Raw genomic sequence first — 72089 nt, forward strand, 5'->3', positions numbered from 1 at the left:
GGCAAAGGCCCTGGGCCTCTTCCCAAATATTGAGCGGGAAGGGCGCCAACAATTGGCCATTTTGAAGGGGAACATCTGGTACACTTATCCTGACTAAAGTTGGTCCTCGCCTGCCAAAGGCTCTGGTGGTGACGCTGGCTTGGGCTCCACAATGACTTCCTCCCTGCCGTTGGACTGGTCTTGGTCTTGTTGCACCGAAACGGGTGCCTTTACTTGATGCTCTCGCCTGCGCTTGCTCCCTTTGCACCAAAGAGGAAAGGAGGACACTGCGCGGGCTGGCGCCCGCCTGGCACCCTTGGTCGTCATGGCTTGTGTCACGGGCACCTTGTGAGGTACCCCGCCTTGATCTCTCCGCCTCCTCGCGAGCCAGCCTGATGAGGCCGTACCTGAGGAAGCTCCGTGTCGTCCGCCCCGCGAGGCTTGGCCCCTTGCGAGGGTCTTGGGTCTGTGTTGATGAAGACGGGTCGTGCTGGGCCCCCTTTGAGCCATGCCGCAGGCCGCAGGCAGGCAAGCCTGGGGACCCCCGTTCCCAGAACACCGACAATAGCCCCCGGGCCCAAGGCGCGCCCGGACTTGGCCGTGCAGGGAGGCAAAAGGGCAAGGGCGAAGCGCCGCGGGCCCTAACAGCCTGCGGCCTTGGGCGCCGCGTGGCGGTTGACTGGACGTGGGCGCCTCAGCAACCGCGCGAGTTGATAAGGGAGCAGCATCTGCCTAGGCTTTGCTTTTTTTTGCTTTCTCCGGTTGCTGCTCAGATCCCCTTTCTTGCGCCTCTCCTTCCTTCCTCCAAAATTTCCAGATCTACTCCGACCGCGTGACCTAGGAAGCCATGGCGCCTCGTCAGTCCTCGGCCGGAGCTTGGTACTCGTCTGCCCTGGACTCGCCGAACGTTTTGGAGGCGAGCCTCGCCCGGTTGCACCGGATGGCGGTGGCGCAGGGCATCGATGGGGGGAAGGTGTTCAAGGCCGGCTCCGCCACCCCTGAGGGCCAAGGGAGCACCTTCTATCCGTTCTTTGTAAGAGCCATTGCTGCTGGCCTGGTGCCTCCCTTCTCCGAGTTCTTATTCTCTGTCCTCCGCCATTATAAGCTACAGGCTCTGCATCTCCACCCCAACTCCGTCCTTCTCCTGGCAATCTTCGCCTATTACTGTGAGGCTCATGTAGGGGTGCAGCCCTCAGTCGCCTTGCTGTGCCACTACTTCTACCTCCGGACCTCTCACGGTCCTGCTTCCGCGTGCGCGAGCTTCATCGCGTACGGTGGCGCCATTGCCATTTTGAACCCCAGGAAAAGGATTGATCTTCAGGAGCAAGTGGGTCTTGGCAGATGCTGGGCGCATCCACCCTCGGCTGATCTTGCCCATGGAGCAACCCACGAGCTCCAACGATTGGGGTCGAGCGGAGCGCGTGGACCCCCGCATGAAGCTGGTGTTGGAGAAGATGGACGCGGATCTGAGGCCGGCCAACATGGCAGCGGCGAAGCTGACCGGCGCGTCGCTGCTGAGGGAATTCCTGGAGCACCAGCTGGCTTCGCTTCGGCAGTACTCACTTCCTATGTGGAGGCCCCATCCGATCCCCGCGGCCATGGCCGACGAAGATCTGGCTGCGGTCCTCCAATCTCTGGTCGGGGGCGATGTGGCGAGGTTGGAGGGCGCTCCTACGCCCTTGTTCCTCCGCGACGACTGGGAGCAGGTAGTGGAGTCCATGCCCGTCTTCAACGGGGACAGGCCCGTGCCCATGGAAACTCCCAGGGAATCGGTGGACGTGTCCTCCGACGACTCCAGCGAAGAGGAGGAAGGAGGGGAGCGGGAAAAAGATCCTGACTCCGAGGCGACTGATGGAGAGTCGAGGGCTCCCCTCCCCCGGCGCAGGTCCCGCGCTCTCCGCCTCTCTCTGAGTGATGACGACGAGGATGATGACGAGCAGGGCGACGGGAGCTTGCCCCCGAACTCGAAGAAGGAAAGGACCGGGCTGATCTCCCGCGGGTCTGCCCCGGCCCCGAGGCGGACCGCAGACGCGCCTTCCGCTCCCGAGCTTCCCAAGGTTGACCCTTCCAGCCGGCTTTCAGGCTTCAAATTTGGCCGGAGGCTGCCTGAGCTCACTGGCGACGACCCGTAAGCGCTTGATTCTTGTCTTTATTTCTTGTTCTGCTGCTGAGGCTTGACGTACACATCTTTTGGACAGGCTGGCGCCCGCAGCAAACAAGCCGAAGGGAGCTCCTGAGGTTCCATCCGTGGCAGCGCCTCTGCCCGCGAAGGAAGGTGACCGTGACGCACGGGCTTCTCCTGCCCGGTCGTCCTCGCGAGGCCTGGCTGAGCCGGCTGGGGCGAGCTCAGCCCCCATGGCCCAAGTGACTCCCGAGGTGCCTTTGCTTGCTGCCGCCACTACAGCCGTTGGGGCGGAGTAGGCTCCGCCTCAGGATGCTGTGGTCACGCTGCCGCCTTCTCCTCCTACTCCACCGAATGCTATTTCTCCGGCTCCTCCTACCGTTCTGGATCGTGCTGCTGCTGAGCTGGACCGGCTGCGGCAGGATCTTCTTGGCGCCGACCCTCGCTTGGTGGCCGGGCGCTTGGAGCTGGCTTCAGGATGGATTCGCTCCGACGCTTTGATTTGGGCGGCGCTGGTCCAGGCCTCGACTGCTTGCGATGAGGAGAGGCAGGCCGTCCTTGAGGCGAAGGCTGCTTGTGACGCAGCCCTGGGGGAGGTGGTCGACGTCCGTGGTCGCTGCAAGGCGCTGGAGGACGAGCTGCAAGGCCTGCGGGACCAGCTCGCGAAAGAGGCCCGCCTTCACCAGGAGCAGGAAGAAGGCGTGAAGGCTCGCGAGGCGGCTGTCAAGGGGAGGGAGGTCAAGCTCAGGAGGCGTCGTGACCGCCTAGGCACGCTGGAGCAGGAGTTGGGGGCGAGGAAGGTCGAGCTGGACGACAAGGCCCAGGTTATTGCCGAGGACCGCGTGGCCTTTGCGGAGATGGAGGCGATGGCTCGCTCCTCGCTGAGGACGCTTTACAACAGCGGCCTGGAGAGCCCGCTGGTTGGCGCCGAGGACGGCCCCGCCAAGCTGCTTCCCTTCCCGGTTCACGCTCTTGAAGATGTCGCCCTTGGCCTTGGCCCCACGGCCAAGGCCGAGGCGCGTGTCCTGTCTTCTGCAGCGCTGACGTGGGTCCTCACCCACATCTTCCTTCGTGATCCCGGCGTCGACCTCGACAGCCTGCTGGAGCCAGTAAGCGGCGAGCGTGCCACTGCCGCGGCCGAGGCCGTGAAGGGTCGCATGGAGGCTCTGCTGGGGAAGTTCAGGGCTTTCAGCACCAAGCCGAAGCAAGGCGCTGCCGACCCCGCTGCTCCATGAGGCGAACCCACTCCGCGCTGCTCCACCGCCGACAAGTGACTCCGTTGTGGCTCCTGTCCTGCCTTTAATTCCTGCACATGTATCATGCCTCGGGGAGGCGTTTAAACTTGCGTTTGGCATTGAGATAACAGTGTGGACTGTAATATTTGCTTTTGAATTCCTTGAAATTTACGCTTTTCCTTCCTACTTGCTTATGTTCTACACCGGCAGAGCCCGGCCCCGCGCATACCTCAGTCGCCGTTAGCCCCGACCGGAAACCAGGACGGGACCAAGGAGTGAGGGGCTACGTGACAAGTTAGGCTCTTGAGTCGCGATGCTCAGGAGTCCCCCTTGGCGCACGAACAGCAAGTAGGGAGGTGTGATGTGGATGGATCTACCGTTCTACGTCTGCAGAGCCCGGCCGCGCGCATACCTCAACCGCCGTTAGCCTTTCAAAACTAAGGAGTGAGGGGCTACGTGACCAGTTAGGCTCCTGAGTCGCGATGCTCAGGAGTCCCATTTGACGCTTAAACGGCCTTCGTACCTTGGCTCCGCTCGGGGAGAGACGTGCGACGAACCAGGCCCGGGGGGGGGGCCTAGCTGGGTGGCGTGCACCTGGGCGTGACCCAGGCGCAGCCCCTGTGCCCAGCCCCCTCGCGCGGCACTCCCGAGGGGAGGCGTTACGATGAGGCTAGACACTGAGCTCTGGGCTCCCTGAGGTTGATGCGGCCCGGGGGCCACCCTCAGTTGTTTATCACCAGCGCAGAGCATAGAGCTTCCGTATGTGTATGGGCATAGCCGCTCCTCGGCAGTGTCGTCAGCCAGCGCGGAGCATGGTGCTTCAACTGGTACGTGGGAGGGGCTCCCCTCTGGGAGGAGCCCCTGGGGCGTGTACAGCCCCGCCCTGACACGTGGCTGGCACGGTAGGGCCTGGCGAGGTGTATCTGGGCAACCGTGAGCCCGCGCGGGACTCACGGGGCCCTACCTCTAGGCGGGTTGCGCCTGGCACTGGGCCTTATCTTGTGATGTGTCCCTGCAAATTTGGTTAGATGCCGGCACTCTACGTCCTCGGGTCCCGGCCCTCGAGCTGGTCTCAGCCGTCACTGGTATGCCAGGTCATGATGCCGTGGACAAGGCCAGAGGGTGAGGGCTGGAGAGCCAGTAAGAGCCATGAGTCGTGATGCTCAGGTACCCCCCCTTTAACGTGCAAGTGGTCGGCATGGAGAAGAAGAGGTGCCGTGGACAGGCATCAAGTAATCAAGCATGGTGGGTCGAACGCATAGCCGGAAATAAACGCAAAAGGGATACATGCCGCTGGGTCTGGCCCGAGCGACTTGAGGGATGATGCAGCTCGGGGGGCGCCCCCAACAAGGTAAGCTAACAACGTAAAATAAAAGGGATTCATGCCGCAGGGACGGACCCACGCGGCCTGGGAATAATGCAGCCCTGGGGGCGCTCCCAGCTGGAAATGAAACTTGAAAGATGTCACCTGATGATGTTGAGGACGAAGGAGTGTTGGCGTAGCAGACTCAGTGGGCTGCGGAAGCCGATCCTCACGAGCCCCCAGGCCCAGGGGCCTCGGGAGGCTCCGGAGGCGCTGGTGGCTCCTCACGAACCATCTCCATCTCCGCCAGGGCTGCGGAACGCCTGGCCTCTTGAGCCTCCATGATGCCCCTCATGAGGCGCTGGTACGTGGCAGCCGCGTTCGGCAAGCCGTAAGGCATGTGAACGTAGCTGTGGGGTGGACCTTCACAGCGCCCCACTCGTGAGGGCTAGAGGCGCTCCAGAGAGGCGACTCGATTGAGCCCTGGTATGTCGATGCAGACGCGCAGCCCACCATCCTCGCCTGGATGGGGAGCCACAGCTGGTAGGCGGCGGCCGCCTCTCATGACTCTTGACTCCTGTAGCTCCTGAATGGCCTTGCTGACGAACTCCTGAGGGTCTGGCCCTCCTTGCCTTACTCCTTCTTGAGGGAAACGTGCTTCGAAACACGCCTCCAAGTGGTGCCCAAGTGCCTCCCTCGTGACCTTAGCCAGGTCGGTGGCCCTCCAGGGGAGAGCCCCCGAGCCCTGCCTGAGGAGGGCGCCGGGCGCACTTTCCTATGCGATGGAAGGAGGTTCCCCCTGGGCAGGCGCGGGCCCTGAGGGGCCTGCCTCCTGAGGGGCCGGGCTGGACGATGTCTTCTTCTTCTTAGGGGCGGTCTCGGGAAGCCTCCTGCTTCCGCGATCCGGGTCTTCCAGCGATGCGGCCTGAAAGGCTCGTTCCAGGGAACACACCGCGTCCTTCTCTTCACAGGGCACCGTGATGACTCCGCCACTTCCTGGCATCTTGAGGATGTTGTAGCCGTGGTGAGTTACGGCCATGAACTTGGCCAGCGCTGGGTACCCAAGGATGGCGTTGTACGGCAGGCGAATGGGAGCGACGTCGAAGTCGATGAGCTCGGTGCGGTAGTTGTCGCGTGCCCCGAAGGTGACAGGGAGGCGGACCTGCCCAATCGGGACCGTGGAGCCGTCGGTGACTCCGGAGAAAGGCTTGGTTGGCTGAAGCTGGTTGTAGGGCACTTGGAGATTGTTGAATGTTTCCACGGACAGGACGTTGAGCCCTGCCCTGCCATCGATGAGGGTCCTGGTGACCACCACGTTGCTGATGATTGGGGAACAAAGCATCGGGAGGACTCCGGCTGTGGCCGCACACTTGAGCTGATCTGCTGAGCTGAACGTGATGGCGCACGCCGACCACCTGAGAGGGCACGTGGCTTCGAGCTTGGGGAGGACTGCATTCACTTCGCGGGCGAACTGCTTCAAGATGCATTGAGAGGCTGGGGCTTGAGCCCCGCCCAGGATGCAGGCGATCGCGCGCGGCTCCTGGAAGCCCCCAGCCCCCTCGTCCTGATGGCGGTCCTCGTTTCTCCTTGGCTGTGGCGGCAGTGGAGGGAGGCCTGCGTTGCCTGGCGGGCGATCCTCGCGAGGTTGATCCCTCCAGTCTCCCTCGTGAGGCAGGTCTTGCCAGTGATCCTCGCGAGGTCGATCGTGCCACCCTTGGCGCGGGCAGCGGTCTTCCCAGCATCCTGCGTTCCTTCCTCCTCCTCCTCGACCGTAGCCCCGGTCACCGCGGTCGGGGCGACGGCCGATCCTTCCTTCTCGCACAGCTCGGAGCTCTTGACATTCGTTGGTGTTGTGGGTGTGGAGGTCGTGGTACACACAGTACCGACTGCCCTTGGAAGATTCGGACTGATCTCTGCCCCGCTTGGTGTCTGGTTCTGCCGCGAGCACGGCAGCCCCCTTGCGCTTCACATCCTTGGCCTTGGGCTTCTTCTCTTCTGGGTCCGCGGCAGGCAGCTCGAGGAGGGAGAGACGCCCTTCTTCAGCCCTGGCGCACTTGGTTGCCAAGTTGAACAACTCCAAGGAAGTGCACAGGTCTTCATGCATCGCCAGCTCCTCCTTCATCTTGACGTCGCGCACGCCGTCGGAGAAGGCTGAGATGATGGCCTCCTCGGTCACCTTGGGAATCTTGAGGCGTGCGTTGTTGAAGCGCTGGATGTACTCCTGCAGGGTCTCTCCGGGTTGTTGCTTGATGCGGCGCATGTCGCTCACGGCGGGTGGCCGGTCGCGAGTACCTTGGAAGTTGGCGATGAAGCGGGTGCGCATCTCGTCCCAGGAGGAGATCGTGCCTGGAGCCAGGTTCAGGAGCCAGGTGTGGGCCCCGTCCTTGAGCGCCATGGGAAACCAGTTCGCCATGACCTTCTCGTCTCCGTTGGCAGCTTCGATGCCCAGCTCATAGAGCTGGAGGAACTCCGCAGGGTCGGCCGTGCCGTCGTAATGAGGAGGCAGGTCTGGTTTGAACTTGCCGGGCCACGCGACGCTGCGTAGCTCGGTGGTGAAGGCACGGCAGCCTGCTGTGGCCATGGGAGGCCTTGGGTGACGGAGGGCTTGGTCTTGCATGTCCCCACGCGCTGCGGCTGGGAGCAGCGCGGGGTCTTGACGTGCGGGAGGAGGAACATGGTCGCGACGTGCCGGAGCAGGGAGCGTCCGGGCAGCTTCTTGCGGGCGAGGGACTTCTTGGCAGCTCTGCTCTTGCCGCGCTGGCACCTGACGGAGCGGGTTCCGCCCAGGGGCCGCGCGCCTTGGAGCCATGGCGCCTTCTTGAGGAGGAGGCGGCTGGGGCGCCCCCGGAGCTTCGTCGCCCACGCGGGGCGGGGTGCGGTGCAGCGGAACGGACGGCGCAGGAGAGCCCCCTGCGGCACGGACGAGCTCGGCGACGCGGTCGAGACATTCTTCGTAGACGTCGTCGACGGGATGGTAGCGCAGGAGCTCGTTTGCCGCGATGAGCTCAGCTCGAGCCTCCATGGGTGCGCGGAGCGCGCGGGACGAAGAACCAGCTGGGGTGAGCGAGGGAGTGGCGGTGCGGCCGTCTTGCCGTACGGACGGATGCTGAGACGACGCTTGCTGCTCGTCCCCCGCCGGGCCGGTGGCGGCGTTGACGGCAGGTGACGGGGAACGGCGAGGACGCCCGCCGACAGGAGCTGTCTGGGCGACGCGGGAAGTGAGAGCGGCCCGGCGCTCGGCGCGGGCCCGACGAGCGTCAGACATGGACACGATGATCGGAGGAGAACAGGGTGGTGGAAGACGAATTCCGGCGCACCCCTACCTGGCGCGCCAAATGTCAGATTTCGGGTTCCGGCAGACCCTTAAGGTTCGAACATTGGGGTGCGCGCGGAGATTTCGCCTTCTACCTACCTGCACCCCTCCGCCTCACTAAGATCTAAGCTATGGAAATAACAGCACAAGAGACACAGGGTTTATACTGGTTCGGGCCACCGTTGTGGTGTAATACCCTACTCCAGTGTGTGGTGTGGTGGATTGCCTCTTGGGCTGATGATGATGAGCAATACAAGGAAGAACATCCTCGCGAGGGTCTGTTCTTGGCTGGGGGATGAACTGCTAGGAGGAGTTCAGTCACCCTTCTCTCTCTCTCTCTCTCTTCTCGATTCTCTCTCTGATTTCCATTTCGATCCTAGCTAGTTTCTCTCTTGGCTTCTAGAGATTCCCTTCTTGATTGCGATCTCCCATCTCCCCTCTACCCTGTGGGTGGCTAGTCCTATTTATAGGCAAAGGCCCTGGGCCTCTTCCCAAATATTGAGCGGGAAGGGCGCCAACAATTGGCCATTTTGAAGGGGAACATCTGGTACACTTATCCTGACTAAAGTTGGTCCTCGCCTGCCAAAGGCTCTGGTGGTGACGCTGGCTTGGGCTACACAATGACTTCCTCCCTGCCGTTGGACTGGTCTTGGTCTCGTTGAACCGAAACGGGTGCCTTTGCTTGATGCTCTCGCCTGCGCTTGCTCCCTTTGCACCGAAGAGGAAAGGAGGACACTGCGCGGGCTGGCGCCCGCCTGGCACCCTTGGTCGTCATGGCTTGCGTCACGGGCACCTTGTGAGGTACCCCGCCTTGATCTCTCCGCCTCCTCGCGAGCCAGCCTGATGAGGCCGTGCCTGAGGAAGCTCCGTGTCGTCCGCCCCGCGAGGCTTGGCCCCTCACGAGGGTCTTGGGTCTGTGTTGATGAAGACGGGCCGCGCTGGGCCCCCTTTGAGACACGCCGCAGGCCGCAGGCAGGCAAGCCTGGGGACCCCCGTTCCCAGAACGCCGACACCCTCATGTCCGTATTTTATTTTTATCGACACCTCTATCTCTAAACATGTGGACATATTTTTCGATTTCGGCTTTTCTCTTGAGGACAAGTGAGGTCTAAGCTTGGGGGAGTTGATACGTCCATTTTGCATCATGTTTTTATATCAATACTTATTGCATTATGGGCTGTTATTACACATTATGTCACAATACTTATGCCTATTCTCTCTTATTTTACAAGGTTTACATAAAGAGGGAGAATGCCGGCAGCTGGGATTCTGGGCTGGAAAAGGAGCCAATATTATAGACCTATTCTGCACAGCTTCAAAAGTCCTGAAACTTCACGGAAGATGTTTTCCAAATATATAAAAAAATACTGAGAGCAAGAACTTCACCAGGGGGCCACACCCTGCCCACGAGGGTGGGGGCGCGCCCTACCCCCTGGGCGCGCCCCCTACCTCGTGGGCCCCTTGGTGGCCCTCCGGTGGCCATCTTCTGCTATATGGAGTCTTTCGATGGGAAAAAATCATAAGCCATCTTCTCGGACGAAACTCCACCGCCACGAGGTAGAACCTTGGTGAAATCAATCTAGGGCTCTGGCGGAGCTGTACTGCCGGGGAAACTTCCCTCCCGGAGGGGGAAATCATCGCCATCGTCATCACCAATGCTCCTCTCATCGGGAGAGGGCAATCTCCATCAACATCTTCATCAGCACCATCTCATCTCAAAACCCTAGTTCATCTCTTGTATCCAATTCTTGTCTCCAAGTCCATGATTGGTGCTAGTAGGTTGCTAGTAGTGTTAATTACTCCTTGTAGTTGATGCTAGTTGGTTTAATTGGTGGAAGATCATATGTTCATATCCTATATGCATATTAATACCCCTCTGATTATGAACATGTTTATGCTTTGTGAGTAGTTACTTTTGTTCCTGAGGACATGGGAGGAGTCTTGCTATTAGTAGTCATGTGAATTTGGTATTCGTTCGATATTTTGATGGGATGTATGTTGTCTCTCCTCTAGTGGTGTTATGTGAACGTCGACTACATGACCCTTCACCATTATTTGGGCCTAGAGGAAGGCATTGGTAAGTAATAAGTAGATGATTGGTTGCTAGAGTGACAAAAGCTTAAACCCTAGTTTATGCGTTGCTTCGTAAGGGGCTGATTTGGATCCATATGTTTCATGCTATGGTTAGGTTTACCTTAATACTTTTGTTGTAGTTGCGGATGATTGCAATAGAGGTCAATCATAAGTGGGATGCTTGTCCAAGTAAGGGCAGCACCCAAGCACCGGTCCACCCACATACCAAATTATCAAAGTACCGAATGCGAATCATATGAACGTGATGAAAACAAGCTTGATGATATTCCCATGTGTCCTTGGGAGCGCTTTACATCATATAAGAGTTTGTCCAGGCTTGTCCTTTGCTACAAAAAGGATTGGGCCACCTTGCTGCATCTTATTTACTTTTGTTACTTGTTGCTCGTTACAAATTATCTTATCACAAAACTATCTGTTACCAATTATTTCAGTACTTGCAGATAATACCTTGCTGGAAACCGCTTATCATTTCCTTCTGCTCCTCGTTGGGTTCGACACTCTTACTTATTGAAAGGACTACGATAGATCCCCTATACTTGTGGATCATCACAAATCCTAATCTCGAAATACGCCAAACCAACAAGTACCTTCGGAGACACCTGTAGAGCACCTTTATAATCACCCAGTTACTTTGTGACGTTTAGTAGCACACAAAGTGTTCCTCCGGTAAACGGGAGTTGCATAATCTCATAGTCATAGGAACATGTATAAGTCATGAAGAAAGAAATAGCAACAAACTAAATGATCAAGTGCCAAGCTAACGGAATGGGTCAAGTCAATCACATCATTCTCCTAATGATGTGATCCCGTTAATCAAATGACAACTCTTTGTCTATGGCTAGGAAACATAACCATCTTTGATCAACAAGCTAGTCAAGTAGAGGCATACTAGTGACACTCTGTTTGTCTATGTATTCACACATGTATCATGTTTCTGGTTAATACAATTCTAGCATGAATAATAAACATTTATCATGATATAAGGAAATAAATAATGACTTTATTATTGCCTCCATCGCATATTTCCTTCAGTCTCCCACTTGCACTAGAGTCAATAATCTAGTTCACATCTTTATGTGATTAGTTCACATCTCCACGTGACTAATAACCAAAGGGTTTACTAGAGTCTATAATCTAGTTCACATCGCTATATGATTAACACCCAAAGAGTGATCATGTTTTGCTTGTGAGAGAAGTTTAGTCTACGGGTCTGCAACATTCAGATCCGTATGTATTTCGCAAATTTCTATGTCTACAATGCTCTGCACGGAGCTACTCTAGCTAATTGCTCCTGCTTTCAATATGTATCCAAATTGAGACTTAGAGTCATCTAGGTCGATGTAAAAAGTTTGCATCGACGTAAATCTTTACGACAAACTCTTTTATCACCTCCATAACCGATAAATATTTCCTTAGTCCTCTAAGGATGATTTTGACCGCTGTCCAGTGATCTACTCCTAGATCACTAGTGTACTCCCTTGCTAGAAAGATGCTAAGGTATACAATAGGACTGGTAAACATCATAACATACTTTATAGAACCTATGACTGAGGCATAGGGAATGACTTATCATTCTCTTTCTATTTTCTGCTGTGGTCGGGTTTTGAGTCTTTACTCAACTTCACACCTTGCAACACATGCAAGAACTCCTTCTTTGATTGTTCCATTTTGAACTACTTCAAAATCTTTTCAAGGTATGTACTCATTGAAATAACTTATCAAGCGTCTTGATCTATCTCTATAGATCTTGATGCTCAATGTGTAAGCAGCTTCATCGAGGTCTTTCTTTGAAAAAACTCCTTTCAAATACTCCTTTATGCTTTCCAGAAAATTCTACATTCTTTTCGATCAAAAATATGTCATTCACATATACTTATCAGAAATGTTGTAGTGCTCCCACTCACTTTCTTGTAAATACAGGCTTCACCGCAAGTCTGTATAAAACCATATACTTTGATCACTGTATCAAAGCATATATTCCAACTCCGAGATGCTTGCACCAGTCCATAGATGGATCGCTGGAGCTTGCTCACTTTGTTAGTACCTTTAGGGTTGACAAAACCTTCTGGTTGCATCATATACAACTCTTCTTTTTAAGAAATCCATGAAGCAATACAGTTTTGACATCCATTTCCCAGATTTCATAAAATGCGGCAACTGCTAACATGATTCAGACAAAATTTTAAGCATCGATACGAGTGAGAAAATCTCATCGTAGTCAACACCTTGAACTTGTCGAAAACACTTTGCGACAATTCGAGCTTTGTAGATAGTAACACTACTATCAGCGTCCGTCTTCCTCTTGAAGATCCATTTATTCTTAATGACTCACCAATCATCGGGCAAGTCAATCAAAGTCCATACTTTGTACTCATACATGGATCCAATCTCAGATTTCATGGCCTCAAGCCATTTCGCGGAATCTGGGCTCATCATCGCTTCCTCATAGTTCGTAGGTTTGTCATGGTCAAGTAACATGAACTCCAGAATAAGATTACCGTACCACTCTGGTGCGGAACATACTCTGGTTGACCTACGAGGTTTGGTAGTAACTTGATCCGAAGCTTTCATGATCATCATCATTAACTTCCTCACCAATTGGTGTAAGCATCACTGGAACTGATTTTAGTGATGAACTACTTTCCAATTCGGGAGAAGGTCCAATTACCTTATCAAGTTCTACTTTCCTCCCACTCACTTCTTTGGAGAGAAACTCCTTCTCTAGAAAGGATCCATTTTTAGCAACGAATATCTTGCCTTCGGATCTGTGATAGAAAGTGTACCCAACAGTAACTTTTGGGTATCCTATGAAGACGCACTTTTCCGATTTGGGTTTGAGCTTATCAGGATGAAACTTTTCACATAAGCATCGCAACCCCAAACTTTAAGAAACGACAACTTTGGTTTGTTGCCAAACCACAGTTCATATAGTGTCGTCTCAACGGATTTTGATGGTGCCCTATTTAACGTAAATGCATCTGTCTCTAATACATAACCCCAAAACGATAGTGGTAAATCAGTAAGAGACATCATAGATTATACCATATCCAATAAAGTACGGTTATGATGTTCGGACACGCCGTTACACTGTGGTGTTCCGGGTGGTGTGAGTTGCGAAACTATTTCACATTGTTTCAAATGAAGACCAAACTCGTAACTCAAATATTCTCCTCCACGATTAGATCGTAGAAACTTTATTTTCTTGTTACGATGATTTTCCACTTCACTCTGAAATTATATGAACTTTTCAAATGTTTCACACTTATGTTTCATCAAGTAGATATACACATATCTGCTCAAATCATCTATGAAGGTCAGAAAACAATGATACCCGCCGTGAGTCTCAACACTCATTGGAGCGCATACATCGGTATGTATTATTTCCAATAAGTCAGTGGCTCGCTCCATTGTTCCGGAGAACGGAGTCTTAGTCAACTTGCCCATGAGGCATGGTTCGCAAGCATCAAAATGATTCATAATCAAGTGATTCCAAAAGCCCATCAGCATGGAGTTTCTTCATGCGCTTTTACACCAATATGACCTAAACGACAGTGCCGCAAATAAGTTGCACCATCATTATTAACTTTGCATCTTTTGGCTTCAATATTATGAATATGTGTATCACTACGATCGAGATCCAACGAACCATTTTAATTTGGTGTATAACCATAGAAGGTTTTATTCATGTAAACAGAACAACAATTATTCTCTAACTTAAATGAATAACCGTATTGCAATAAACATGATCAAATCATATTCATGCTCAACGAAAACACCAAATAACATTTATATAGGTTTAACACTAATCCCGAAAGTATAGGGAGTGTGCGATGATGATCATATCAATCTTGGAACCACTTGCAATACTCATCGTCACTTCACCCTTAACTAGTCTCTGTTCATTCTGCAACTCCCGTTTCGAGTTACTACTCATAGCAACTGAACCAACATCAAATACCGAGGGGTTGCTATAAACACTAGTAAAGTACGCATCAATAACATGTATATCATATATAGCATTGTTCACTTTTCCATCCTTCTTATCCGCCAAATACTTGGGGAAGTTCCGCTTCCAGTGACCAGTCCCTTTGCAATAGAAGCACTTAGTCTCAGGCTTAGGTCCTGACTTGGGCTTCTTCACTTTGAGCAGAACTTGCTTGCCGTTCTTCTTGAAGTTCCCTTTCTTTCCCTTTGCCCTTTTCTTGAAACTAGTGGTCTTGTTAATCATCAACACTTGATGCTCTTTCTTGATTTCTACCTTCATCGATTTCATCATCATGAAAAGCTCGGGAATCATTTTCGTCATCCCTTGCATACTATAGTTCATCACAAAGTTCTACTAACTTGGTGATGGTGACTAGAGAATTCTGTCAATCACTATTTTATCTGGAAGATTAACTCCCACTTGATTCAAGTGATTGTAGTAACTAGACAATCTGAGCACAAGCTCACTGCTTGAGCTATTCTCCTCCATATTTTAGCTGTAGAACTTGTTGGAGACTTCATATCTCTCAACTCGGGTATTTGCTTGAAATATTAACTTCAACTCCTGGAACATCTCATATTATCCATGGCGTTCAAAATGTCTTTGAAGCCGAGATTCTAAGCCATTAAGCATGGTGCACTAAACTATCAAGTAGTCATCATATTGATCTAGCCAAACGTTCATAACATCTGCATCTACTCCTGCGATAGATCTGTCACCTAGCGGTGCATCAAGGACATAATTCTTCTGTGCAGCAATGAGGATAATCCTCAGATCACGGATCCAATCCGCATCATTGCTACTAACATTTTTCAACTTAGTTGTCTCTAGGAACATATCAAAAATAAAATAGGGGAACTCAACGCGAGCTATTGATCTACAACATAGATATGCTAATACTACCAGGACTAAGTTCATGATAAATTAAAGTTCAATTAATCATATTACTTAAGAACTCCCACTTAGATAGACATCCCTCTAATCATCTAAGTGATCACGTGATCCAAATCAACTAAACCATGTCCGATCATCACATGATATGGAGTAGTTTTCAATGGTGAACATCACTATGTTGATCATATGTTCTATATGATTCACACTCGACCTTTCGGTCTCAGTGTTCCGAGGCCATATCTGCATATGCTAGGCTCATCAAGTTTAATCTGAGTATTCCGCGTGTGCAACTGTTTTGCACCCGTTGTATTTGAACGTAGAGCTTATCGCACCCAATCATCATGTGGTGTCTCAGCACAAAGAACTTTCACAACGGTGCATACTCAGGGAGAACACTTATACCTTGAAATTTAGTGAGAGATCATCTTATAATGCTACCGTCGATCTAAGCAAAAAAAGATGTATAAAAGATAAACATCACATGCAACCAAAATATGTGACATGATATGGCCATCATCATCTTGTGCCTTTGATCTCCATCTCCAAAGCATCGTCATGATCTTCATCGTCACCGGCATGACACCATGATCTCCATCGTCTTGATCTATATCAATGTGTCATCACATGGTCGTCTCGCCAACTATTTCTCTTGCAACTATTGCTATCGCATAGCGATAAAGTAAAGCAATTATTTGGCACTTTCATCTTATGCAATAAAGAGACAACCATAAGGCTTCTGCCAGTTGTCGATAACTTCAACAAAACATGATCATCTCATACAACAACTTATATTTCATCATGTCTTGACCATATCACATCACAACATGCCCTGCAAAAACAAGTTAGACGTCCTCTACTTTGTTGTTGCAAGTTTTACGTGGCTGCTACGGGCTGAGCAAGAACCGTTCTTACCTACGCATCAAAACCACAACGATAGTTCGTCAAGTTAGTGCTGTTTTAACCTTCTCAAGGACCGGGCGTAGCCACACTCGGTTCAAATAAAGTTGGAGAAACTGACACCCGCCAGCCACCTGTGTGCAAAGCACGTCAGTAGAACCAGTCTCACGTAAGCGTATGCGTAATGTCGGTCCGTGCCGCTTCATCCAACAATACGCCGAACCAAAGTATGACATGATGGTAAGCAGTATGACTTATATCGCCCACAACTTACTTGTGTTCTACTCGTGCATATAACATCAACGCATAAAACCAGGCTCGGATGCACTGTTGGGGAACACAGTAATTTCAAAATTTTCCTACGCACACACAGGATCATCGTGATGCATAGCAACGAGAGGGGAGAGTGTTGTCCACGTACCCTCGTAGACCGAAAGCGGAAGCGTTAGCACAACGTGGTTGATATAGTCGTACATCTTCACGATCCGAATGATCCAAGTACCGAACGCACGGCACCTTCGAGTTCAGCACACGTTCAGCTCGATGACGTCCCACGAACTCCGATCCAGCAGAGCTTCGAGGGAGAGTCCCGTCAGCACGACGGCGTGATGACGGTGATGATGATACTACCTACGCAGGGCTTCGCCTAAGCACTGCTATGATATGATCGAAATGGATTATGGTGGAGGGGGGCATCGCACACTGCTGGGAGAGAGCAACAGATCAACTTATGTGTCTAGAGGTGCCCCCTGCCCCGTATATAAAGGAGGGAGGGAGAGGCCGGCCCTAGAGGGGGCGCGCCAAGTGTGGGGAGTCCTACTAGGACTCCCAAGTCCTAGTAGGATTCCCCTTTCCTTTCCGGAGTAGGAGAGAAGGAAAGAGGGGGAGAGGGAAAAGGAAAAGGGGGCTGCACCCCTTGTCCAATTCGGACCAGAGGGGGGGGGCACCTCCTTCCTTTTGGCCTCTCTCCTCTATTCCCGTATGGCCCAATAAGGCCCAATACTTCTCCCGGTGAATTCCCTAACTGCCTTGTACTCTGAAAATACCCGAATCACTCGGAACCTTTCCGATGTCCGAATATAGTCATCCAATATATCGACCAGAGGGGGGCGTGCTACGTCTTGAGCTTGCGTTGGTTTTCCCCGAAGAGGAAGGGATGATGCAGCAGAGTAGCATAAGTATTTCCCTCACTTTTTGAGAACCAAGGTATCAATCCAGTAGGAGCCCACGCTCAAGTCCCTCGTACCTGCACAAAGCGATAGCTACTTGCAACCAACGCGATTAGGGGTTGTCAATCCCTTCACGGTCACTTACGAGAGTGAGATCTGATAGATATAATATTTTTGGTATAAAGATGCAAAGTAAAAAGTAAAGGCAAAGTAAAAAGCAAAGCAAGGTTAAAGTGATGGAGATTGATATGATGAGAATAGACCCGGGGGCCATAGGTTTCACTAGTGGCTTCTCTCAAGAGCATAAGTATTCTACGGTGGGTGAACAAATTACTGTTGAGCAATTGACAGAATTGAGCATAGTTATGAGAATATCTAGGCATGATCATGTATATAGGCATCACGTCCGTGACAAGTAGATCGAAACGATTCTACATCTACTACTAATACTCCACTCATCGACCGCTATCCAGCATGCATCTAGAGTATTAAGTTAAAAACAGAGTAACGCCTTAAGCAAGATGACATGATGTAGAGAGATAAATTCATGCAATATGAAATAAACCCCATCTTGTTATCCTCGATGGCAACGATACAATACGTGCCTTGCTGCCCCTTCTGTCACTGGGTAAGGACACCGCAAGATCGAACCCAAAGCTAAGCACTTCTCCCATGGCAAGAACTACCAATCTAGTTGGCCAAACCAAACGGATAATTCGAAGAGACTTGCAAAGATAACCAATCATACATAAAAGAATTCAGAGAAGATTCAAATATTATTCATAGATAGACTTGATCATAAACCCACAATTCATCGGTCCCAACAAACACACCACAAAAAGAGGATTACATCGAATAGATCTCCACAAGAGAGGGGGAGAACTTTGTATTGAGATTCAAAGAGAGAGAACAAGCCATCTAGCTACTAAATATGGACCCGAAGGTCTGAGGTAAACTACTCACACTTCATCGGAGGGGCTAGGATGATGTAGAAGCCCTCCGTGATGACGGCCCTCTTCCGGCAGAGCTCCGGAACAGGCCCCAAGATGGGATCTCGTGGATACAGAAAGTTGCGGCGATGGAATTAGGTTTTTGGCTCCTGTTCTGATCGTTTGGGGGTACGTGTGTATATATAGGAGGAAGAAGTACGCCGGAGGAGCAATGAGGGGCCCACGAGGCAGGGGGCGCGCCCTAGGGGGGGGGCGCCCCCCACCCTCGTGACCGCCTCTTTTGTTCCTTGGAGCAGGGTCCAAGTCTCCTGGATCACGTTCCCGAAGATTTTATTCCATTTGGACTCCCTTTGATATTCCGTTTATCTGAAACACTGAAATAGGCAAAAAATAGCAATTCTGGGCTATGCCTCCGGTTAATAGGTTAGTCCCAAAAATAATATAAAAGTGGAAAATAAAGCCCAACATAGTCCAAAACAGTAGATAATATAGCATGGAGCAATCAAAAATTATAGATACGTTGGAGACGTATCAGGCATCCCCAAGCTTAATTCCTGCTCGTCCTCGAGTAGGTAAATAATAAAAAGAGAATTTTTGATGCAGAGTGCTACTTGGAATAATTTCAATGCAAATCTTCTCAATTGTGGTATGAATATTCAGATTAGAAAGACTCAAGACAAAAGTTTATATTGACATAAAAATAATAATACTTCAAGCATACTAATAAAGCAATTATGTCTTCTCAAAATAACATGGCCAAAGAAAGTTATCCCTACAAAATCATATAGTCTGGCTATGCTCCATCTTCACCACACAAAGTATTCAAATCATGCACAACCCCGATGACAAGCCAAGCAATTGTTTCATACTCTAACTTTTTCAATCTTCACGCAATACATGAGCGTGAGCCATGGATATAGCACTACAGGTGGAATAGAATGGTGGTTGTGGAGAAGAAAAAAAGGAGGGGAAGATAGTCTCACATCAACTAGGCGTATCAACGGGCTATGGAGGTGCCCATCAATAGATATCAATGTGAGTGAGTAGGGATTGCCATGCAACAGATGCACTAGAGCTATAAATGTATGAAAGCTCAACAAAAGAAACTAGTGGGTGTGCATCCAACTTGCTTGCTCACGAAGGCCTAGGGCAATTTGAGGAAGCCCATTATTGGAATATACAAGCCAAGTTCTATAATGTAAAATTCCCACTAGTATATGAAAGTGACAACATATGAGACTCTCTATATGAAGAACATGGTGCTACTTTGAAGCACAATATATGAGACTTGCTATATCATGGTGCTACTTTGAAGCACAAGTGTGGAAAAAGGATGGTAGCATTGCCCCTTTTTATTTTTTTTATTTTTTTTGGGCCTTCTTTTTTTGGCCTTTCTCTTTTTTTTTTTGGGACAATGCTCTATTGAATGATGATCATCACACTTTTATTTATTTACAACTCAATGAATACAACTCGATTCTAAAACAAAGTATGACTCTATATGGATGCCTCCGGCAGTGTACCGGGATATGCAATGAATCAAGAGTGACAAGTATGAAGAAATTATGAATGGTGGCTTTGCCACGAATACTATGTCAACTACATGATCATGCTAAACAATATGACAATGATGAATGTGTCATGATGAACTAGATGGTGGAAATTTGCATGGCAATATATCTCAGAATGGCTATGGAAATGCCGTAATAGGTAGGTATGGTGGCTGTTTTGAGGAAGGTATATGGTAGGTGTATGATACCGGCGAAAGGTGCGCGGTATTAGAGAGGCTAGAAAAGGTGGAAGGGTGAGAGTGCGTATAATCCATGGACTCAACATTAGTCATAAAGAACTCATATACTTATTGCAAAAATCTAGAACTTATCAAAGCAAAGTATTACGCGCACTCTCCTAGGGGGATAGATTGGTAGGAAAAGACCATCGCTCGTCCCCGACCGCCACTCATAAGGAAGACAATCAATAAATAAATCATGCTCCGACTTCGTTACATAACGGTTCACCATACGTGCATGCTACGAGAATCACAAACCTTAACACAAGTATTCTTTAAATTCCCAACTACTCAACTAGCATGACTTTAATATTATCACCTCCATATCTCAAAACAATTATCATGCTTTAATCTTTTCTTAGTATTCAACACACTCAAAAGAAAGTTTCACAAATCTTGAATACCAAGCATCTTATTATTAAGCAAGCTACCATTCTATTAAGAGACTCTCAAAATAATTTAAGTGAAACATGAGAGATCAATCGTTTCTTTAAAACACATCCACCACCGTGCTCTAAAAGATCTAAGTTAAGCACATAGAGCAAAATTATAACACTCAAAAGATATAAGTGAAGCACATAGAGCAAAACTATCTAGCTCAAAATATATAAGTGAAGCACATAGAGCAAAACTACTTAGCTCAAAAGATATAAGTGAAGCACATAGAGCAAAACTACTTAGCTCAAAAGATATAAGTGAAGCACATAGAGTATTCTATCAAATTTTAATTCATATATGGCTCTCTCAAAAGGTGTGTACAGCAAGGATGATTGTGGCATACTAAGACACAAATAATACAAGACGCTCCAAGCAAAACACATATCATGTTGGTGAATAAAAATATAGCTCCAAGTAAATTACCGACGGAAGTGGACGAAAGAGGGGATGCCTTCCGGGGCATCCCGAAGCTTTGAATTTTTGGTGTCCTTGGATTATCTTGGGGGTGCCATGGTCATCCCCAAGCTTAGACTCTTTCCACTCCTTGTTCCATGATCCATCAAAAGAATTCACCCAAAACTTGAAAACTTCACAACACAAAACTCAAAATAGAAAACTCGTGAGCTCCGTTAGCGAAAGAAAAAAAATACCACTTCAAGGTACTGTAATGAACTCATTCTTTATTTATATTGGTGTTGAACCTACTGTATTCCAACTCCTCTATGGATTATAAACTATTTTACTAGCCATAGATTCATCAAAATAAGCAAACAACACACGAAAAACAGAATCTGTCAAAAACAGAACAGTCTGTAGTAATCTGTAGCTAGCGCAAGATCTGGAACCCCAACAATTCTAAAATAAATTTCTGGACGTGAGTAATTTATCTATTAATCATCTGCAAAAAGAATTAACTAAATATCACTCTTTAAATAAAAATGAAAGCAGTTCTCGTGAGCGCTAAAGTTTCTGTTTTTTACAGCAAGTTCAACAAGACTTTCCCCAAGTCTTCCCAACGGTTCTACTTGGCACAAACACTAATTAAACACAAAAAACACAACCAAAACAGAGGCTAAATAATTTATTTATTACTAAACAGGAACAAAAATCAAGGAATCAAAATAAAATTGGGTTGCCTCCCAACAAGCGATATCGTTTAACGCCCCTAGCTAGGCATAAAAGCGAGGATAGATCTAGGTATTGCCATCTTTGGTAGGCAATCCATAAGTGGTTCTCATGATATTTTCATATGGTAATTTTATTTTATTTCTAGGAAAGTTTTCCATGCCCTTTTTTAATGGAAATTGAAATCTAATATTCCCTTCCTTCATATCAATAATCGCACCAACCGTTCTAAGGAAAGGTTTACCAAGAATAATAGGGCAAGAAGGATTGCAATCTATATCAAGAACAATGAAATCTACGGGCACATAATTCCTATTTGCAACAATAAGAACATCATTAATCCTTCACATAGGTTTCTTAATAGTGGAATCCGCAAGTTGCAAGTTTAGAGAGCAATCATCAAAATTACGAAAATCTAGTAAATCACACAACGTCTTGGGAATAGTAGAGACACTAGCACCCAAATCACACAAAGCATAAAACTCATGATTTTTAATTTTAATTTTAATAGTTGGTTCCCACTCATCATAGAGTTTTCTAGGGATAGAAACTTTCAACTCAAGTTTTTCTTCATAAGATTGCATCAAGGCATCAACAATATGTTCGGTGAAGGCTTTATTTTGACTATAAGCATGTGGAGAATTTAGCACGGATTGCAACAAGGAAATACAATCAATTAAAGAGCAACTTTAATAATTAAATTCCTTGAAATACAATATAGTGGGTTTAGCAACATCTAGATTTTTATTTCTTTCAATACCACTTTCATCAATTTCATCATTAAGATCTAAATACTCTGAATTTTTAGAACGCCTTCTAGGTAAAGGAAGATCATATTCAGTTTCATCAAGATTCATATTGCAAAATAAAGATTTAATAGGAGACACATCAATAACTTTTAGATCTTCATCTTGATTTTCATAGGTATTGGAAAACACGCTTTAATAAAGGCATCTTTGGAAGCACGCATCCTAGCGGTTCTTTCCTTGCGCTCATCAATGGAAATTCTCATGGCTTTGAGAGACTCATTGATATCATGCTTTGGAGGAATAGATCTAAGCTTTAAAGAATCAATCTCAAGAGAAATTCTATCAACGTTTCTGGCCAAATCATCAACTTTAAGCAATTTCTCCTTAAGCAAAGCATTAAAATTCTTTTGTGAATTCATAAACTCTTTAACACTAGTCTCAAATTCAGAGGGCATCTTATTATAATTTCCATAAGAGTTGTTGTAGGAATTCCCATAATTATTAGAAGGATTACTAGGATATGGCCTAGGATTAAAATTCCCTCTATAAGCGTTGTTACCAAAATTATTCCTACCAACAAAATTCACATCCATAGATTCATTGTTATTCTCAATCAAAGTAGAAAAAGGCATATCATTAGGATCGGAAGAAACACTCTTAGTAGCAAATAATTTCATAAGTTCATCCATCTTTCCACTCAACACGTTGATTTCTTCTATCGCATGCACTTTTTTATTAGAAGATCTTTCAGTATGCCATTGAGAATAATTAACCATAATATTATCTAGGAGTTTAGTAGCATCTCGTAAAGTGATTTCCATAAAAGTGCCTCCCGCGGCCGAATCTAAAAGATTTCTAGAAGCAAAATTCAATCCGGCATAAAAATTTTGTATGATCATCCACAAATTCAAACCATGAGTAGGGCAATTACGTATCATCAATTTCATTCTCTCCCAAGCTTGTGCAACATGTTCATGATCAAGTTTTTTAAAATTCATAATATCGTTTCTAAGAGAGATGATCTTAGCGGGAGGAAAATACTTAGAGATAAAAGCATCTTTGCACTTGTTCCATGAATCAATACTATTCTTAGGCAAAGACGAAAACCAAGCTTTAGCACGATCTCTAAGCGAAAAAGGAAATAGCTTCAATTTAACGACATCATTATTGACATCTTTTTTCTTTTGCATATCACATAAATCAACGAAGCTATTCAGATGAATAGCGGCATCTTCACTAGGAAGGCCGGCGAATTGATCTTTCATAATAAGATTCAACAAAGCAGTATTAATTTCACAAGATTCAGCATCGGTAAGAGGAGCAATCGGAGTGCTAAGGAAATTATTATTATTGGTATTGGTGAAGTCACACAATTTAGTAGTATCTTGAGCCATCACGACAAACAAGCAATCTAACACACAGGCAAACAAAAAGCAAAGGGCAAAAAGAGGCAAATAGAGAGGGAGGATAGAGAGACAGGGCGAATAAAACGGGAAGGGTGAATTGGGGGGAGAGGAAAACGAGAGGCAAATGGCAAATAATGTAATGCGAGAGATAGGGATTGTGATGGGTACTTGGTATGTTGACTTTTTTGTGTAGACTCCCCGGCAACGGCACCAGAAATCCTTCTTGCTACGTCTTGAGCTTGCGTTGGTTTTCCCCGAAGAGGAAGGGATGATGCAGCAGAGCAGCGTAAGGATTTCCCTCAGTTTTTGAGAACCAAGGTATCAATCCAGTAGGAGCCCACGCTCAAGTCCCTCGTACCAGCACAAAGCGATAGCTACTCGCAACCAACACGATTAGGGGTTGTCAATCCCTTCACGGTCACTTACGAGAGTGAGATCTGATAGATAAAATATTTTTGGTATTTTTGGTATAAAGATGCAAAGTAAAAAGTAAAGGCAAAGTAAAAAAGCAAAGCAAGATTAAAGTGATGGAGATTGATATGATGAGAATAGACCCGGGGGCCATAGGTTTCACTAGTGGCTTCTCTCAAGAGCATAAGTATTCTACGGTGGGTGAACAAATTACTGTTGAGCAATTGACAGAATTGAGCATAGTTATGAGAATATCTAGGCATGATCATGTATATAGGCATCAGGTCCGTTACAAGTAGATCGAAACGATTCTGCATCTACTACTATTACTCCACTCATCGACCGCTATCCAACATGCATCTAGAGTATTAAGTTAAAAACAGAGTAACGCCTTAAGCAAGATGACATGATGTAGAGAGATAAATTCATGCAATATGAAATGAACCCCATCTTGTTATCCTCGATGGCAATGATACAATACGTGCCTTACTGCCCCTTCTGTCACTGGGTAAGGACACCGCAAGATCGAACCAAAAGCTAAGCAATTCTCCCATGGCAAGAACTACCAATCTAGTTGGCCAAACCAAACGGATAATTCGAAGAGACTTGCAAAGATAACCAATCATACATAAAAGAATCAGAGAAGATTCAAATATTATTCATAGATAGACTTGATCATAAACCCACAATTCATCGGTCTCAACAAACACACCGCAAAAAGAGGATTACATTGAATAGATCTCCACAACAGAGGGGGAGAACTTTGTATTGAGATTCAAAGAGAGAGAAGAAGCCATCTAGCTACTAACTATGGACCCGAAGGTCTGAGGTAAACTACTCACACTTCATCGGAGGGGCTAGGATGATGTAGAAGCCCTCCGTGATGATGACCCTCTTCCGGCGGAGCTCCGGAACAGGCCCCAAGATGGGATCTCGTGGATACAGAAAGTTGCGGCGGTGGAATTAGGTTTTTGGCTCCTGTTCTGATCGTTTGGGGGTATGTGCGTATATATAGGAGGAAGAAGTACGCCGGAGGAACAACGAGGGGCCCATGAGGCTTGGGGGCGGGCCCTAGGGGGGGCGGCCCCCACCCTCGTGACCGCCTCTTTTATTCCTTGGAGCAGCGTCCAAGTCTCCTGGATCACGTTCGGTGAGAAAATCACGTTCCCGAAGATTTTATTCCGTTTGGACTCCGTTTGATATTTCATTTATCTGAAACACTGAAATAGGCAAAAAACAGCAATTTTGGGTTGGGCCTCCGGTTAATAGGTTAGTCCCAAAAATAATATAAAAGTGGAAAATAAAGCCCAATATAGTCCAAAACAGTAGATAATATAGCATGGAGCAATAAAAAATTATAGATACGTTGGAGACGTATCAGGGTGCGCGCCTCCTTCCTTTTGGCCTCTCTCCTCTATCCCCGTATGGCCCAATAAGGCCCAATACTTCTCCCGGTGAATTCCCGTAACTCCCCGGTACTCCGAAAATGCCCGAATCACTCGGAACCTTTCCGATGTCCGAATATAGTCGTCCAATATATCAATCTTTATGTCTCGACCATTTTGAGACTCCTCGCCATGTCCCCGATCTCATCCAGGACTCCGAACTACCTTCAGTACATCAAATCACATAAACTCATAATACCATCGTCACCGAAACTTTAAGCATGCGGACTCTATGGGTTCGAGAACTATGTAGACATGACTGAGACACGTCTCCGGCCAATAACCAAAAGCGAAACCAGGATGCTCACATTGGCTCCCACATATTCTACGAAGATCTTTATCGGTCAAACCGCATAACAACATACGTTGTTCCCTTTGTCATCGGTATGTTACTTGCCCGAGATTCGATCGTCGGTATCTCAATACCTAGTTCAGTCTCATTACTGGCAAGTCTCTTTACTCGTTCGATAATACATCATCCAGTAACTAACTCATTAGTTACAATGCTTGCAAGGCTTATAGTGATGTGCATTACCGAGTGGGCCCAGAGATACCTCTCCGACAATCGGAGTGACAAATCCTAATCTCGAAATACGCTAACCCAACAAGTACCTTCGGAGACACCTGTAGAGCACCATTATAATCACCCATTTACATTGTGACATTTGGTAGCACACAAAGTGTTCCTCCGGTAAACGGGAGTTGCATAATCTCATAGTCATAGGAACATGTATAAGTCAAGAAGAAAGCAATAGCAACAAACTAAACGATCAAGTGCAAAGCTACCGGAATGGGTCAAGTCAATCACATCATTCTCCTAATGATGTGATCTCGTTAATCAAATGACAACTCTTTGTCTATGGCTAGGAAACATAGCCATCTTTGATCAACGAGCTAGTCAAGTAGAGGCATACTAGTGACACTCTGTTTGTCTATGTATTCACACATGTATCATGTTTCTGGTTAATACAACTCTAGCATGAATAATAAACATTTATCATGATATAAGGAAATAAATAATAACTTTGTTATTGCCTCTAGGGCATATTTCCTTCAGTCTCCCACTTGCACTAGAGTCAATAATCTAGTTCACATCTTTATGTGATTAGTTCACATCTCCATGTGACTAACACCCAAAGGGTTTACTAGAGTCTATAATCTAGTTCACATCTCTATGTGATTAACACCCAAAGAGTGATCATGTTTTGCTTGTGAGAGAAGTTTAGTCTACGGGTCTGCAACATTCAGATCCGTATGTATTTCGCAAATTTCTATGTCTACAATGCTCTGCACGGAGCTACTCTAGCTAATTGCTCCCGCTTTCAATATGTATCCAGATTGAGACTTAGAGTCATCTAGGTCGATGTAAAAAGCTTGCATTGACGTAAATATTTACGACAAACTCTTTTATCACCTCCATAACCGAGAAATATTTCCTTAGTCCTCTAAGGATAATTTTGACTGCTGTCCAGTGATCTACTCCTAGATCACTATTGTACTCCCTTGCTAGAAAGATGCTAATGTATACAATAGGACTGGTAAACATTATAGCATACTTTATAGAACCTATGACTGAGGCATAGGGAATGACTTATCATTCTCTTTCTATTTTCTACTATGGTCGGGTTTTGAGTCTTTACTCAACTTCACACCTTGCAACACAGGCAAGAACTCCTTCTTTGACTGTTCCATTTTGAACTACTTCAAAATATTGTCAAGGTATGTACTCATTGAAATAACTTATCAAGCGTCTTGATCTATCTCTATAGATCTCGATGCTCAATGTGTAAGCAGCTTCATCGAGGTCTTTCTTTGAAAAAACTCCTTTTAAATACTCCTTTATGCTTTCCATAAAATTCTACATTCTTTCCGATCAAAAATATGTCATTCACATATACTTATCAAAAATGTTGTAGTGCTCCCACTCACTTTCTTGTAAATACAGGCTTCACCGCAAGTCTGTATAAAACCATATACTTTGATCACTTTATCAAAGCATATATTCCAACTTCGACATGCTTGCACCAGTCCATAGATGGATCGCTGGAGCTTGCTCACTTTGTTAGCACCTTTAGGGTTGACAAAACCTTCTGGTTGCATCATGTACAACTCTTCTTTTTAAGAAATCCATGAAGGAATACAGTTTTGACATCCATTTCCCAGATTTCATAAAATGCGGCAACTGCTAACATGATTCAGACAGACTTTTAAGCATCGATACGAGTGAGAAAATCTCATCGTAGTCAACACCTTGAACTTGTTGAAAACATTTTGCGACAATTCGAGCTTTGTAGATAGTAACACTACTATCAGCGTCCATCTTCCTCTTGAAGATCCATTTATTCTTAATGACTCACCGATCATCGGGCAAGTCAATCAAAGTCCATAGTTTGTACTCATACATGGATCCAATCTCAGATTCAATGTCCTCAAGCCATTTTGCGGAATCTGGGCTCATCATCGCTTCCTCATAGTTTGTAGGTTTGTCATGGTCAAGTAACATGAACTCCAAAATAAGATTACCGTACCACTCTGGTGCGGAACATACTCTGGTTGACCTACGAGGTTCGGTAGTAACTTGATCCGAAGCTTTCATGATCATCATCATTAACTTCCTCACTAATTGGTGTAAGCATCACTGGAACTGATTTCAGTGATGAACTATTTTCCAATTCGGGAGAAGGTACAATTACCTTATCAAGTTCTACTTTCCTCCCACTCACTTCTTTCGAGAGAAACTCCTTCTCTAGAAAGGATCCATTTTTAGCAACGAATATCTTGCCTTCGGATCTGTGATAGAAGGTGTACCCAACAGTAACTTTTGGGTATCCTATGAAGACACACTTTTCCGATGTGGGTTTGAGCTTAGCAGGATGAAAATTTTCACATAAGCATCGCAACCCCAAACTTTAAGAAACAACAAATTTGGTTTCTTGCCAAACCACAGTTCATATAGTGTCGTCTCAACGGATTTAGATGGTGCCCTATTTAACGTGAATGCATCTGTCTCTAATACATAACCCCAAAACGATAGTGGTAAATCGGTAAGAGACATCATAGATTGTACCATATCTAATAAAGTACGGTTATGATGTTCGAGCACACCATTACGTTGTGGTGTTTCAGGTGGCGTTAGTTGCAAAACTATTTCACATTGTTTCAAATGAAGACCAAACTCGTAACTCAAATATTCTCCTCCACGATCAGATCGTAGAAACTTTATTTTCTTGTTACGATGATTTTCCACTTCACTCTGAAATTATATGAACTTTTCAAATGTTTCACACTTATGTTTCATCAAGTAGATATACACATATCTGCTCAAATCATCTGTGAAGGTCAGAAAACAATGATACCCGCCGTGAGTCTCAACACTCATTGGACCGCATACGTCGGTATGTATTATTTCCAAGTCAGTGGCTCGCTCCATTGTTCCGGAGAACGGAGTCTTAGTCATCTTGCCCATGAGGCATGGTTCGCAAGCATCAAAATGATTCATAATCAAGTGATTCCAAAAGCCCATCAACATGGAGTTTCTTCATGCGCTTTTACACCAATATGACTTAAACAGCAGTGCCACAAATAAGTTGCACCATCATTATTAACTTTGCATCTTTTGGCTTCAATATTATGAATATGTGTATCACTACGATCGAGAACCGACGAACCATTTTCATTGGGTGTATAACCATAGAAGGTTTTATTCTTGTAGACAGAACAACAATTATTCTCTAACTTAAATGAATAACCGTATTGCAATAAACATGATCAAATCATATTCATGCTCAACGAAAACACCAAATAACATTTATTTAGGTTTAACACTAATCCCGAAAGTATAGGTAGTGTGCGATGATGATCATATCAATCTTGGAACCACTTCCAATACTCATCGTCACTTCACCCTTAACTAGTCTCTGTTCATTCTGCAACTCCCGTTTCGAGTTACTACTCATAGCAACTGAACCAACATCAAATACCGAGGAGTTACTACTCATAGCAACTGAACCAGCATCAAATACCGAGGGGGCACCGCACACGACTGGGAGAGATCAAAAGATCAACTTCTCTGTCTAGAGGTGCCCCCCTGCCCCTGTATATAAAGGAGGGAGGGAGAGGCTGTCCCTAGAGGGGGTGCGCCAAGTGTGGGGAGTCCTACTAGGACTCCCAAGTCCTAGTAGGATTCCCCTTTCCTTTCCGGAGTAGGAGAGAAGGAAAGAGGGGGGAGGGAAAAGGAAAAGGGGGCTGCACCCCTTGTCCAATTCGGACCAGAGGGGGGCGCGTGCCTCCTTCCTTTTGGCCTCTCTCCTCTATCCCCGTATGGCCCAATAAGGCCCAATACTTCTCCCGGTGAATTCCCGTAACTCCCCGGTACTCCGAAAATACCTGAATCACTCGGAACCTTTCCGATGTCCGAATATAGTCGTCCAATATATCAATCTTTACGTCTCGACCATTTCGAGACTCCTCGTCATGTCCCCGATCTCATCCGGGACTCCGAACTGCCTTCGGTACATCAAGTCACATAAACTCATAATACCATCGTCACCAGAACTTTAAGCGTGCAGACCCTACGGGTTCGAGAACTATGTAGACATGACCGAGACACGTCTCCGGCCAATAACCAATTGCGGAACCTAGATGCTCATATTGGCTCCCATATATTCTACGAAGATCTTTATCGGTCAAACCGCATAACAACATACGTTGTTCCCTTTGTCATCGGTATGTTACTTGCTCAAGATTCGATCGTCGGTATCTCAATACCTAGTTCAATCTCGTTACTGGCAAGTCTCTTTACTTGTTTCATAATACATCATCCCGTAACTTGCTACCTCTTGAGCACTGCGTTGGTTTTCCTCGAAGATGAAGGGATGATGCAGAAAAGTAGCGTAAGTATTTCCCTCAGTTTTTGAGAACCAAGGTATCAATCCAGTAGGAGGCTACGCGCGAGTCCCTCGTACCTGCACAAAACAAATAAATCCTCGCAACCAACGCGAATAGGGGTTGTCAATCCCTACACGGCCACTTATGACAGTGAGATCTAATAGATATGACAAGATAATATTTTTGGTATTTTTGTGATAAATATGCAAAGTAAAATAAAGGCAAAGTAAAAAAGAAAAGGAAATAACTAAGTATTAGGAGATTAATATGATAAAGATAGACCCGGGGGCCATAGGTTTCACTAGTGGCTTCTCTCGAGGGCATAAGTATTCTACGGTGGGTGAACAAATTACTGTTGAGCAATTGACAGAATTGAGCATAGTTATGAGAATATCTAGGTATGATCATGTACATAGGCATCACGTCCGAGACAAGTAGACCGACTCCTACCTGCATCTACTACTATTACTCAACTCATCGACCGCTATCCAGCATGCATCTAGAGTATTAAGTTAAAAACAGAGTAACGCCTTAAGCAAGATGACATGATGTAGAGGGATAGACTCATGCAATATGATGAAAACCCCATCTTGTTATCCTCGATGGCAATAATACAATACGTGCCTTGCTGCCCCTACTGTCACTGGGAAAGGACACCGCAAGATTGAACCCAGAGCTAAGCACTTCTCCCATTGCAAGAAAGATCAATCTAGTAGGGCAAACCAAACTAATAATTCGAAGAGACTTGCAAAGATAACCAATCATACATAAAAGAATTCAGAGAAGATTCAAATATTGTTCATAGATAGACTTGATCATAAACCCACAATTCATCGGTCTCAACAAACACACCGCAAAAAGAAGATTACATCGAATAGTTCTCCGCAAGAGAGGGGGAGAACATTGTATTGAGATCCAAAAAGAGAGAAGAAGCCATCTAGCTAATAACTATGGACCCTTAGGTCTGAGGAAAACTACTCACAGTTCATCGGAGGGGCTATGGTGTTGATGTAGAAGCCCTCCGTGATCGATGCCCCCTCCGGCGGAGCTCCGGAACAGGCCCCAAGATGGGATCTCGTGGATACAGAAAGTTGCGGCGGTGGAATCAGGTTTTTGGCTCCGTATCTGATTGTTTGGGGGTACGTAGGTATATATAGGAGGAAGGAGTACGTCGGTGGAGCAACAGGGGGCCCACGAGGGTGGAGGGCGCGCCTGGGGGGTAGGCGCGCCCCCCTACCTCGTGGCCTCCTCTTTTGTGTCTTGACGTAGGATCCAAGTCTCCTGGGTCTTGTTCGTTGAGAAAATCACGTTCCCGACGGTTTCATTCCGTTTGGACTCCATTTGATATTCCTTTTCTTCGAAACCCTAAAATAGGTAAAAAACAGCAATTCTGGGTTGGGCCTCTATTTAATAGGTTAGTCCCAAAAATAATATAAAAGTGGATAATAAAGCCCAATAATGTCCAAAACAGTAGATAATATAGCAGGGAGCAATCAAAAATTATAGATACGTTGGAGACGTATCAAGCATCCCCAAGCTTAATTCCTGCTCGTCCTCGAGTAGGTAAATGATAAAAACAGAATTTTTGATGCGGAGTGCTACTTGGCATAATTTTAATGTAATTCTTCTTAATTATGGCATGAATATTCAGATCCGAAAGATTCAAGACAAAAGTTCATATTGGCATAAAGATAATAATACTTCAAGCATACTAACTAAGCAATTATGTCTTCTCAAAATAACATAGCCAAAGAAAGTTCATCCCTACAAAATCATATAGTTTAGTCATGTTTCATTTTCGTCACACAAGAATACTCTCATCATGCACAACCCCGATGAAAAGCCAAGCAATTGTTTCATACTTTAGTAATCTCAAACCTATAAACTTTCACACAATATATGAGCGCGAGCCATGGACATAGAACTATGGGTGGAATAGAATATAATGAGGGGGGTTATGTGGAGAAGACAAAAAAGGAGAAAGTCTCACATCAACGAGGCTAATCAATGGGCTATGGAGATGCCCATCGATTGATGTTAATGCAAGGAGTAGGGATTGCCATGCAACGGATGCACTAGAGTTATAAATGTATGAAAGCTCAACAAAAGAAACTAAGTCGGTGTGCATCCAACTTGCTTGCTCACGAAGACCTAGGGCACTCGAGGAGGCCCATTGTTGGAATATACAAGCCAAGTTCTATAATGAAAATTCCAACTAGTATATGAAAATGACAAAACAAGAGACTCTCTATCATGAAGATTACGGTGCTACTTTGAAGCACAAGTGTGGCAAAGGATAGTAACATTGTCCATTCTCTCTTTTTTCTCTCATTTTTTGGGCCTTCTCCCTTTTTTTATGGCCTTTCTCTTTTTTTATTCCTCACTTGGGACAATGCTCTAAAAAATGATGATCATCTCAATGATTACAACTCGATACTAGAACAAAAGATGACTCTATATGAATGCCTCCGGCGGTGTACCGGGATATGCAATGGACCAAGAGTGACATGTATGAAAGAATTATGAACGGTGGCTTTGCCACAAATACTATGTCAACTACATGATCATGCTAAGCAATATGACAATGATGAATGTGTCATGATAAACGGAATGGTGGAAAGTTGCATGGCAATATATCTCAGAATGGCTATGGAAATGCCATAATAGGTAGGTATGGTGGCTGTTTTGAGGAAGATATAAGGAGGTTTATGTGTGAAAGAGAGTATCATATCACGGGGTTTGGATGCACCGGCGAAGTTTGCGCCAACTCTCGATGTGAAAAAGGCAATGCACGGTACCGAAGAGGCTAGCAAGGATGGAAGGGTGAGAGTGCGTATAATACATGGACTCAACATTAGTCATAAAGAACTCACATACTTATTGCAAAAATCTACAAGTCATCAAAAACCTCGGTACTACGCGCATGCTCCTAGGGGGGATAGATTGGTAGGAAAAGACCATCGCTCGTCCCCGACCGCCACTCATAAGGAGGACAATCAAATAACACCTCATGTTTCAAATTTGTTGCATAACGTTTACCATACGTGCATGCTACGGGACTTGCAAACCTCAACACAAGTATTTCTCAATTTCACAACTACTCAACTAGCATGACTTTGATATTATTACCTCCATATCTCAAAACAATCATCAAGCATCAAACTTTTCTTAGTATTCAACACACTCATAAGAAAGTTTTATTATTAATCTTGCATACCAAGCACATTAGGATTTTAAGCAAATTACCATGCTATTAAGACTCTTAAAATAATCTAAGTGAAGCGTGAGAGATCAATAGTTTCTATAAAACAAATCCACCACCATGCTCTAAAAGATATAAGTGAAGCACTAGAGCAAAACTATAAAGCTCAAAAGATATAAGTGAAGCACATAGAGTATTCTAACAAATTCCAAATCATGTATGGCTCTCTCAAAAGGTGTGTACAGCAAGGATGATTGTGGTAAACTAAAAAGAAAAGACTCAAATCAAATGGAGCTATGCTTTGGAGGCTAGCTTAGAGTTACTAAGGTAAATAAGCACAAGAAAGATCAGGTCAAATGGAGCAAGTAAAATGGTAGTAGCTGTAGAAACCACCATTTCTATCCTAATGTGATGAAATATTTTTGCTCAGGGAGGTGCCCTAGGGTCTCTAGAATATTTGCGAATTATATCAGAATTTTCTGAGCCATAAAAATTAGGGTTGCTTTGGAGCAAACAGGTTTGGCTTAGGGTTTTAGAGAGAAATTGAATATTTTTCATTTAAGAAAAATATTCCATAGGTTATTTTGAGGTGGATCAGAAGTGAAATGATGGTTTGGGAGAGAAAATAACACTTGGGTGAAAGCCAAGGATGCCCAAGTGTTTAAGTCCAAATGAAAAGATTCAAAAACTCCAAGTTTCAAAAAACATTCAAATGAAAACTCAAACAAATGAAAGAGGGCAAAAACTAGGCTGTCACAAACCTCCCCCACTTAGAATGAATCTCGTCCTCGAGATTCAGTTGCTTGGGAAAACCACTCTGGATACTGACCCTTAAGGAATTCTTCCTGCTCCCAAGTTGCTTCTGACTCTGTGTGATGCTCCCACTGAACCTTGTAAAATTTTCTGGCTTTGCTGCGAGTGACCCTTTCCATTTGATCCAAAATTTTGAACGGTCTTTCTTCATAAGTTAAATCCTCTGCCAATTCTATCTCAGTCATTGCAGTCCTTTTCTCAGGCGGGGATTTGCATCGTCTCAATTGCGAAACATGGAACACATTGTGTATATCCAACAACTCCGGGGGTAGTTCCAATTGGTATGCGATCGTACCCACTCGAGACATAATTGGGAATGGACCAATGAATCTGGGTGCCAACTTTCCACGAGTCTGAAATCTCTTAACTCCTTTCATAGGAGTGACTCGGAGGTACATGTGTTCTCCGGGCTCAAAACTGACCTGTCGGTGCTTTGCGTCATAATAACTCTTCTGACGGGATTTGGCTAATTGCAGTCGGTCTCTGATTTCTCGGACTTGTCTCTTAGCTTCCATCATGAGATCGGTTCCGAAGATATGGCTATCTCTAGCTTGAGACCAATTTAGAGGAGTGCGGCACTTACGACCATATAGAGCTTCATATGGCGACATCTTCAGACTGGTCTGGAAGCTGTTGTTATATGAGAACTCAGCGTATGGCAAACAATCTTCCCATTTTTCCCCGTTGGCTAGTACACAGGCTCGCAACATATCTTCGAGTATTTGATTTACTCGCTCTGTCTGACTGTCTGTCTGAGGGTGATAAGTAGTACTATATTTCAGTGCTGTCCCCAAGGCTTGATGAAGACGGGACCAGAAAGCGGAGGTAAACAAAGATCCTCGGTCGGAAGTGATGGTTCGGGGTACTCGATGCAGACTGACGATTCGGGATACATACAATTGTGCAAGTTCGTCTGCTCTGTATCTGGTGCTGATCGGGATGAAGTGAGCAACCTTGGTGAGGGTGTCCACTATAACCCAGATGGCGTCTTTGCCTCGCTGAGTCCTAGGCAATCCAGTGATGAAATCCATGCAAACATCATCCCATTTCCATTGTGAAACTGGCAATGGTTGGAGAAGTCCAGTTGGCTTCTGATGATCTGCTTTCACCTTGTTGCATATGTCGCAACAGGCTACAAAATATGCAATGTCTTTCTTCATCCCATCCCACCAGAATATCCGTTTAAGGTCTTCATACATTTTCGTACCTCCTGGATGAATGGAATACGAGGATTCGTGTGCTTCTGACAAGATTTTCTTCTTCAAGTCTGGTTGATCTGGTACACAAATTCGTCCACGGAATCGGAGGGTACCGAAGTTGTCCTTGAAGAAATATGGGGATTGCTTTGCATGTTTTTGTAGCTCGGCGTCTTCTGGCTGGGCCTTGTGGATATCCATCTCGAGTGTGGGGGTAATTTCCAAAATATTAGTGAGGCCAGCATCAATGATGACCTAGTTGAGCCGAGCGATCTCCTCCTGAAGTTCGGTAGGCAATGATTTTAACATGACATTTAAGCTGACAGGCTTTTGACTGAGCGCATCGCAACGACGTTGGCCTTGCCTGGATGGTAATTTATTCCAAGGTCATAATCCTTGACCAATTCTAACCAGCTTCGCTGACGGAGATTTAAATCTGGCTGAGTGAAGATGTATTTGAGGCTTTTGTTGTCAGTAAAAATTTGGCACCTTTTTCCAATGAGATAGTGTCTCCAAATTTTTAATGCATGAACCACTACAGCCAATTCCAAATCATGAGTAGGATAATTTCCCTCGTGTGGTCGTAGCTGTCGTGAGGCATATGCTACTACCTTGCTGTCTTGCATCAATACGCAACCAATACCTTGTCTAGAGGCATCGCAGTATACATCAAAGCTGCAATAAATGTCTGGAAGAGTCAATACCGGTGCGGTCGTCAGACGCGTCTTTAGCTCATTAAAACTCTTCTCACAGTCCTCTTTCCACTCAAACTTTGTATCCTTTTTGAGCAGTTCCATCATCGGTTTAGCAATTTTGGAAAACCCTTCAATGAAACGACGATAGGATCCAGCTAATCCGAGAAAACTCCGGATCTGTGTTACAGTCGTGGGTGGTACCCAATCGAGCACATCCTTTACTTTGCTTGGGTCCACGGCTATACCTTCGATGGATAGTACATGTCCGAGAAACCCGACTTTCTTGAGCCAAAATTCGCACTTACTGAATTTGGCGTATAACTGATGGTTGCAGAGCCATTGTAGCACTGCTCGGAGGTGATCTTTATGCTCTTCTTCACTCTTGGAGTAAATGAGGATATCGTCGATAAAGACTACCATGAATTTGTCGAGGAAGTCCATGAACACTTTGTTCATCATATGCATGAAGAAGGCAGGGGCATTGGTGAGACCAAAGGACATCACAGTATATTCGTAAAGACCGTATCATGTAGTGAATGCGGTCTTAGGAATATCTTCCTTTTTAATCTTGAGCTAATGATATCCGGTTCGTAAATCGATTTTTGAGAATACTTCAGCCCCACTGAGCTAATCAAACAGATCATCAATCCTTGGTGGTGGGTATTTATTTTTGATGGTGACCTCATTCAGCTGACGGTAATCTATGCACATACGGAGACTGCCATCCTTTTTGCCCGCGAAAATTGCAGGTGACCCCCACGGTGAAGAGCTGGGACGAATATAACCCTTCTGGAGTAATTCGTCAAGCTATTTCTTTCGTTCCACTAATTCTGATGAGGGCATCCGGTAATACTTCTTGTATATTGGTGCGGTTCCGGGCACAAGATCTATGGCAAACTCCAGTTCCCGATCTGGTGGCATGCCAGGCAGTTCTTCTCGAAACACATTAGGGTACTCACTGACCACATGAATAAATTCCAACTCAACCACAGCGGTGCAAACTAGTTCTGGCTTGGGCACATGCTTGCGAGCATAGAATCTGATGAGCTTCCCATTTAGACCGGTCAAACTGACTTCTCGGGTTGCACAGTTTATAAAAACTTGGTACTTGGTCAGCCAATTCATCCCCAATATAATATCCAACTATTCAGACTCATTGATTATGAGAGATGTTGGAAAGTGGACCCCGTTGATATTGATCTCCAGATCATGGCAGACTAGATTGCTCTTGATTATAGATCCCGGGGTTTGTACCAGCATATTTTTGCCCAAAATGGTGCAAGGAAAATTGTTTTGGGCGGCATAACTCCGAGAGATAAAAGAATGGGAAGCCCCAGAGTCAAATAAAATTACTGCAGGTATGAAATTAACATAAAACATACCAATGACGACTTCTGGCTTCTCTTGGGCTTCCTCGGCGGAGATATGATTCACGTGCCCAGTTGGCCCTGACTCCATAAAGTTGACTTGTGGCCTGCTCAAGGCATTCACCTTGTTGTTCTTGGGGCACTGTTTGGCATAATGTCCGTCCTGCCCGCAAATGAAACAAGTATTATTGCGCTGGCACTCCTGATGTGTTGGACTGGTTACAATATTCTTGACTTGAGTGGTGGTCCTATTAACATTCTGCTGCCAATTTGGCCCGTATTCCACCTGAGTCGGCTGCCAGGTACGAGCTTTTTGCATAGGTTGTCCATCCTTCTTTGGCTCAAACTTGCACTTGTTGTCGTTGTTAGTAGACCTATTATCCGATATAAGCTTGTGCTCCCATTCAACAATGAACGCTTTGTCCACCAGAGTTTGGAAATCGAGGAAATCAAACATACTGAGAGCACACCGAAGTTGTGGATTTAAACCTCCAAGAAATCTGACAATCTCCCTTTCTTCAGTGGCCACGTCATACAGAGAGTAACGGGACAAATGATTGAATTTTTGCAGATACTCAGCCACAGACTGATTTCCTTGGACGAGCGCGATAAATTCACGTTGTTTGGCCTTCATAACTCTAGTAGGGATGTGATACTTGTGGAACTTATCCTTGAATTTTTCCCAGGTGACTTCCTCATCAATCGGCCACATGGCTTTTGTATTTTCCCACGATATGGCAGCTACACCCTCAAGGTAATGGATTGCAAATGGGACTTTATCATTTCCTTCAGTACGGGCAATCTCAAGCTTTTTCTCCATGGTCCGCAACCAATCTTCTGTATCCAATGGGTCAACAACCTGACTGAAACTGGGTGGACTGGTCCTCTGAAAATCTGACAGCTTTGAGTGGTGACCATTCTGATTTCCATTCTGTCCAACCATAGCTTGTACACTTCTCAATATTTCAATCAGATCATTGTTCCTTTTCTCTTCAAACATACGCAGAACTTGCTCGGTGGATGGAGGATCAGGCGGTGGAGGTGGTGGCTGAACATTCGGCTCGAGAGAATATCCTGCCTGTCATGCGGAATGATGAACAGGAGTTCTTGCACGAACGTTGCTACTACTGCCTCCCCGCGTCATCCTATTGAGTATTTTTCCCAAGGCAACGCAATCGAGATGAGAGACATCCAAGAATAAAATTGGGGGAAAAGCCAGCAACAACTCTTGAAAAAGACCAAAAAGAGTGAAGAAAATACGGCGATTAAAGTCCCAACATAATTATACATAGAATCATACATGACAATTAAACTACAAGGCTGGTTCCACTACTCTCATACATGAAGCATCATAACTCATACAACTACATCTGTGCACCATCTAGATGACTGCGAATACTCAAAGATACTACCGCTCTGCTGGTGTTGTGGTGTCCTCCCCTGAAGCAGTCTCAGATCCCGAACTGACGTGGTTAACGGAAACCTCCGGGTTAAAGGTAACGCGACGACGCTGCCTCAAGGGCTCTCCCTCAGGGGCAGGGGTAGGATGAAGCATCGGGGCTGCAGGGGTAGCGAGAAGTGAGACCCACTTGGCAGGAGCACTGAGAGGGTTCACGACGGAGACGCCTGTGCTACTAGGGGGAGTAACCGGCGAAAGAGGAGAGCTAGAACTAACTGGGACATATGGGGTAAATCCCAAAGAGGACGGAGTAGTGGTGGATCTAGTAGTGACCATGGTAGCGGCTAAAGCAGTACGGGCACGAGTCAGCTCTCGAGCCAGCTCGTGGATCATTAGATAGCTAGCAGTGATATAACAAGCAAGATGGCTAGCAACACTATCAAACTCCAGGTCAACGAGGGGAAAACGGACACGATCATTGTCGTGCAGAGATGGGTAGTAATAGAAACCTGGGTGGTGCTGCATTTGAACCTCGGTATAACGAAGCTCGACAAGGATCTCAAATGCGGCAAACTGGATAGCCTGAGAAGCGGTGGAGGCGTAACCGCTCTGAGAAGTGCGAGTGTAAGAGCCAGAATCGGAACTGGTGCGTAGAGTAACCACTGCGTGATACTCATACACTGAGTCTGCTAGACGCTCCCAGTACACACGTTAGATTGGTTCGTCTCCGTGAGGGTACAGCCGACGCCACACGTTGCGGAGAAGGTGCGGTGACGTGTACGGCATCAGCTGCAACTGGCACGGATACGGCACCGGAGCCATATACACTCACAACCATTAACAGGTTAGCATAACAATAATAATCAAATGACTAGAATGCAACAACCAGCTATAACTGCTACCGGCACTCAATTTTTCTTGCACCTAGCATCCAGTTAACACGTCGTAGTCTAGCGTGGCCTACAGTCATCGCGGCTCTGATACCAATCGTTGTGGCACCCCGGCTCAGAGAGACCGTTTTACCTTGCATTGCCAGCCTAGAGACCATGTCTTCTGGCAACACACAACAAATTGGTACAGAAAACAACCGCTTTATTGATACTAGCAGAACAGACTTCAAATTACAACAGCGGTCGAGGCCAAGCAGCACACTCGGTGCGGCCGAACAATATGTACATTATTTAGTGAACATAAAAGGGGCCTCGATCCGAACAACTACGTGGCAGCGGAATAATGTCGTAGCGGAAGCTCCATGTCACAGGGACACCGATGTGGACACGATCTATACTCGAACAACGCTCCTTTCCAACGAGACTTTCCTGAAATCTGCCATGACACGCCAGGTCAGTACATTGAATGTACTTGCAAGCTCACAACAAGCATAATCATAATGACAAACAATATCATGATATTTAGCCAATTATTAAAGATGCAACACTATATCTCAACATGTTGTGATCATGCTCGAACGTCCCTCAGGACAACTTACCAACCGTGATCATCCTCTGATCACAAACACCACCAATGTGGTGAAACACACCACCGACATGGTAAGATACACCACCAACGTGGTAAAACACACCACTAATGTGGTCTTTAACAAAATGACTCGTGATCCTTACGACGATCACAACCACGACCAATATCTGGTCCCAAATTCCGTGATGGCCTTTCTGCCATCCTTGACAATGCAAAGTTTATAGCTTAGTGTGCAATTTTTATCATTCGTTGACTCATGGTGGGACCTACTACGAGGTGTCCTTAACCGTGGACGTGGCTATCGATAGATTATACACTCTGAAGAGGTAGCACACTAGACCCACACCACGGAACCCATGGCCTCGCACTCCCATTCGGGTGGACCAACGGCATTCCAACGAAACCCCTCCATTGCCACAACACTCTCCCGGCCACTCCGACCCAAATCCACAACGGGCTGGTCTTGGGTGGCCCCGTGTCTACCAAAGACACCCTGACCACCGTCGTGGTCAAACTCCCACTCAGGGAATCAGTACCATAATCTTATCAATGAGCACACAAGGTTAAGTCTGCTTATCGGGCTAGGGCAAACACGACATAACCTTCCCTAGATGGAGGCACCGACCAGAGGCCGTGTCAATGGACCGAATCAAGGCCCCCCATAAAGGCAAATGTGGTTGCACTGGAAAGACTCGATCCAGCGGCACCATGACCCAGTCAACGGTGTATTCAAGTTGAGTTATTTTTAGTTTCAACTTTAAACTAACAATGACCGGTGTCATAGCATGCCATGAAATGCAAAATAACACATGTAAAAATAACCGATGTCATATATGCACCAAGCATAACCGTCAACAACTCATGTTACTCTACAGATGACTCACAACTTAATCAAAATATTTTGCAACAAGTTTCATTGATTTCTTACGCAAGAAAGCAATTCCGATAACTTTTTCATATGCATGACAAAAGATTTCACTATCAACAATTCTTACTTTCTTTATCACTAAATTAAGTTCAAACTTTCTGTAAAACAAGTAATATGATTTAACAGAATATTTAACAGAATATTTTCTAACAAATTCTTATCAATTTTAGGAAGGCAAAAATATAGTTAAGATAACTATCATGCATAACAAAATTATTTCTAATATCACCTCAAATAACTCTTAACTTGCTTTATCCACTAAACTAGTTTCAACTATTCTATAAATCAAGCATAACAACTATTCAACCTTTAACAGAATACAAATAACTCAATAATTATTTAGATGCATGGGTTAATTATTTCATCCAAGTAAGAAAATCACAAATATTGAAATGGCATAATAAAAATGTTGTTGTGGCTTGCCTTAGTGCAGGTGAGGTTCACAAGCCTCCTGGTGATCCTCAAGACAAGCCCCACCTTCTGAAAATAATTTTAAACACACAAGGAAAATATCAAGAACACTTCTAAAATTCACCAGAAATTCTAAACAGCTCAGAAAAACCTCATCTTTGGTGAGCTGTTATATTTTCTTTCAAAGAACACAATGCAAATAGAATCAATTCATTTGGACTTATGGTTAAAAAGTTATAACTGTTTGAAGTGTTCTGTAAATTCAAATGAATTTGAATAAAAAGAAAAAGACTCGGGGGTGACGTCGAAGGCGTAAAAGCCCAGGGGCGCTACCACTCGTACCGCTTCGCGCGTGTATAGAGAGACTGACTAGTGGGCCCCGCTAGTCAGGTGGGGGAAGAGGGAGAGAGAAACAGAGACGGCCGTGGCTTCGCCGGAGCTCTCCCCGGCGACGAGGGCTCTTTGGCCAAAACGAGAGGGAGGGATGGCAAGAGGAGGTCGAGGCGCACCTGCCCGTACCTGTAGTGTAGCTAGGGGTGGTCGGACATCGTCGGAATCTTGCTCGCAGGCGGAGGCAGAACGTGGAGGTCGTCGGAGTTGGGGAAGACGGCGAGCAGAGGCCGTTCCAGGGGCTCCAAGCGGGCGAGACGGCCTCACCGGAGAGAGGCGGAGGCCCTGGAGAGGTCGCCCAGGCCTGGGAGGGGCTGGAGCTGCCGCAGCGACCAAAGGGGATTGCTGGCGAGCTCGAGCTCGGGGACGGTGGCCCGAGGCCTGCCCGGCCGGGCTACGGCTTCCTACTCTACCGTGGAGTGTGTGTGAGTGCTGGAGGATGCTCGGAGAGGGTGGGGAGGGGCTCTATATATAGGCGAGCGGCGAGGGTGCTTCGGGCTCCGCCAGTGGACACCTGTCCATACCGCCCGGCGACGAGCGGCGTTAGTGAGAGGGGGAGAAGGCGACATAGGTCACGCGGCCACTGTGGACGAGCGGAGACGAGCACAGGGTCGAGGGGGGTGACGACGAGCACAGTGCGCACGCACTGTTGGGCTGGCCGGACCTTGCCCGTGCTCGCTGCGGCGAGCTCCGGCGTCGGCGAGTGCCAGGGTGGAGTTAATGGTGTCGAGACGATGATAGTGGAGAGCTTTGGCTAGGTTTGGTAGGCGGGGGAAGCGAGCACGCGCGAACAGAGCGCTCGGCGGCTCCCAGAGCGCGTCGACACGCATGCCTGGCATCATGGACACGCGTGGTCACCGCGTGAACTCCCTCCACAGGCTGGCCTTCGTCCAAAAACCATGTCTGGCATGTTGTTCGTGGTGTTTTTGAAGTTTACCACGGTTGGGTTTGGATCCAGGTGCAGTAGAGAAAGTTTTACAAGTCTGGTAAGTTTCCGGACAGTAACTTTGAGGTGTTACTGTGGTCAAATGGCTGGGAGTTTGAAGCTGTGCTTTGGAGGCTAGCTTAGAGTTACTAAGGTAAATAAGCACAAGAAAGATCAGGTCAAACGGATAAAGTAAAATGGTAGTTGCTGTAGAAACCACCATTTCTTTCCAGAACAGAAAAGATTTTCTGTAGCAAAAATATCCCAAAAAGTGATGAAATATTTTTTGCTCAGGAATGTGCCCTAGGGTCTCTAGAATATTTGTGAATTATCTCAGAATTTTCTGAGCCATGAAAATTAGGGTTGCTTTGGAGCAAATAGGTTTGTCTTAGGGTTTTAGAGAGAAATTGAATAATTTTCATTTAAGAAAAATATTCCAAAGGTTATTTTGAGGTGGATCAGAAGTGAAATGATGGTTTGGGAGAGAAAAGAACACTTTAGTGAAAGCCAAGGATGCCCAAGTGTTTAATTCCAAATGAAAAGATTCAAAAACTCCAAGTTTCAAAAAAATTCAAATGAAAACTCAAACAAATGAAAGAGGGCAAAAACCAGTCTGTCACACATAGATTCATCAAAATAAGCAAACAACACACGAAAAACAGAATCTGTCAAAAACAGAACAGTCTGTAGTAATCTGTAGCTAGCGCAAGATCTGGAACCCCAAAAATTCTAAAATAAATTTCTGGACGTGAGTAATTTATCTATTAATCATATTCAAAAAGAATTAACTAAATATCACTCTCCAAATAAAAATGGCAGTAGTCTCGTGAGCGCTAAAGTTTCTGTTTTTTACAGCAAGTTAACAAGACTTTCCCCAAGTCTTCCCAACGGTTCTACTTGGCACAAACACTAATTAAACACAAAAAACACAACAAAACAGAGGCTAGATAAATTATTTATTACTAAACAGGAGCAAAAAGCAAGGAATAAAAATAAAATTGGGTTGCCTCCCAACAAGCGCTATCGTTTAACGCCCCTAGCTAGGCATAACAAGCAAGGATTGATCTAGGTATTGCCATCTTTGGTAGGCAATCCATAAGTGGCTCTCATAATAGATTCATAAGGTAATTTAATTTTCTTTCTAGGAAAGTGTTCCATGCCTTTCCTTAATGGAAATTGGAATCTAATATTTCCTTCCTTCATATCAATAATTGCACCAATCGTTCTAAGGAAAGGTCTACCAAGAATAATAGGACATGAAGGATTGCAATCTATGTCAAGAACAATAAATATATGGGCACATAATTCCTATTTGCAACAATAAGAACATCATTAATTCTTCCCATAGGTTTCTTAATAGTGGAATCCGCAAGGTGCAAGTTTAGAGAGCAATCATCAAAATCACGGAAACCTAACAAATCACACAAAGTCTTTGGAATCGTGGAAACACTAGCACCCAAATCACAAAAGCATAGCATTCATGATCTTTAATTTTAATTTTAATAGTTGGTTCCCACTCATCATAAAGTTTTCTAGGGATAGAAACTTCCAATTCAAGTTTTTCTTCATAAGATTGCATCAAGGCATCAACGATATGTTTAGTAAACGCTTTATTTTGACTATAAGCATGAGGAGAATTTAGCACGGATTGTAACAAGGAAATACAATCAATCAAAGAGCAATTTTCATAGTTAAATTCCTTGAAATCCATAATAGTGGGTTTAGCAACATCTAGGGTTTTAATTTCTTCAATCCCACTTTTATCAATTTTAGCATCAAGATCAAAAATTCCGAATTCTTGGAACACCTTCTAGGTAAAGGTGGATCATATTCAGTCCCATCATTATCAAGATTCATATTGCAAAACAAAGATTTAATAGGGGACACATCAATAACTTTTAGATCTTCATCTTTATTTTCATAGGAACTAGAAGAACACGCTCTTATAAAGGCATCTTTCTTAGCACGCATCCTAGCGGTTCTTTCTTTGCACTCATCAATGGAAATTCTCATGGCTTTGAGAGACTCATTGATATCATGCTTAGGTGGAATAGATCTAAGTTTCAAAGAATCAACATCAAGAGAAATTCTATCAACGTTCCTAGCCAACTCATCAATCTTAAGCAATTTTTCTTCAATCAAAGCATTAAAATTCTTTTGCGAAGTAATAAATTCTTTAATATTAGATTCAAAATTAGAGGGCATCTTATTATAATTTCCATAAGAATTGTTGTAGGAATTACCATAATTATTAGAGGGATTACTAGGATAAGGCCTAGGATTAAAATTTCCTCTATACGCGTTGTTACCAAAATTGTTCCTACCAACAAAATTCACATCCATAGATTCATTATTATTCTCAATCAAAGTAGACAAGGGCATATCATTAGGATCAGAAGAAACACTCTTTTAGCAAATAATTTCATAAGTTCATCCATCTTTCCACTCAAAACATTAATTTCTTCTATCGCATGCACCTTTTTATTAGTAGATCTTTCAGTATGCCATTGAGAATAATTAACCATAATATTATCTAGGAGTTTAGTAGCTTCTCCTAAAGTGATTTCCATAAAAGTGCCTCGGCCGAATCTAAAAGATTTCTAGAAGCAAAATTCAATCCGGCATAAATTTTTTGTATAATCATCCACAAATTCAAACCATGAGTAGGGCAATTACGTATCATTAATTTCATTCTCTCCCAAGCTTGTGCAACATGTTCATGATCAAGTTGCTTAAAATTCATAATATCATTTCTAAGAGAGATGATCTTAGTGGAGGAAAATACTTAGAGATAAAAGCATCTTTGCACTTGTTCCATGAATCAATACTATTTTTAGGCAAAGATGAAAACCAAGCTTTAGCACGATCTCTAAGCGAAAAAGGAAATAGCTTCAATTTAACAATATCATTATCCACATCTTTCTTCTTTTGCATATCACACAAATCAACGAAGCTATTTAGATGGGTAGCGGCATCTTCACTAGGAAGGCCGGAAAACGGATCTTTCATGACAAGATTCAGCAAAGCAGTATTAATTTCACAAGATTCAGCATCAGTAAGAGGAGCAATCGGAGTGCTAATAAAATCATTGTTGTTGGTATTGGTGAAGTCACACAATTAGTATTATCTGAGCCATTGTGACAACAAGCAAACTAAACACACAAGCAAACAAAAACAAGCGGAAAAAGAGGCAAATAGAGAAAGAAGGGAGGGAGGATAGAGAGAGAGGCGAATAAAAGGGCAAGGTGAAGTGGGGAGAGAAAACGAAGAGCAAATGGGCAAATAATGTAATGCGGGAGATAAGGGTATGTGATGGGTTACTTGGTATGTTGACTTTTGCGTAAGACCTCCCCGGCAACGGTGCCAGGAATCTTCTTGCTTACCTCTTTGAGCACTGCGTTGGTTTTCCCCGAAGAGGAAGGATGATGCCAGCAAAGTAGCGAAAGTATTTCCCTCAGTTTTTAGAACCAAGGTATCAATCCAGTAGGAGGCTACGCGCGAGTCCCTCGTACCGGCACAAAACAAATAAATCCTCGCAACCAACGCAAATAGGGGTTGTCAATCCCTATAAGGCCACTTACGAGAGTGAGATCTAATAGATATGATAAGATAATATTTTTGGTCTTTTTATGATAAAGATGCAAAGTAAAATAAAGGAGAGTAAATAGCAAAGGAAATAACTAAGTAGTAGGAGATCAATATGATAAAGATAGACCCGGGGGCCATAGGTTTCACTAGTGGATTCTCTTGAGAGCATAAGTATTCTACGATGGGTGAACAGATTACTGTTGAGCAATTGACAGAATTGAGCATAGTTATGAGAATATCTAGGTATGATCATGTATATAGGCATCACGTCGAGACAAGTAGACTGACTCCTGCCTACATCTACTACTATTACTCCACTCATCGACCGCTATCCAGCATGCATCTAGAGTATTAAGTTAAAAATAGAGTAACGCCTTAAGCAAGATGACATGATGTAGAGGGATAAACTCATGCAATATGATGAAAACCCCATCTTGTTATCCTCGATGGCAACAATACAATACGTGCCTTGCTGCCCCTACTGTCACTGGGAAAGGACACCGCAAGATTGAAGAAAATATGCCCTAGAGGCAATAATAAAGTTATTATTTATTTCCTTATATCATGATAAATGTTTATTATTCATGCTAGAATTGTATTATCCGGAAACATAATACTTGTGTGAATACATAGACAAACTAAATGTCACTAGTGTGCCTCTACTTGACTAGCTCGTTAATCAAAGATGGTTATGTTTCCTAACCATAGACATGTGTTGTCATTTGATTAACGGGATCACATCATTAGGAGAATGATGTGATTGACATGACCCATTCCATTAGCTTAGCACCCGATCGTTTAGTATGTTGCTATTGCTTTCTTCATGACTTATACATGTTCCTATGACTATGAGATTATGCAACTCCCGTTTGCCGGAGGAACACTTTGTGTGCTACCAAACGTCACAACATAACTGGGTGATTATAAAGGAGCTCTACAGGTGTCTCCAAAGGTACATGTTGGGTTGGCGTATTTCGAGATTAGGATTTGTCACTCCGATTGTCGGAGAGGTATCTCTGGGCCCTCTCGGTAATGCACATCACATAAGCCTTGCAAGCATTGCAACTAATGAGTTAGTTGCGAGATGATGTATTACGAAACGAGTAAAGAGACTTGCCGGTAACGAGATTGAACTAGGTATTGAGATACCGACGATCGAATCTCGGGCAAGTAACATACCGATGACAAAGGGAACAAACGTATGTTGTTATGCGGTCTGACCGATAAAGATCTTCGTAGAATATGTGGGAGCCAATATGAGCATCTAGGTTCCGCTATTGGTTATTGACCGGAGACGTGTCTCGGTCATGTCTACATTGTTCTCGAACCCATAGGGTCCGCACGCTTAAGGTTTCGATGACAGTTATATTATGAGTTTATGATTTTTGATGTACCGAAGTTAGTTCGGAGTCCCGAATGTGATCACGGACATGACGAGGAGTCTCGAAATGGTCGAGACATAAAGATTTATATATTGGACGGCTGTATTCGGACACCAGAAGTGTTCCGGGTGATTTCGGAGAAAACCGGAGTGCCGGAGGGTTACCGGAACCCCCCCGGGAGAAGTAATGGGCTTTATGGGCCCTAGTGGAGAGAGAGGGGTGACCAGGGTGGGCCGCGCGCCCCCTCCCCCTCTGGTCCAAATTGTACTAGGAGAGGGGGGCGGCGCCCCCCTTTCCTTCTCCCTCTCCCCCTTCCTTTCCCCCGACTAGTAGGAGTAGGACAGAGGGGAGTCCTACTCCTACTAGGAGGAGGACTCCTCCTCCTTGGCGCGCCCCAAGGGCCGGCCGGCCTCCCCCCTTGCTCCTTTATATATGGGGGCAGGGGCACCTCTAGACACACAAGTTGATCTTCAAGATCGTTCTCTTAGCCGTGTGCGGTGCCCCCCTCCACCATAGTCCTCGATAACATTGTAGTGGTGCTTAGGCGAAGCCCTGCGATAGTAGAACATCAAGATCGTCACCACGCCGTCGTGCTGACGGAACTCTTCCCCGACATTTTGCTGGATTGGAGTCCGGGGATCGTCATCGAGCTGAACGTGTGCTAGAACTCGGAGGTGCCGTAGTTTCGGTGCTTGATCGGTCGGGCCGTGAAGACGTATGACTACATCAACTGTGTTGTCATAATGCTTCCGCTGTCGGTCTACGAGGGTACGTAGACTACACTCTCCCCTCGCGTTACTATGCATCACCATGATCTTGCGTGTGCGTAGGATTTTTTTTGAAATTACTACGTTCCCCAACAGTGGTATCAGAGCCTGGTTTTATGCGTTGATGTTGTGCACGAGTAGAACACAAGTGAGTTGTGGGTGATATAAGTCATACTGCTTACCAGCATGTCATACTTTGGTTCGGCGGTATTTTTGGATGAAGCGGCCCGGACCGACATTACGCGTACGCTTACGCGAGACTGGTTCTACCGACGTGCTTTGCACACAGGTGGCTGGCGGGTGTCAGTTTCTCCAACTTTAGTTGAACCAAGTGTGGCTATGCCCGGTCCTTGCGAAGGTTAAAACAGCACCAACTTGACAAACTATCGTTGTGGTTTTTGATACGTAGGTAAGATTGGTTCTTGCTTAAGCCCGTAGCAGCCACGTAAAACTTGCAACAAACAAAGTAGAGGACGTCTAACTTGTTTTTGCAGGGCATGTTGTGATGTGATATGGTCAAGACATGATGCTAAATTTTATTGTATGAGATGATCATGTTTTGTAACTGAGTTATCGGCAATTGGCAGGAGCCATATGGTTGTCGCTTTATTGTATGCAATGCAATCGCCCTGTAATGCTTTACTTTATCACTAAGCGGTAGCGATAGTCGTAGAAGCATAAGATTGGCGAGACGACAACGATGCTACGATGGAGATCAAGGTGTCGCGCCGATGACGATGGTGATCATGACGGTGCTTTGAAGATGGAGATCGCAAGCACAAGATGATGATGGCCATATCATATCACTTATATTGATTGCATGTGATGTTTATCTTTTATGCATCTTATCTTGCTTTGATTGACGGTAGCATTTTAAGATGATCTCTCACTAATTATCAAGAAGTGTTCTCCCTGAGTATGCACCATTGCGAAAGTTCTTCGTGCTGAGACACCACGTGATGATCGGGTGTGATAGGCTCTACGTTCAAATACAATGGGTGCAAAACAGTTGCACACACGGAATACTCAAATTATACTTGACGAGCCAAGCATATACAGATATGGCCTAGGAACACGAAGACCGAAAGGTCGAGCGTGAATCATATACTAGATATGATCAACATAGTGATGTTCACCAATGAAACTACTCCATCTCATGTGATGATCGGACATGGTTTAGTTGATTTGGATCACGTGATCACTTAGAGGATTAGAGGGATGTCTATCTAAGTGGGAGTTCTTTAGTAATATGATTAATTGAACTTAAATTTATCATGAACTTAGTACCTGATAGTATCTTGCTTGTTTATGTTTGATTGTAGATAGATGGCCCGTGCTGTTGTTCCGTTGAATTTTAATGCGTTCCTTGAGAAAGCAAAGTTGAAAGATGATGGTAGCAATTACACGGACTGGGTCCGTAACTTGAGGATTATCCTCATTGCCGCACAGAAGAATTACATCCTGGAAGCACTGCTGGGTGCCAGGCCTGCTGCTGGAGCAACACCAGATGTTATGAACGTCTGGCAGAGCAAAGCTGATGACTACTCAATAGTTCAGTGTGCCATGCTTTACGGCTTAGAATCGGGACTTCAACGACGTTTTGAACGTCATGGAGCATATGAGATGTTCCAGGAGTTGAAGTTAATATTTCAAGCAAATGCCCGGATTGAGAGATATGAAGTCTCCAATAAGTTCTATAGCTCCAAGATGGAGGAGAACAGTTCTGTCAGTGAGCATATACTCAAAATGTCTGGATATAATAATCACTTGATTCAATTGGGAGTTAATCTTCCAGATGATTGCGTCATTGACAGAATTCTCCAATCACTTCCACCTAGCTACAAGAGCTTCATGATGAACTATAATATGCAAGGGATGGTTAAGACAATTCCCGAGCTCTTCGCAATGCTGAAAGCTGCGGAGCTAGAAATCAAGAAAGAGCATCAAGTGTTGATGGTCAACAAGACCACTAGTTTCAAGAAAAAGGGCAAAGGGAAGAAGAAGGGGAACTTCAAAAAGAACAGCAAGCAAGTTGCTGCTCAGGAGAAGAAACCCAAATCTGGACCTAAGCCTGAAACTGAGTGCTTCTACTGCAAGCAGACTGGTCACTGGAAGCGGAACTGCCCCAAGTATTTGGCAGATAAGAAGGATGGCAAGGTGAACAAAGGTATATATGATATACATGTTATTGATGTGTACCTTACTAATGCTCGCAGTAGCACCTGGGTATTTGATACTGGTTCTGTTGCTAATATTTGCAACTCGAAACAGGGACTACGGATTAAGCAAAGATTGGCTAAGGATGAGGTGACGATGCGCGTGGGAAATGGTTCCAAAGTCGATGTGATCGCGGTCGGCACGCTACCTCTACATCTACCTTCGGGATTAGAATTAGACCTAAATAATTGTTATTTGGTGCCAGCGTTGAGCATGAACATTATATCTGGATCTTGTTTGATGTGAGACGGTTATTCATTTAAATCAGAGAATAATGGTTGTTCTATTTATATTAGTAATATCTTTTATGGTCATGCACCCTTGAAGAGTGGTCTATTCTTATTAAATCTCGATAGTAGTGACACACATATTCATAATGTTGAAGCCAAAAGATGCAGAGTTGATAATGATAGTGCAACTTATTTGTGGCACTGCCGTTTAGGTCATATCAGTGTAAAGCGCATGAAGAAACTCCATACTGATGGACTTTTGGAACCACTTGATTATGGATCACTTGGTACTTGCGAACCGTGCCTTATGGGCAAGATGACCAAAACATCGTTCTCCGGTACTATGGAGAGAGCAACAAATTTGTTGGAAATCATACATACAAATGTATGTGGTCCGAAGAATGTTGAGGCTCGTGGCGGATATCGTTATTTTCTCACCTTCACAGATGACTTAAGCAGATATGGGTATATCTACTTAATGAAACATAAGTCTGAAACATTTGAAAAGTTCAAAGAATTTCAGAGTGAAGTTGAAAATCATCGTAACAAGAAAATAAAATTCCTACGATCTGATCATGGAGGAGAATATTTGAGTTACGAGTTTGGTGTACATTTGAAACAATGCGGAATAGTCGCAACTCACGCCACCCGGAACACCACAGCATAATGGTGTGTCCGAACATCGTAATCGTACTTTACTAGATATGGTGCGATCTATGATGTCTCTTACTGATTTACCGCTATTGTTTTGGGGTTATGCTTTAGAGACGGCCCCATTCACGTTAAATAGGGCACCATCAAAATCCGTTGAGACGACGCCTTATGAACTGTGGTTTGGCAAGAAACCAAAGTTGTCATTTCTGAAAGTTTGGGGCTGCGATGCTTATGTGAAAAAGCTTCAACCTGATAAGCTCGAACCCAAATCAGAGAAATGTGTCTTCATAGGATATCCAAAAGAAACTATTGGATACACCTTCTATCACAGATCCGAAGGCAAGACTTTTGTTGCTAAATTCGGAAACTTTCTAGAGAAGGAGTTTCTCTCGAAAGAAGTGAGTGGGAGGAAAGTAGAACTTGATGAGGTAACTGTACCTGCTCCCTTATTGGAAAGTAGTACATCACAGAAACCGGTTTCTGTGACACCTACACCAATTAGTGAGGAAGCTAATGATGATGATCATGAAACTTTAGAACAAGTTACTACTGAACCTCGTAGATCAACCAGAGTAAGATCCGCACCAGAGTGGTACGGTAATCCTGTTCTGGAAGTCATGCTACTAGATCATGATGAACCTACGAACTATGAAGAAGCGATGGTGAGCCCAGATTCCGCAAAATGGCTTGAAGCCATGAAATCTGAGATGGGATCCATCTATGAGAACAAAGTATGGACTTTGGTTGACTTGCCCAAAGATCGGCAAGCAATTGAGAATAAATGGATCTTCAACAAGAAGACTGACGTTGACGGTAATGTTACTGTCTACAAAGCTCGACTTGTCGCAAAAGGTTTTCGACAAGTTCAAGGGATTGACTACGATGAGACCTTCTCACCCGTAGCGATGCTTAAGTCTGTCTGAATCATGTTAGCAATTGCCGCATTTTATGATTATGAAATTTGGCAGATGGATGTCAAAACTGCATTCCTAAATGGATTTCTAGAAGAAGAGTTGTATATGATGCAGCCGGAAGGTTTTGTCGATCCAAAGGGAGCTAACAAAGTGTGCAAGCTCCAGCGATCCATTTATGGACTGGTGCAAGCCTCTCGGAGTTGGAATAAACGCTTTGATAATGTGATCAAAGCATTTGGTTTTGTACAGACTTTTGGAGTAGCCTGTATTTACAAGAAAGTGAGTGGGAGCTCTGTAGCATTTCTGATATTATATGTAGATGACATATTACTAATCGGAAATGATATAGAATTTCTGGATAGCATAAAGGGATACTTGAATAAGAGTTTTTCAATGAAAGACCTCGGTGAAGCTGCTTACATATTGGGCATTAAGATCTATAGAGATAGATCAAGACGCTTAATTGGACTTTCACAAAGCACATACCTTGACAAAATTTTGAAGAAGTTCAAAATGGATCAAGCAAAGAAAGGATTCTTGCCTGTGTTACAAGGTGTGAAATTGAGTAACACTCAATGCCCGACCACTGCAGAAGATAGAGAGAAAATGAAAGATGTTCCCTATGCTTCAGCCATAGGCTCTATCATGTATGCAATGCTGTGTACCAGACCTGATGTATGTCTTGCTATAAGTCTAGCAGGGAGGTACCAAAGTAATCCAGGAGTGGATCACTGGACAGTGGTCAAGAACATCCTGAAATACCTGAAAAGGACTAAGGATATGTTTCTCGTATATGGAGGTGACAAAGAGCTCATCGTAAATGGTTACGTTGATGCAAGATTTGACACTGCTCCGGATGATTCTAAATCGCAAACCGGATACGTGTTTACATTAAACGGTGGAGCTGTCAGTTGGTGTAGTTCTAAAAAAAGCGTTGTGGCGGGATCTACATGTGAAGCGGAGTACATAGCTGCTTCGGAAGCAGCAAACGAAGGAGTCTGGATGAAGGAGTTCATATCCGATCTTGGTGTCATACCTAGTGCATCGGGTCCAATGAAAATCTTTTGTGACAATACTGGTGCAATTGCCTTGGCAAAGGAATCCAGATTTCACAAGAGAACCAAACACAACAAGAGACGCTTCAATTCCATCCGGGATCTAGTCCGGGTGGGAGACATAAAGATTTGCAAGATACATACGGATTTGAATGTAGCAGACACGTTGACTAAGCCTCTTCCACGAGCAAAACATGATTAGCACCAAAGCTCCATGGGTGTTAGAATCATTACTGTGTAAATCTAGATTATTGACTCTAGTGCAAGTGGGAGACTGAAGGAAATATGCCCTAGAGGCAATAATAAAGTTATTATTTATTTCCTTATATCATTGATAAATGTTTATTAGTTCATGCTAGAATTGTATTATCCGGAAACATAATACTTAGTGTGAATACATAGACAAACTAAACGTCACTAGTATGCCTCTACTTGACTAGCTCGTTAATCAAAGATGGTTATGTTTCCTAACCATAGACATGTGTTGTCATTTGATTAACGGGATCACATCATTAGGAGAATGATGTGATTGACATGACCCATTCCATTAGCTTAGCACCCGATCGTTTAGTATGTTGCTATTGCTTTCTTCATGACTTATACATGTTCCTATGACTATGAGATTATGCAACTCCCGTTTGCCGGAGGAACACTTTGTGTGCTACCAAACGTCACAACGTAACTGGGTGATTATAAAGGAGCTCTACAGGTGTCTCCAAAGGTACATGTTGGGTTGGCGTATTTCGAGATTAGGATTTGTCACTCCGATTGTCAGAGAGGTATCTCTGGGCCCTCTCGGTAATGCACATCACATAAGCCTTGCAAGCATTGCAACTAATGAGTTAGTTGCGAGATGATGTATTACGAAACGAGTAAAGAGACTTGCCGGTAACGAGATTGAACTAGGTATTGAGATACCGACGATCGAATCTCGGGCAAGTAACATACCGATGACAAAGGGAACAAAGTATGTTGTTATGCGGTCTGACCGATAAAAGATCTTCGTAGAATATGTGGGAGCCAATATGAGCATCCAGGTTCCACTATTGGTTATTGACCGGAGACATGTCTCGGTCATGTCTACATTGTTCTCGAACCCGTAGGGTCCGCACGCTTAACGTTACGATGACAGTTTCATTATGAGTTTATATATTTTGATGTACCAAAGTTTGTTCGAAGTCCCGGATGTGATCACGGACATGACCAGGAGTCTCGAAATGGTCGAGACATAAAGATTTATATATTGGACGGCTGTATTCGGACACCAGAAGTGTTCCGGGTGATTTCGGAGAAAACCGGAGTGCCGGAGGGTTACCGGAACCCCCCCGGGAGAAGTAATGGGCTTTATGGGCCCTAGTGGAGAGAGAGGGGCGACCAGGGTGGGCCGCGCGCCCCCTCCCCCTCTGGTCCAAATTGTACTAGGAGAGGGGGGCGGCGCCCCCCTTTCCTTCTCCCTCTCCCCCTTCCTTTCCCCCGACTAGTAGGAGTAGGAAAGAGGGGAGTCCTACTCCTACTAGGAGGAGGACTCCTCCTCCTTGGCGCGCCCCAAGGGCCGGCCGGCCTCCCCCTTGCTCCTTTATATACGGGGGGCAGGGGGGCACCTCTAGACACACAAGTTGATCTTCAAGATCGTTCTCTTAGCCGTGTGCGTTGCCCCCCTCCACCATAGTCCTCGATAATATTGTAGTGGTGCTTAGGCAAAGCCCTCCGACAGTAGAACATCAAGATCGTCACCACGCCGTCGTGCTGATGGAACTCTTCCCCGACACTTTGCTGGATCGGAGTCCGGGGATCGTCATCGAGCTGAACGTGTGCTATAACTCGGAGGTGCCGTAGTTTCGGTGCTTGATCGGTCGGGCCATGAAGACGTATGACTACATCAACCGTGTTGTCATAACGCTTCCGCTGTCGGTCTACGAGGGTACGTAGACTACACTCTCCCCTCTCGTTGCTATGCATCACCATGATCTTGCGTGTGCGTAGGAAATTTTTTGAAATTACTACGTTCCCCAACAGAAAGGACACCGCAAGATTGAACCCAAAGCTAAGCACTTCTCCCATTGCAAGAAAGATCAATCTAGTAGGCCAAACCAAACTGATAATTCGAAGAGACTTGCAAAGATAACCAATCATACATAAAAGAATTCAGATAAGATTCAAATATTGTTCATAGATAGACTTGATCATAAACCCACAATTCATCGGTCTCAACAAACACACCGCAAAAAGAAGATTACATCAAAAACTTCTCCACAAGAGAGGGGGAGAACATTGTATTGAGATCCAAAAAGAGAGAAGAAGCCATCTAGCTAATAACTATGGACCCGTAGGTCTGAGGCAAACTACTCACACTTCATCGGAGGGGCTATGGTGTTGATGTAGAAGCCCTCCGTGATCGATGCCCCCTCCGGCGGAGCTCCGGAACAGGCCCCAAGATGGGATCTCGTGGATACAGAAAGTTGCGGCGGTGGAATTAGGTTTTTGGCTCCGTATCTGATCGTTTGGGGGTATGTAGGTATATGTAGGAGGAAGGAGTACGTCGGTGGAGCAACAGGGGGCCCACGAGGGTGGAGGGCGCGCCTGGGGGGGGAGGGGGGTAGGCGTGCCCCCTACCTCGTGGCCTCCTCTTTTGTGTCTTGACGTAGGGTCCAAGTCTCCTCTGTCTTGTTCGTTGAGAAAATCACGTTCCCGAAGGTTTCATTCCGTTTGGACTCCGTTTGATATTCCTTTTCTTCGAAACCCTAAAACAGGCAAAAAACAGCAATTCTGGGCTGGGCCTCCGGTTAATAGGTTAGTCCAAAAAATAATATAAAAGTGGATAATAAAGCCCAATAATGTCCAAAACAGTAGATAATATAGCATGGAGCAATCAAAAATTATAGATACGTTGGAGATGTATCATAACTAACTCATTAGTTACAATGCTTGCAAGGCTTATAGTGATGTGCATTACCGAGTGGGCCCAGAGATACCTCTCCGACAATCGGAGTGACAAATCCTAATCTTGAAATACGCCAACCCAACAAGTACCTTTGGAGACACCTGTAGAGCACCTTTATAATCACCCAGTTATGTTGTGACGTTTGGTAGCACACAAAGTGTTCCTCCGGTAAACGGGAGTTGCATAATCTCATAGTCATAGGAACATGTATAAGTCATGAAGAAAGCAATAGCAACAAACTAAACGATCAAGTGCTAAGATAACGGAATGGGTCAAGTCAATCACATCATTCTCCTAATGATGTGATCCCGTTAATCAAATGACAACTCTTTGTCTATGGCTAGGAAACATAACCATCTTTGATCAACGAGCTAGTCAAGTAGAGGCATACTAGTGACACTCTGTTTGTCTATGTATTCACACATGTATCATGTTTCTGGTTAATACAATTCTAGCATGAATAATAAACATTTATCATGATATAAGGAAATAAATATTAACTTTATGATTGCCTCTAGGGCATATTTCCTTCAGTTCCTCAGCATGTGACTCCTCCAATGGTCCAATTAGTTTTTGTTCTAGTGCTTTATTCACTGCAGATTTGTGCTGCTTAGGTGACCCTGTTCTTGAGCTTGCATGTCAAATTTATGTGGTTCCAAGTAGTTTTGATTCATGATATAAGCTCTAGGCACTTGTAGGAGTAGTTGCTATCAATTTTGTTGAGTTTGGTTCACTTTTATTTTGAAGTTACTAAAAATTTCAGAAATTTTTCAGAGGAAGAAATATGTTTAGGAAAATGTACCAAGGTGGTTCTTCAAGGAAACAAGGACCCAGGCTTGCAATGCGTGATGCTGATGATGAGCCACCAAGGGATGCTCCAGTGCGGCCTTGTGAATGGCCTTCAGAGGACTTCATGGATCGAGCAGGAATTAAGGAAGAATTTAATGCATATTTGTGTAATGGTGATCTTGTGAGCTTCGAGGCAGAAAAATGCCGTCAGTACCACTATATCACTAGCTCCTTTGTGAGGAGGTTTGAATTTTCATCTTCACGCAATTCTCAAACTGTCCTGTTTGATCTTTATGAAAATTCTTATACTATGGACTTAGAGGATTTTACTACTGCTTGCAAACTTCCACAGTGGGGTAGTGCTAGTGAACCTCGCAAATCTGAATTTAGAGATTTTCTTGCTAGTATAACTATGGGAGAGTCTAGAGATATAGCATAAGATACCATAGGGAGCATTCATTTTCCTGCTCTACATTATTTTGCTCTCTTCATAGGTTGATGCATTAATGGTAAAGATGAAGCATGTCACATGTGTGTGCCTGACCTCAGTATTCTTAGGAGTGCTATGTTAGGAGATAAATCTTATAATTTGGGAGCCATTGTTGCACGTAGGTTGCATCTTAATAGATTTAATGGAGATTTCTTTGGTGGAATTTATGCAACCCGCATAGCTAATTTTCTTGGTATAACCATACGTGAGGATGATATTGAGTTGCCCCCTGCTTATTTGGATTATGAGGCTATGGTTCGTCATCAGTTTGTTGAGAGGAAAGATCAGTTCCTCCAGTACCAACTAATCTTTGACAGATGACGCACCTATCACATCGCTCTCCCTGCCTCTACTTTCTTTGACTTTCAGGCAGAAGGGAGATATTTTATAACCAGAGAGGAGGCGGAAGAGTATAAGAAGAGGGCTGATATAGCTCGCCTCCAAGTTGCAGCCCACGATGCAATGACTGTTGCATCTCAGTACAACCCCAACTACAACTTTGGATATCCGCCAGGACATCCGTGGCATTAGACCAACTTAGGCCAAAAGCCTAAGCTTGGGGGAGTACGTATTTCTCGCCGACATTACATTCATGTTCACACACTCATTGCTAGTTGTCGGTGCTCATACTTTTTTCATTGTAATATCCATGCTAGTTTATTTTCTCTTTTTATGCTTTCTTCTTGTGTGTTAATAAACATTAAGAAAAACGAAAAAAATAGTTGTAACTTGTAGCTAGTTTTAATTTCCATGCTTGTAGTAGTAATTAAAAAGAAAACCCAAAAAGATTTCCTGTTCTTCTTTTGCTTGTTGGGGGCTTTCCCGTGTAAATAGTTTTATTTCTTTTCTTTTCTTGGGGGTCGATAGGAGAAGACCATAATTAAATTGTTGAAGTGGCTCTTATATGCATTATTGTTGATCTGACAAAAGAGCCCATATTTCCTTGTCTTCTCCTGTTTATTGAATGCTTGCAGATTCCAGCTTAGTCCAATGCACGTGCACTATTATTATCCACATCATTCGGTCGTGCAAGTGAAAGGAAATTATGACGATATATAATGAACTGATTGAGATGGGAGAAGCTGGTATGAACTTGACCTCTCTTGTTTTTGTAAATATGATTAGTTCATCGTTCCTGATTCAGCCTATTATGAATAAACATGTTTGCGATGACAATTAGAGATCATAGTTTCTTATGCCATGCTTAATTAGCTAGGAGCTTATAATGGTTTACCTTGCATGCCAACATGCTATTAAAATGGTCGTGATGTGGTATGATAGGGTGGTATCCTCTTTTGAACGATTCGAGTGGCTTGACTTGGCACATGTTCACGCATGTAGTTGAAACAAAATCAACATAGCCTCTATGATATTTATGTTCATGGTGCACTATATCCTACTCATGCTTGCATTCGATGTTGATTAATTTTAATGCATGTTCATGACTGTTGTCGCTCTCTAGCTGGTCGCTTCCTAGTCTTTTTCTATCCTTCACCTGTACTAAGCGGGAATACTTCTTGTGCGTCCAATCCCATAAACCCCAAAGTTATTCCATATGAGTCCACCATACCTACCTATATATAGTATCTACCTGCCGTTACAAGTAAATTTGTATGTGCCAAACTCTAAACCATCAAATAAATATCCTATTTTGTATGCTCGAATATCTCATGTATCAACTAGGGCTGTCCGTATCTTCCATGTTAGGTGGGTTATTCTCAAGAGGAGTGGACTCCGCTCCTCACTCATGAGAAAGTGGCTGGTCACCGGGATGCCCAGTCCCATGCTTTATGCAAATAAAATCAAAATAATTACTAACAAAACTCCCCCTGGGACTATTGTTAGTTGGAGGCACTCGTTGTTTTGAGCAAGCCATGGATTGATGCTTGTTGGTGGAGGCGGAGTATAAACTTTACCATTCTATTTGGGAACCACCTATTATGTGTGTAGCATGGAAGATATTGCCATATCTTGGTTGTTATGTTGACAATGAAAGTATATTGCTCAAACTATTATTCACCTCTATTTCAAAACCGAGCTCTGGCACCTCTACAAATCCCTGATTCCCTCTACGAAGGGCCTATCTATTTACTTCCATGTTGAGTCATCATCCTCTTATTAAAAAGCACCAGTTGGAGAGCACCATTGTCATTTGCATTCATTACTGTTAGTTTACATTGAGTATGACTTGACTAGATCTCTTTTACCATGAATTACAATGTCTAGTCAGTCCTTGATCTTTAAAGGTGCTCTGCATTTATGTTTTGCGGTCTCAGAAAGGGCTAGCGAGATACCATCTTGTTATATCATATTATGATTATTTTGAGAAAGTGTTGTCATCCGAGATTTATTATTATTGCTTGCTAGTTGATTATGTCATTGATATGAGTAAACATGAGACCTAAGCGTTATTGTGAATATGGTTAGTTTATAATCTTTGCTGAAATCTTGAATGCTGGCTTTACATATTTACAACAACAAGAGCAAACAGAGTTTGTAAAAGTTTTTCTTTATCACTTTCAGTTTGTCAACTGAATTGCTTGACGACAAGCAAATGTTTAAGCTTGGGGGAGTTGATGCGTCTCCATCGTATCTACTTTTCCAAACACTTTTGCCCTTGTTTTGGACTCTAACTTGCATGATTTGAATGGAACTTACCCGGACCGACTGTTTTCAGCAGAATTACCATGGTGTTATTTATGTGCAGAAACAAAAGTTCTCGGAATGACTTGAAACTTCACGGGGATTATTTTTGGAAATAATAAAAAATACTGGCAAAAGATCAAGACCAGGGGCCCACACCCTATCCATGAGGGTGGGGGTGCACCCCCCTACCTCGTGGGCCCCCTGGAGCTCCTCCGACCTCAACTCCAACTCTATATATTCGTGTTCGGAGAGAAAAAAATAAGGGAGAAAGATTCATCGTGTTTTACGATACGGAGCCGCCGCCAAGCCCTAAACTCTCTCGGGAGGGCTGATCTGGAGCCCGTTCGGGGCTCCGGAGAGGGGAATCCGTCGCCATCGTCATCATCAACCATCCTCCATCACCAATTTCATGATGCTCACCGCCGTGCGTGAGTAATTCCATCGTAGGCTTGCTGGACGGTGATGGGTTGGATGAGATTTATCATGTAATCGAGTTAGTTTTGTTAGGGTTTGATCCCTAGTATCCACTATGTTCTGAGATTGATGTTGCTATGACTTTGCTATGCTTAATGTTTGTCACTAGGGCCCGAGTGACATGATTTCAGATCTGAACCAATTATGTTTTCATGAATATATGTGAGTTCTTGATCCTATCTTGCAAGTCTATAGTCACCTACTATGTGTTATGATCCGGCAACCCCGAAGTGACAATAATCGGGACCACTTCCGGCGATGGCTGTAGTTTGAGGAGTTCATGTATTCACTATGTGTTAATGCTTTGGTCCGGTACTCTATTAAAAGGAGGCCTTAATATCCCTTAGTTTCCGCTAGGACCCCGCTGCCACGGGAGGGTAGGACGAAAGATGTCTTGCAAGTTCTTTTCCATAAGCACGTATGACTATATTCGGAATACATGCCTACATTATATCAATGAACTGGAGCTAGTTCTGTGTCACCCTAGGTTATGACTATCACATGATGAACCGCATCCGGCATGATTCTCCATCACCGATCCATTGCCTATGAGATTTCCATATATTGTTCTTTGCTTATTTACTTTCCCGTTGCTATTGTTATCATCGCTACAAAATAACAAAAACATTACTTTTGCTACCGTTACTTTTGCTATCATAACCACTACTATCATAATACTTTGCTACTAAACAATTTGCTGCAGATACTAAGTTTCCAGGTGTGGTTGAATTGACAACTCAGCTGCTAATATTTGGGTTGAATACTCTACCCTCGAAAACTGTTGCGGTCCCCTATACTTGTGGGTTATCAAGGTAAAAACAATGAATATGATATATGTCACACATATCCCTAGGAGGGAGCACAAATCCGCTCTACGGGACGTCTACACCATGGAGCCGGTCGCCCCCAAATTTAACCCATGGTCGGCTTGTCCGATCACCTTCGATCGAAAGGACCACCCAACCAGTATCCGGCACAGAGGTTCGGCAGCTTTGGTCCTCGATCCAATCATCAGCGGATTCCATCTTATGCGAGTCCTCATGGATGGTGGCAGCAGTCTCAACCTACTTTATCAGGACACTGTCCGCAAAATGGGTATTGATCCGTCAAGAATCAAACCCACTAGAACTACCTTTAAGGGAGTAATACCTGGAAAAGAGGCCCGCTGTACGGGCTCAATCACGCTGGGAGTAGTCTTCGGCTCGCCGGACAACTTCCAAAGTGAAGACTTGATCTTCAACATCGTCCCCTTCTGCAGCAGCTATCACGCACTGCTCGGATGAACTACTTTTGCCCGCTTCAATGCGGTCTCGCATTACGCCTATATGAAGCTCAAGATGCCCGGTCCACGTGGCGTCATTACAATCAATGGAAACAGGGAGTGCTCCCTCCGTACTAAGGAGCATACAGTGGCCATTGTGGCCGAAGTACAAAGTGGCCCTATCAAGCCGCACAGCCCCTCGCCTGTCAGGCCATCGGACTTCCCCACGCAGGACCGATCAGTCGTACATACCGGCAGCCCGGCAACTTCTGGGTTGGATTAGCAGCCTAGCCTCCGTCGACCGCCACGTACATCAGCGGGATTCGTACCCCGCGTGCACAATTATACACTCAAAATACCTTGGGCATCGGTGGAGGCAACATACGGACAGGCCTATACAAAGGTTCGACCCTATACGGCCTTGCCCTTTCTTTAATCATCCTTTCCTTCCTTTTACCACAGGTGAACCAACACCTACTCATTCTTCGGACCCACGAAGACTCTTTTCAAGCCCGGTTCCACATACATGGCTGAAGACCATTCCTTTAAAGAAATCTTTCCTATTTGGGCAGAAAGCGACGCAGACGTGCGGCAGGAAGACCACAACTTCGCTCAAGGACCTATATAGAGCTTTTCCCTTAGCCCTAGACCCCCGGCATGTAAAATGGCCTTGGTGATTATGGTACCTTCTATAAGATTACGTTTTGACGTATCAATCAGATCTCAGTGAACCAAAATTCTTATTCGGTATCGTTTTTTATTCCGTCTGTTGTGTGGTTCCACGTACACACCTCGGCATAAAACTGCCAGGGGCTCTATAAGGCAACATATGTGTTGCCAAACAAAAGTCCGAACAGCTTTTCAGCACAATTCAGCGTCCCGAGTTCGTCATTATATGCATAATCTCCGAATCATGTCTTTGGTCAATAGTTGGGTTGCCTGGCTCCTGTGCTTGCTACCTTACGTTCCGTCTGATCGGCTAGGGTGGTAAAGGGAGAACTACTGCGATTGTTTTTCTGGTTCATCTGGTTAAGCACCTCGGTAGAGAAAGCCGAAAACTGACTGTCATGATGCGGCGAGAGCTGGTCAGCCACTCGGCGATTCATTACAATCCTTAGCGATTTTTCCGTATTACACGAGGTACCGTTGCCCGGTCACCTATGTAACACAACCGTATTCGGATCATCGCGTACATACCAGGGGCTACATCGTAGACCCATCATAAAACTCCTACGGCTAAGTGAAAGTGTTGAAGCCCTATAATCCGATTGCCTAGTTCGCTGCACTGACACCTCTGTTACGGACCAAGACGTTGGGTCAAGAGTGATCAGGTGCTAGTCCGAACACCCCCGTATTATATGCGAGGGGGCTGAAACCGACGACTGGAAAACTTTCAGATTATAAAAAAATGGCCACACAGGAGGAAATAACTTTTAGGTAAAGGTATGAATATAACATAGCCTTAATGTATCATAATATTGTTCTCACAATTCCAGTGCACCTATTCGAACATAATATCCTTCGAGCACTGACCCTCTATCAAGCGGGCACCCTCTAGGATGTCCTCCAAATAATGCTCTGGCATGCGGTGGTCCTTGCCGCCGGGTGGGCCCTTAGCCAGAACATTGGCGGCCTTCATCTTTGCCCAGTACATCTTGACGCGGGCGAAGGCCATCCAAGCACCTTCTATGCACGCCGACCACTTGACGGCGTCGATACGCGGCACTGCATCGACAAGTCACTGCACCAAACCGAAGTAGCTGTTCGGAATGGGTTCAGCCGGCCATAGCCGGACCACGACGTCCTTCATGGCAGCCCTGGACGTCTTGTGGAGCTCGGCCCACTGTGCCATCTGTTTGTTCAGCAACGCCTGACGCCGTGGCACATTGAATTGTGACCAAAAAATCTTCTCTGCAGAACGTCCTTCTCGCGCTTGGAAGAACTGCGCCGCGTCGGAGATACTCTTCGGCAGGTCCAAGAACGCGTCCGGAGAACTCCACAATTGATTACGGGGAGCATACTTTGGGTCGCCGAATTTAGTCTATAAAAGAAAGGGCTTACCAACCGCTATCTCCCCAGCTTGCCGGATCTTATCCCGAGCCACTCTAGACTCGGACCGTGCCTCTCTCGCCTCTTGTATGGCCTTGTCGAGTTCGGTGGCCTTGGCTTTGCTATCCTCCTCGAGTGATTTGCATTTGCCAGTGGCATCTTCTAGCTCTCGCTCCATGACAAATATTCTCTCCTCGCACTGGCGCCGAGTGGCCTGTTCGGCCTTTAAACTAGCAGTCGCCTTCTGGGCAGCCGCATTACTCATTCTGTCCTGCTCCTTGGCCTTGGCAAGCTCGGCCCGAAGGGTCTCAACCGCGGTAGCACCATCTACAGTTATGCATATCACAGTGTATAGTTTTCAGCTTGATGCTCATACTTTTATACATGCGTAAGTGGGCCGTCCCAAAACATACCTTGTGCCTCGTCGACCCGCCTGTTAATATGGGTAATGTCTTCATCAGCTAATTCAAGTTTCTGCTTTAAATATGCAACTTCCGCAGATTGGGCAGTAGCCTTTAACATAGCAGCCTGTTTTCAAATTAATCATGTTACTTCCTGATCATATCTTTTTTTGATCCTCTGATCGCCTCCATGTGGAGGTCAACCAGAGTATCAGGGGCTACTATCTATACACAGGCGCATCTTTGCATGAAAAGAGCGGTTATTACATTGCATACCTCAAAGCCTCTCAGTAGGCTCGTGAAGGCTTTGTTCAATCCGCTTCTCGCGGATAGAATCCTCTCAACTACCGTACCCATTAAGGTACGATGTTCCTCTGCGATGGATGCACTTTGCAATGTGCCCATCAATGTACCCGGCACCTCTGGATTCCCGGAGGTTGCCGTGGGAGTGTGGACTCCCTTCAAAAGGGTACGCTTACTCGACCCTAGAGTTGTCTCCTGCTGTAAACCGGATAGTTCGGGGCCCTCATTGTTGGTCCCCGCGGGGGCCGCTTCCCCTGGACCCTTGACAGACGAAATATCACCTTCGGGTGCTGTCTCCTCTATCTCCCACACCGCTGGAGGATCAGGAGAGATCCTCCGGGATGACACCTCGAAGTCGTCCGTCCTTAGGGGCGGTGAAGCTTGTGGAGGCGTCTCGCTTTCCATCATCTCCGGAGGCAAGTCCCCCAATGAGGAGGACTGTGGAGGTACATAGCGGGCTGGACTGCGAACATATGGTTTAAATGTTACCCTTGCAAAACCAAAAAATAGGATATGTCTAGAGCATCCTTGTTCACTTACGATTCGGCAAAGGGCTTGCTAAAAAGGAGCTTTGCGTCAACATCGTCCTCCGAACCCGAACCATCTGACAGGGATATCTTCCCTCTCTTGGGTGCCCCCACCTCCAAGTCTTCGGGGGCAGTCCTTTTCTTCCTGTGGGGGGAAGGGATATCCCTTTCTTATTCTTCTCCTTTGTCTTCGTCTTCGGAAGAGGGAACTTCAGTCTCCCCGGACGTAGCGTCCATTACACCTTTAGAGCATGGGTCACCTTCAGCCCTCTTGCTCTTCTTCTTGTCCTCCCTCACCGGCATTTGATACGACGCCGGGGCTAGCATCCTCATTAACACAGGATCAGCTGAGTCTTCGGGAAGTGGAGTCGAACACCTGATTCGCTCCGCCTTCTTTATCCAACCCTGATTGAAGATAGGTTTCTCAGTACATCGCTATGGGATAATTAACCAAATTGCATTCAGGAGTGGGGTACTAACGAGGGTATCCGGATGGTTGCAGTCAAGGCCGATGTCCTCGGATGTGTCCGGCCACTACTTTCGAGTCTTGAAGAATAGTTTCCACATCCCTATGTGCATTGTGTTGACGAATTGCTGAAGGGTCCGCGGCCCTTCCGGATTGAACTCCCACATGCGGAGAGGCCATCGCTGACACGGAAGAACCCGACGGACTAGCATCACTTGGATCACGTTAATGAGGTCGGTGTCCTTTTTGAGGATGCTCTGGATACGACTTTGCAGCGTCTGCACTTCATCAGTTGATCCCCAGTCAAGCCCCTTAATAATCCATGACGTGAGTCGGAATGGGGGGGTCAGATCGGAACGCAGGCGTGGTTGCCCATTTGGTACCGCGAGGTTTGGTGATGTAAAACCACTCCCGCTGCCATAAGTTGGAGGTTTCCGAGAAGGTGCCCTTTGGCCAGACAGTATTGGCGAGCTTGCTCACCATAGCACCGCCGCACTCCGCTTGCTCCCCGTCGACTATCTTCGGCTTCACACTAAAGGTATTGAGCCATAGGCCGAAGTGTGGGGGGATGCGGAGAAAGGCTTCACACATAATGATGAACGCCGAGATGTGGAGAAAGGATTCCGGGGCTAGGTCGTGAAAATATAGCCCATAATAGGACATAAGGCCGCAAACGAAGGGGTGGAGAGAGAACACTAGCCTGCGGAGGAAGTGAGAGATGAATACAACCCTCTCACCAGGTTTTGGCGTGGGGATAACCTGCCCCTTTGCAGGAAGCCTGTGGGGGATTTCCGCAGTCAGGTACCTCGCCTCCCGGAGCTTCATGATATCTTCCTCAGTGACCGAGGAGGCCGTCCACCTACCTTGGGAGCTAGATTCGGACATGACTAGAAGGCTTGGTAGCAATGAAAGAAATCGAGACTTGGGCATTGGAGCTCGGGGCTGGAAAGGCTAAGGAAGAGGTAGGCGTGGGGGAGAAAGGTGGGTCTGTACCCCTTTATAAAGGCGATGAATATTGAATGCCTCCTCACGGGCCTTAAAGCTCGCCTATTCCCAAGGGATCGAGCCAACGACATGGTTGGATTACCCACACCCATATTGATAAGAATCCCGTGATAAGCGGGCACGATCTCTGCTTTGACAAGATATGCCAATAAAGACCGCGTCTCATAACATGGAACGAGAGGTTGAAACATGGTTCGAAATAATAACCAGGCAGGGGACGTAACATCTCTCCTCGAAAGCCGTTAGTAGATGGGACTTGTTAAATATTATATCCTGTTGTGGTTGTATGTGGTGTATGCTTCGTAGAGCCAGCCATGTTTTCTATGTTCAAGGACTACTTTGAAGTATTCGAAGGAGGAACCCGCCTTGCAACGCCGAAGACAATCTGCATGCCGGACACATCATCATTGAAGCCTGGTTCAGGAGCTACTGAGGGAGTCTTGGATTAGGGGGTCCTCGGGCGTCCGAGCTGTGTGACGTGGGCCAGACTAATGGGCCATGAAGATACAAGACAGAAGACTTCCTCCCGTGTCCGGATGGGTCTCTCCTTGGTGTGGAAGGCAAGCTTAGCATGCGGATATGAATATTCCTTTCTCTGTAAACCAACTCTGTACAACCCTAGCCCCCTCCAGTGTCTATATAAACCGGAGGGTTTAGTCCGTAGAGGCAATCATAATCATACAAGCTAGACAATTAGGGTTTAGCCATTACGATCTCGTGTTAGATCAACTCTTGTAACCCCTATACTCATCAAAGTCAATCAAGCAGGATGTAGGGTATTACCTCCATCAAGAGGGCTCGAACCTGGGTAAAACATCGTGTCCCTTGTCTCCTGTTACCATCAATCCTTAGACGCACAGTTCGGGACCCCCTACCCAAGATCTGCCGGTTTTGACACCGACACTCCCCTTCAATCCCGTATGAATCAATTTCTATGGTAGGAAGAAGCTTCTGTCACTCTTGCCCTCCAATGCATATTCCTATCAACATACAACTAGCCCCATGGTGTAATCCACATGCTTGATACGTCTCCATCGTATCTATAATTTTTTTACTCTTTCATGCCAATATGTAACTACTTCCACATACTTTTGTCAACAATTTATATGATTTTCTTGGACTAACATATTGATCTAGTGCCTAGTGCCACTTCCTGTTTGTTTCATGTCTTTTGTTTCGAAAAAATCCATATCAAACGAAATCCAAATGCGATAAAATTTTACAATTTTTTGGAGTATATGTGACTTTGGGGAAAAAGAATCAACAAAAGATAATGCTTGTGGACACCTCGAAGGTTGGTTGGGCGTGTCATTCTGCCGCAAGGCAGCTAATATCCTGATAAAAATCCCCTCAAAATTTCAGCCCAATAGGAGTTATGGATCTTCGGGAATATAAGAAACAATGAAGAGCCAGAAAATAGGAACGTGAAACAGAAGAGAAATAGAGAGATAGCTCCAATCTGGAAGGGGCTCCTGCCCTCCGGGAACCATGACGGCCAAGGACCAGAGGGAAAACCCTCCTCCCATCTAGGGGGTAGGCCAAGGAAGAACAAGAATGAGGGGGCTCTCTCCCCCCTCTCCCCATCTATTATTTTTATTTGTATAGATGTTATTTCTTGTTTTCTATCATCTTAGTAATTCCTATGTATGTATGATATTAAGTACATAAAACTAATATGTTGTTTATTTTATATGAACAGGGGATGGACAAACATCATTGTTGTTTTGACCTTTACTTTACTGCATAAAAGATTTTTTACAAAAAAAGTGTTTTGTGTAGTGCAACTAAAATGACACATTAGTGATGATGATCTATTTTAGGTGCAGTACACAAAAAATGGCAGTTTTATGTGTAATCTCGACCGCAAATCTGACAATTCGAGGGGCATTTCCAGTGAGTTGAAGGACTCATTCAAGTGCCAGGTTAGCTCCGGTGGCATGGCTAATTCTTCGACAACAAGATTCGTCTACTTATAGATCAACGTTAGCACTTAGTAGAATTTGTAACGTTAAACATTTGGATGTATGTATGAAATGTAATGCAATGCAATTTCGTTGTATGTGCCTATGTATAACTTTCTTCCTTGGTGCATCTTGGGGCTTCACGGCTAGAAACTTATTGCTAGCAGTGGAGTCCTAATTTGCTTGTACATTATTTTTTTTATCTCTGACTAGTCTAGCGGTTTGTGTGTGACCATTATCATAGACGGGTCAACTAGTCTGTCTTCTGATGGGACATCATTACTGGCCCCAAGGCACAGGCCGGACAAAAGCACATAGTGATAATACAATTTGATTGGTCAGTGTTATGTCGATCTTTAGAAGTGGGACTTCGATACCTGATAACCCACAAGTATAGGGGATCAAATGTAGTTTTTTCAATAAATAATAGTGTCAAACCCAACAAGGAGCTAAAGGTAGGATTTATATTCCCTTCAAGTTCTATCGACCATCGATACAACTCTATGCACACTTAACGTTCGCTTTTCCTAGAACAAGTATGAAACTATTTTGTAGGTGTGGGATAAGTTTGCAAGGATAAAAGTAGAAGTACTTAGCGAGAATAAAACTACGAGTAATTTGCAAGATAATAAAAGTTAGTTGTTTAGTAGAAAGCTATTTGTAACACAAGAGAAGGAATTGTCCCTAGGCAATCGATAACTAGACCGGTAATCATTATTACAATTTTATATGAAGGAGAGGCATGATCTAACCTAATTTCCATACTTGGATCATATGCACTTATGATTGGAACTCTAACAAGCATCCGCAACTACCAAAGATCATTAAGGTAAAACCCAACCGTAGCATTGAGTAACAAGTCCTATTTACTCCCATACGCAACAACCCCCTTACTTGGGTATAAGCTTCTGTCACTCTCGCCACCCACTATAAGCGAATCATGAACGTATTGCAACACCCTACAGTGGTAATACCATATGGTTTCACGACACATAGGACACTGATGTCTACTATGCAACTTTATTCTTGTAGACTCATGTTGGACCTCCAAGCGCAGAGTTTTGTAGGACAGTAGCAATTTTCCCTCAAGTGGATGACCTAAGGTTTATCAATCCATGGGAGGTCTAGTATGAAGATGGTCTCTCTCAAACGACCCTGCAACCAAATACAAGAAATCTCTTGTGTCCCCAACACACCCAATACAATGGAAAATTGTATAGGTGCACTAGTTCAGCGAAGAGATGGTGATAAAAGTGTAATATTGATGGTAGAAATATATTTTCATAATCTTAATAAATAAAAACAGCAAGGTAGAAAATAGTAAATGGGCACAAAAATGGTATTGCAATGCTTAAAAATGAGCCCTAGGGTCCATACTTTCACTAGTGCAACCTCTCAACGATGCTAACATAGTTGGATCATATGATTATCCCTCAAAGTGCAATAACGAATCACTCCCAAGTTCCTATTAGCGGAGAACAAAAGATATAAATTGTTTGTAGGGTATGAAACCAACTCAAAGCTATTCTTTCCGTTCGATCTATTCAAGAGTTCGTACTAAAATAACACCAAGCTATTCTTTTCGTTCGATCTATCCTAGAGATCGTACTAAAATAACACCAACGCAAATTCATATTCATAATACTCAATCCAACACAAAGAAATACAAGGAGACCCCAAAGTTTCTATCGGAGAAAAGATAATAAAAACATGCATCAACCCCTATGCATAGATTACCCCAATATCACCGCGGGAATCCGTGAGTTAAATGCCAAAACACATATCAAGTGAATCAATATGATACCTCATTGTCACCTCAAGTATTCATACCGCAAGACATACATCATGTGTTCTCATATCTGAATATTCAATCCAACAAGACAAAACTTCAAAGGGTAAATTCAATTCATCACAACAAGAGTATAGAGGGGAGAAACATCATATGATCCGACTATATTAACAAAGCCCATGATATAGATCACGAGAGAGAGAGAGGTTAAACACATAGTTGCTGGTACAAACCCTCAGCCCCGAGGGTAGACTACTCCCTCCTCATCATGGTGGCCATCGGGATGATGAAGATGGCCACAGGAGATGATTCCCCCCTCTGGCAGGGTGCCGGAACGGGTCTAGATTGGTTTTCGGTGGCTACGGAGCCTTGTGGCGGCGAAACTTCTGATCTAGGTTAACCCCAAAGGGTTTTGGTATATTTGGGAATTTATAGTGCAAAGAAGGGGTGCGTGAGGCCACCGAGGTGGGCACAACCCACCTGTGCGCGCCAGGGGGCCCTGGCACACCCTGGTGGGTTGTGCCCCCTCGGGGCACCCCCCAGGTGCTGCTCTGGCCCATCCGGAGTCTTCTTGTCCATAAAAATCCACAAAAAGTTCCGCGGTGTTCGGACTCCATTTGATATTAATTTTCTGCAATGTAAAAAACAAGCAAAAAACAGCAACTAGCACTGGGCACTGGATCAATAGGTTAGTCCCAAAAAATGATATAAAGTTGCTATAAAATGATTGTAAAACATCCAAGAATGATAATATATTGGCATGAATACTTCATAAATTATAGATACGTTGGAGATGTATCAGCATCCCCAAGCTTAATTCCTACTCACCCTCGAGTAGGTAAATGATAAAAGAAATAATTTATGAAGTGTGAATGCTAGCAAAGTGCGCAAGTTTGATCAACGATAATTTCAGTCACTTTTCCAAGCATCATAACAACAATTCTTTCTGATAAAACTTTTCATGTTATAGTGGCAACCAATTCACATGTTAAGGTTCAAACAATGAATTCTCTTGAAACCCAACAACCTATGTTCTCAGTCACCAAGCAATTGCAATTCAACTTATTCAACAGAGTTTAAGTAAGAGCTCCACATACTCAACCATCATATAGTCTTCTATGATTGCTAACACTCACCTTGTACACATGAGAAAAATGTTTCAACCAGACACATAGAAAGATAGG

Source organism: Triticum urartu, chromosome 4 (genome assembly GCF_003073215.2).
Source record: "Triticum urartu cultivar G1812 chromosome 4, Tu2.1, whole genome shotgun sequence".
Lineage (NCBI taxonomy): Eukaryota > Viridiplantae > Streptophyta > Magnoliopsida > Poales > Poaceae > Triticum > Triticum urartu.